The 72,089-nt window shown below is 33.0% G+C and overlaps 3 protein-coding genes across 3 annotated transcripts in view; 1 reads left to right on the top strand and 2 right to left on the bottom strand.

The window, feature by feature from the left end:
* Positions 1-2,698: 2,698 nt before the first annotated feature.
* On the bottom strand, positions 2,699-10,259 carry LOC102804260 (uncharacterized). Its single transcript, XM_006820638.3, has 6 exons — positions 10,178-10,259; positions 9,530-9,599; positions 6,338-6,557; positions 3,806-3,835; positions 3,626-3,658; positions 2,699-3,158 (listed from the first exon to the last, which is right to left on the bottom strand). Exons 2-6 carry the CDS (start codon positions 9,589-9,591, stop codon positions 2,736-2,738), a joined length of 768 nt encoding a protein of 255 aa, XP_006820701.3. The 5' UTR covers positions 9,592-9,599; positions 10,178-10,259; the 3' UTR covers positions 2,699-2,735.
* A 17,902-nt stretch (positions 10,260-28,161) lies between these two features.
* LOC100378131 (putative E3 ubiquitin-protein ligase HECTD2) lies at positions 28,162-70,601 on the top strand. Its single transcript, XM_002738124.4, has 18 exons — positions 28,162-28,702; positions 39,989-40,233; positions 41,176-41,278; positions 41,771-41,925; positions 45,733-45,778; positions 47,862-47,971; positions 51,126-51,274; positions 52,575-52,698; positions 52,973-53,069; positions 57,068-57,175; positions 58,360-58,492; positions 58,766-58,854; positions 59,406-59,567; positions 60,270-60,344; positions 60,938-61,025; positions 62,244-62,466; positions 63,593-63,736; positions 65,445-70,601. Exons 1-18 carry the CDS (start codon positions 28,457-28,459, stop codon positions 65,563-65,565), a joined length of 2,418 nt encoding a protein of 805 aa, XP_002738170.1. The 5' UTR covers positions 28,162-28,456; the 3' UTR covers positions 65,566-70,601.
* Positions 70,602-72,005: 1,404 nt separating this feature from the next.
* Positions 72,006-72,089, bottom strand: part of LOC146737886 (3'-5' exoribonuclease 1-like) — a 2,429-nt gene continuing 2,345 nt past the window's right edge. The window contains exon 5 of the mRNA XM_085504725.1: positions 72,006-72,089. This exon is cut by the window's right edge and continues 742 nt beyond it. The gene's annotated coding sequence lies outside the window, so the exon portion shown is untranslated.

Genomic DNA, 72,089 nt, shown 5'->3' with positions numbered 1-72,089 from the left:
GTGTGTAATATATCATGTTTTATTTGTCATTTTACTTAGCATTCCTTTATACTGAAATAATAGGAAAATGTTCTATGGTTATAAATTGTGTTTATGTGTTAGCTCATTAGAATGTAATAACACATTTACTATAATATGTCAACGATTTAAGGATGTATTTAAGGTATTTGCTACTATCTGACACACAAAACTCGTTTTTGGCTAGCTCGATTCAACTGCCACAATTAAAGCCAAAATTAGTTTGTGTTTTTTTGTTTTTGTTTTCTGCAATAACAATGTTCCCAATATAAGATAAATTAAACTCTCTAATGTCCATCAAGAGAAGATGAACGTGAGTGAACATTTTACAGAACAGTGGAGATAAACATGTGTATACTTCAGAGAAACACGGTTATATATTTCATCTTAGATGTGAAACCTACTTACTTGTCATTTTCTAATCGAACTGTGATGGTCAAAACTGTAACAGATTACAGTTTTACTTGCGGCTTAATATTGGTTCTACATCGATCATAGGTAGTTTTGTTCAACATTTGCATTTCAGTAGTATTATCGCCCAAATACAAAAGCTTGTATAGCTACACACACGCGTTTATAGTTTACAATGTGTCCAGGGCTTTTTATGACAAATGTTATACCTCTTCCGGCAAACGCTTATTCTAAAATGATACAAAAATATTTTGTCAATACAATCGAAAAGCATTAGTCTTGAAATAATAACATTTATATTTTGCATATAGTTTCAACGCTAATGTTTTATATCAGTACATATCCATAACATTGAGTACCGGCTAATTATCACAGTCATGATTATTTCCGAGTCGAGTAAAAGTGTAAATTTGGTAGCAGGGCAGAGTCGACAAAAACAAAGCTGCTGACAAAAACAATGATCGCTACAAAAACGGCTAGTGACCTAAACGTATTACGGAAACCGAAGAGGGCTTCGGATTTTCATTATTGTCACTTTATCCATGTTGTAATTGATGTATTGAAATAATTAAAAGTTTACTTTTTGTTGAAAATAAATGGTGATTTACATTCTTAATATTTATTCAGATTTTAAATCCACTTTTTTTGATCTGATCAAATATGGCAGACTGGTGATCATTTTAATAATACAGCTTTAAATGTAAACATATACATTTGTTCGCAACTGGTTCTTGAAGAAGATGATTGGACCGATTCGACTTCGTGTGATGTCATTATAAGACTGTTTTAGTTTTCCACAGCCACATTTTGCCACAATTTTCCTACTTGCCTGGAAAGATGGGTATTTTTCACTTTTTTAGCAAAAGTCTGTCCTCACTGTTATGCTACGTCAGACGATCTACTTCAAGGTATGTTAGGTGCCAAAAATGCACACGGACCCTCAGCACATCACTCTGGATGGTCGTGTCAAAAACACTGGGCTAAAAGATTATTATACATGTATTTGTATTTAAATGTATGTGGAAAATTATAGACCTAGAATTAATGAGCATTTGAGAACAGATTATGACTTCAGTTACAGGACAGTGTCGCCTATATTTTGATGTTTAATTTCCACATGTTCAAGATATCTTCTTTGTCTTTCGGTATCCATTATAATTTTGAATCAACATAAATGTTAGCAATGTACATTACAATTAAAGAACTGAAGATATCTTTGCAAAATGAACAACTTTTTGTTTAACATTGGTTCGGGCAACAATGATTAACATTGGTGAACAGCTATGCAAACTAATTTTACACTGCTTTCTTTGCATGTTATCCTCTATGTGTGCCAGTTTACATGACAGGAAAATTTCCCTATCCCAGGTATTATAACCTATAACAATATGATTTGAGGAGTCCAAATTTATCGAAATATCCAGTCCATGACTATCAATTTAACAATTTGTCGGACATGTCTTCCAAATGTCTTCCAAATCCAAGAACTGATACAATTGCAAAACTAATGACATATAGCCAATTTTATTTTATAGTAGATGTACATACCATATACTCAGCTGATTTTTTTTTATTTTTGGACAAATATATCAGGGTAACATGACTTCTCCCAAGATGCAATTTAATTATCAACTCGTTTTGATGTAGCAGTTTGATGACAAGGTAAATAGAAAAACCACGATAGACTCATGTTGCATATATCATTTTATAATTTTTTCGAGTAGACAATTTTCAGATTGCACCACGTTTTGCCTAATTTAGTGATTATTGACATCAACGAAAACTTAATGAGATTGACCAATTTGTGCAAATTAGGTAACTAATATGCCTAATGACACATGATTCTGTGCCGTCTGCGTATTTACGTAGCGATTCACCAGGCCATTCTTGAGTACATTCAGAAGGGAGCACCAAAAAACTCATTCAAAGACAGCGCCCGTACGGTGTAAATAGGTTAATGTACGCGTTTTTTACTTGAGCACACATGTTTTTTTTCAGAGACTATCAGACACACAATTTATAAAACACGAACACCATATAATAAAATACACATTATTTTTTAAAACACACACCATTCTTAAACACGTATAATATTTTAAACACACACACCATTTTTGAATACATTCTATTTAAAATGAAATCGTCGTTTCAAACTATTATAAAAAGCATAGTCACGTCGTTTTTAAATACACGCATCATCTTAAAACACATACCATTCGAAACAATACACATGTAGTTTTGAAACATATGTAATAATAACAGAACGCTATGGCGAGAATTTTTTGTTGATTTATTCATTCATTCTTTCATTCATATTTGCTTTTTTGAAATTTTGTTGCAATCTTTTCTCGATTAATATAAGAAGCAACACCTCCTGCTACAGCTACAGTTGCAACAGCTTTTCCAGCCATGATAGCTTTTCCAGTCACAGCAGCTGTTCCAGCAACGGCACTTTTTCCAGCCAGGGCACCTTTTCCAACCAGGGCACTTTTTCCAACCAGAGCACCTTTTCCAGCAACGGCACCTTTTCCAGCCAGAGCACCTTTTCCAGCCAGAGCACCCTTCCCAGCCAGGGCACCTTTCCCAGCCAGAGCACCTTTTCCAGCAGCAGTTCCCACCTTGATCCAGGAAAGTATTTTAGGCGCTGCTAAATAGCAACCAGTAGCAATGCAAGCGACCCCAACAACAGCAACAGCAGAACCAATGACAATGGTTGTGGTGCTCCAACCCTGCAAAACATTAATTGTATTTACATTTTAATAGTTAAATGGTTTAATAGTTCAGATGAACGAGAACAGTGTCTCTTTAAAGTACTTGCATATACTACCACAGTCAATTTACTGGTGCGATTTCACCAACACCAGCCCGACCAGACCCGCGGTATTCCTCAACAGAAAGTTTACACTGTCGTATAAATTCATAAAATCGTACTTCATCATGGAATAGAGGTTTTCAGGAAGGTAAATTAGATGTTTATTGTTCTCATTTTAACCAGAATATGCGTTTCTGCAATCAAATTGTGAAATCTTTTGAATGCGTAAATTTAACAAAAATAACTGACCTCGTATTGTTCATATAGTCTGTCAATAGGACATGTACTATGGTCTCAGGCTGCTCAATGTGAGACATGATGTGTACCGTTTTTAACTTTTGGTTGAATGAACAGTCGGAATTGTTCATTATTTATTATACTTACTTCGCTTACTTCAGGAGCATCTTGTACAATTTCCTGTGAATAAGACATAAATATGTATAAAAACATAAACTACTCCACTCAGGCTGCGCAAAGGCTTATTCAAGGTGAGACATGGTGTGTATCGTTTTTACCTTTTGGTTGAATGAACAGTCGGAATTGATAGATATTTATTATACTTACTTTGCTTTCTTCAGCATCTTGTACAATTTTCTGTGAATAAGACATAAATATGTATCAAAACATAAACTACTGCACTCCATTGTTGATTAAATGAACATGTGTAAGCTTTGTTTGACACATTGTTCTGATTGTTCTCATGTGAGTATTATGTGGAAAAATCTAGAGGACAAAAAGCAAAATTAAAACACTAACAAGGCAGTATTTGGATATACTACACACTACACCATCGCTCATATATACAATACCTAAAATGGAATTGTTCCCCGAACCTCTCTTGTGCAAGGCGAAGACTCTACCCACTGCACCATTGTCCATATATATTATAATCACAATGGAGTTGATCCAAAAACCTTCCTTGTGGGAGGCGAATACGCTACCCACTGTACCATCGCCCATATAAATCACATCTACAATGGAGTTAATCTCCGAACAACCTGGTGCGAAGCGAAGACGCTACCCATTACACCATAGCCCAAATATATGACATCTACAAAGGAACTGATCACAGAACCTCCGTGCTGCGATGCGAACATGCTACTCACTGCACCATCGCCCATATATATCACATTTACAATGGAGTTGATCCCATAACCTCTCTTGTGCAAGGCGAAGACGCTAAGCACCATTATCCATTATATCATATTTACAATGGAGTTGATACCAGAACCTCCCTGATGTGTGGTGAAGATGCTATCCACTCCAATATCGCCCGTATATATCACATCTACAATGAAGTTGATCACAGAACATCCCTGATGTGAGCCGAAGACGCTACCCACTGTACCATCGCCCATATATATCATATCTACTATGGAGCTGATCTCCAAACCTTCCTGATGGGAGGCAAAGACGCTACCCACTACACTGTGGCCCACATATATCACATCTAAAATGGAGTTGATCCCTGAACTTCCCTGGTACGAGGTGAAGACACTAACCACTGCACCATCGGCCAAATATATCACATCTACAATGGAGTTGATCTCCGAACCTCCCTGGTACGAGGTGAAGACACTAACCACTGCACCATCGGCCAAATATATCACATCTACAATGGAGTTGATCTCCGAACCTCTCTACTGCGAGGTGAAGACACTAACCACTGCACCATCGGCCAAATATATCACATCTACAATGGAGTTGATCTCCGAACCTCCCTACTGCGAGGTGAAGACACTAACCACTGCACCATCGGCCAAATATATCACATCTACAATGGAGTTGATCCCCAAACCTCCCTGGTACGAGCGTAGACACTACCTACTGCACTGTCTCCCATATATATCACATCTACAATGGAGTTGATCACAGAACCACGCTGATGTGAGACGAAGACGTTACCCACTGTACCATCGCCCATATATATCACATCTACAATGGAGTTGATTCCAGAATTTCCGTGGTGCGAGGCGAAGACACTATCCACTGCACCATCACCCATATATATCACATCTACAATGGAGTTGATCCCAGAACCTCCGTTGTGCGAGGCGAAGACGCTACCCACTGCACCATCGGCCATATATATCACATCTACAATGAAGTTGGTTCCCTAACCTCCCTGGTGAGAGGCGAATACGTTACCTACTGCACTGTCGCCCATATATATATCACATCTACAATGCAGTTGGTCATGTCTTATATATTATGATAGGTACATTTTGATATAATAATTTGACAATTGCAGCTAAATATATATTTGAAGACGATAAACAGAATTTTTCCAACTCAGGCCATTTTAGAAAACCTATGCCAAGCGAGGACATTATGAATTAAACATGAACTGTGCATGTGCTAAAGAAAAGAAGAAAGCAAGAAACCAAGCTAAATTGAGAGTTTCATAGCTGGTTCTGGAACTAATAATTTTGTTCAATGTAGGCACCAAGTTTGAAAAACAATAATGTCCATGCATGAATGAAATCTGGATATGGAATGGTAAAAATAAAAATATTTTGATGATATTTCAGCTTGATTTATTTGGAAATCTTGAATTGAACCATGAAGCAATTACATATGTGAAATATGATGAATGATGAATATGGTATTAATTTAATAACTCGAGATTGATTGATTCCAGTGTTAAATGTAACTTAAAGTTTCAACTAAACCCAACTATACATAGCTGTGATTCAGTTCCAGAATGGAGGAATGTTGATGTTCTAATAACCAGTCAGACTGGATAAATCAAACAACAAAACAAATGCACGTGTAAATGTATCTTAAAAATGTAAGGCTTATGACTGAATGGAATCCACCGCCATGTCCGAGATATAGCCCTAGTTTAATCAACCGAATGCCGCATTTTAATCAGATCTGCAAAACATCATGCACTTACATCATGTCCGATGGCCAGGCACATGCGCGCACAGATTAATTAGAACAAGCTTTAAATGGAAGTTGTAAAAACACTGCATATGTTCCATTGCTCCGAACATACGAACGGAAATCAAATCTACATTTCGTTCTAATGAGAACTACAGATTTAAGTGATATACATGTGTAAAACAGAATACAAAGGTAATAATAACTTACATCAATACAACGTATTATAGATGTTCTGTCTAAAGGACTGATGCCCAAATTAGTCAAATATGACTTCATTTCTTTACGACCATTTTCCTGTAACATTGTGACGAATTCGTCGACTGTTGTGCCATCCTTGACCAGATTATTTGCATATCTGTCTATGTCGTCTAAATCCAGGTTATGTAGTAGAAGTTTCCAATCATTAATCGCCTTTTGAATTTTGTTACTGTAATATACAATATATAATAACCAAAATTTCAAAACCAGCAGACTGGCCTCATAACTCTGAAATGTTAAACGAGTGCGTTCTCATATGACCACAACTTTAACTGTGTTTGCATGAACATGTCATAACAAGAAACTTCTGTAACTTTCCCTGATTTCAGCCTTTTTTGAATGAGTACATTGGGTTGTATTATGTTCTGGATTGTATTAGGTGGTTGCAATTGCCGGTCCAATTTACTCATTGATATGACGGTTATTCGTCTTATGTTCATGACATAATAAGTGTATTTGACATTTGATCTTTTTGACACCTATCAATTATGACCCCATTCAGTAACACAAGTTTCAAACATTTATAGAAGACACATACATACCGACATTGGAATGTATATATATTATAGGGGTGTCACATTTTGTCTGGGGTTTGTTATTTTTTGTATGTCGAACATTTTTGTAATACTAGGTAAAACTAGGTATATATTGCACATCTTGCAAATTAAGTAGTTAATAATCGGGTTTTTGTTTCAACATATAATTGAAACCTATTGTCACAATATCTCAGAAAACCCATGTTTATGTCAGTTTCATTAAAATGTGTTGAGTGGTACTTGAGATGTCAAGCTGAAAACTCATTAAAGTGTGACTTTTTCCAGCCCACCAAAGAAAGTATAATTTTCATAAATTATTTGTATTTAATTCAAATTAATTGAATAACTTCTCATGTGGGTGATTCTGGCATTATTAAACTATTAGTAAGGTGAATATACTCTTTATGAAGTACTAGTAACTCATGTTTTGGAGGGCCACGACAATATATGCGCATGCGCCGATATTTTTGTCAATTAAATTTGAGTAACTGTCCAGGAAAGTTCTGTTAATTTTCCATCATACTTGGCAAACTTGGTATTTAATTTGTCATCTACGTCCTCCTTTTCTGTTTTATTTGGTAGGTTTTCTTGCCATGTTTAAGGCGTCCTTGGGAACATTAACAATTCGCTACACCAGATAGACCCTGAACAGTAACCAACCGGTTGTTAGGGGTAAAATGTAAGCTCCATTTTTAAGGTTCGTTTATAAATCGAATGTCCCTTTCGGGGTTATCCCTATGAATGCCTGCCCTCCAGTGGCGTAGAATATATTTTCATAATTTGTCCATGCCTGTCGATACTAGAAGAACCAGTTATCTCTACAAAACTGCAGCTTCAAGGTATGATGTTTGTATCGGCAATAGGTTTTCAAAACTATCGGTGCTACACAAGATAAGTCTGTCTTGGACCGACAGACTGGCATTAATTTCTGTCATCGCCTAAAATGTGATGTTGCGATTCGTGCCCCTTTATTGACAGTTAACCTGAAAAACACAATTTAGCGAGTAATTGGTAATTGATGTAAATTCACAGTGCGAAAAGTAATGCTTTGGCTAAAAATATTAATATAATAATACAATATATATATTAACTCCATCGACTGATGCTCCAAGATTGTTTATTTAAATGGCTAGTACACAGCAATGTTAATTTTTAGTAACCTCATCCATCAAACTTAACATAATGTAAATACAAGATAACACCTATACTCACAAACTAATACAGACATCACTAACATCAATCTCGACTATATTTATTCAGCCATTGAAGCTAGTAGTTACTTGAATGGACATACGAATGTCTTAACATATATAATACCATATATGTATATGCATTATTTGAGTTGTTAGTTGTTATAATCTGTTTAGTTACACTGGTATATTATGAAATCATTTTAATGACTTATTGGCTATACACCAGTAGACATATTGGCTACTAACTAGTGTGATATAATATAAACAGCTCAACCTCAGCTTTACTTGAATAATCGCAAAAAAATGGCATACAGTATTTTTTGGATTTTGATTGGTTGAGGGTGTAGCTTTTTTTATGAAATGTACACCTGTAAATGTATTGAGTTTAACTTCCACACCTTTTCACGTGAATTGAGGTCACACTATTTGTGAGTTATATTCGGCTTCCGATTGTTTACACGGAATGCTTGTGACATGCCAGGACCCGCACATAAGAGGCGCATCTGTTCGGACTATTTTCAATTGTTGGTTTTCATTTTTCTCTTAAATTGGTTTTGGCTGTAATTAAAAAAACGTTTGACCGTTTTTGTGGTGATATACAACGATGTAAAACTGGAATTCCTCGTCAGTGCAATGGCTTGGTTTTGGAAATATGCAGAAAATGTTTGTTATATTGATCTATTTGTGGAGAGCCGAGAAGTTTGATTATTTGTGTTTTGGTGGAACAAGGGGAAATGGAAGTAAATTGAAAGAGAAGTGATTCGCTAAATAGTTTTTATTTGACTGGTGTTTTATATGAGTAGGCGAAATCATTCCTTATCTAGTTATTATTATTTGAAGAGCATGTTCTTGTATTATTATTTTTTTGATTGTATTTTGACCAAATTATGCAAATTAAAGATTTATGCAGGTGTTCACCAATTTCTTATTTGTTTTCATGCCAGACAGCCATGAGCAAAACTAAATTGATGGTGACCTCATTTCATGTGAAAAGCAAATATGCGTAGGCGTATTTAAGAAAAAATCGACCTCACATACATCTAGAATAACTGACCAGTCGGCTTTATATTTATATAAAATGTATTACGAATAATTTAATAGCACCCGGACACATTCCACAATTTCATGAACTAATAATCGTATGCATGAAAAATGTTTAATCAAACCTACAAATAATGTTCACTTGAAACTAAAATAACATATCATACATTTGGAATACTAGAATGCTCTGGTGAAACCACCACCACCCTCCACCACCCTCTACCAACATCAAATTTTTCCAAACAGCACTTAGCCCCGTGTATAGTTGTTCTTATATGTTAATTTGTAAGGCCGAATTTCACGTTGATTATGTTTTTGAATCTGACAAATAATAAAACATCAGAAAGTTGCATATATGCCGTAAACCTTACCTTTGGGGTTTATGTTCCAGGCTGTCCAATGCCTCTTCACTCAATTTTGGTACTGGTGGCATGATGTTTGCTGCATCAATCCATAAAAGTCATATGAATAAAAAACAACTGATCAAACGTGTATGTCCTCTTAAGTATATAATGTAATAACTTTTCATCAAATGTGATTAATTACTCCGAAAAACACTTTTCCAAAAATAATAAAACACTACTGATTAAAGAACATTGAAAATTGGACCAGGCATGCCCGAGAAGCTTGTGTGGTTTTATTCGTTTAGAACAATATTTCCGCCATGAGGAGTTTTGTCAAATGTTTACCAAAGGCAAATGCAACCCATAATGTCTTGCTTCTGTGAAAATCTGGAAAAGGGTGTCTCAAAAACGAGTAGAAAACTTGGAAACAGTGATATCAATGGAAAATTTAAATGAAATCGACCCAGGCATACCAGTGAAATGATTGGTGGCAAGCTTAAATCACAAGTCATTGTTTGGGACTGCGTAGGAAGGGGTCTAAACAGTTTGATTTATGCTTTATTTAGCGAATTTATATGCAATATATATTAATTAAGTGTGCAAAAATATTACTTAAATTACTCAAATAAATGAAATGATATTTTTGGGAGTAAATCCCATTGCACTAGAACTCACCTTTTGTAGATGTTGCTTCCACTGCGAGCTGTGTGTATATATAGCAACGCTTCTTGTTACTAATAGGCGGTCGACACTTCCGTTAGTGGAATTTTACAGTCATCACTTCGTAGAAAGCTTGACGTTAAATTTCCATTCTGATTACTCACCAACAAATATTTAATCTACGCACCATCGACCTTGCAGTCTGAGTGGCAGCTGGATAAATCAACCTTTATACCCATATTTACACTTTACATTGGTTTTTCTATTTTTATTTATAGTTGACCTGGGTCCCTGGGTTAGTCTCATTAGACGTCTGGAAATATATTCATAATCAAAGACTTCCATTAGGCTTTATAATAAGCATAATAAATGAGCAATAAGGTGAATCAGATCATTCAATGGTTTTCAGTTCTACCTAGTTCTTCACTTATTTGTCACAGCATTACGTGTTACATAATGGAGACTGGAAGGTTCAGAATGAATGGAATCGTCCGAGGTCAATTGTATATACCATGGCAACCGATGTGTGACTTACCTGGCAACCGATGTGTGACTTGCCTTGTAAGTGTGGCAGCATATTCTCTCAACACTTGCTGCGCTACTTTGATATGAAAATCAGTTTTGCGTCCAAATGTTCATTCTGAATGGTTTCTTCCCTTGCAAAGGGACTAATTATATCTAGCTGCAGTTCTGTAGCTCGCTTGGTTTCGCTGTCGGTTATTTTGTTCGTCGTGGTGTTAACGCGAAACCAGGGAGCTACAGTTCCATCCTATGCGAGTTACCATATTTTACCGACCTGAAATCAGGTCGGGCCGTAACAGCCGTTTTTTTTTCATTATTTTCGCCTCAAGTTTCTACTTTTCTACTGTCGATGGGTCCCGAAACTATTTCATCAATTGTTTTGAGGGCGATTGTCCGAAATTGGTCGTTTTCACGACGAAAACTGCGTGAAATGGGAAAACTGTGACGCCTTGTGACGTCACGATAACTTATTCAAGATGGCGGCAAACGCGGGGATTTTGCTGTAGTTTTCCGCGGTTTTCGTCGTGAAATCGACCAGTTTTTCTTTGAGCCCTCAGCGGTGAAAACTTGGGCAGGGAACTTCGCTGGTTCCCGGCGTCCTTTGCGAATGGCAGGTAGGACGCAGGTACTTAACTAGTAATCGCCATATTGTTCCATTTGGGCCGGTTTTCAGGCCGGAAGGAACGCGACTGGGTGACGTAATTTGAAAACATTCCAAGTTCCGTTCTGCGTAAACATGTCTATAATACTATAATAAAGCCATGCTCAAACATACTGCCTGCTTAGATTTACACATTTGAGATGTTTCTGACATTCTTCGCTGTTTCTGTGAAAATTTATAACAAAAGAAACAGTTTTTTATTCACCCAACCTTCGAAAGTAAAAGGAAACCCCTGAACGGCCACGAGCGTAAGCGCTGCCGTCAGGTATCCAAGGGAAATAGAACAAGCAACGAGAAAGTGATGTACCAATCAGAATGCCGGAACCGTTACTAGTTACCGGCCTCTTGTGGCTTGGTACGCCATGACACTTGAGGCGGGAACCAGCCAAGCAGAGAAGGGTTATGCGCACGCCACATTGGGTCGTATCTGGGAGCTCTCAAATAGGACCTCACGAATACGACCTACTTTACATATTACCCATATTGCATTATACAAAATGGCTGGTAGGTTAGTTGTTAGTTTGTTTCGGTTTCTTCGCAGTGTGTACTCGATGTTTTGCGTTTACCAGTAATCGTACGTTTTCCTGACGCAGTATTTGAACCAATATCGCCTCGCGAGATAGCGATTCAGTTTGCATGTTTATGAACGTAGGATTTATTGACATTTATTGGAATATTTATTGGCATCGGACTCGTTGCGTTGACCCGAATCTTCGACAGCTTGTTAAACGGAAGAATAACAAATAGATTTCCATACTCTTCAGGAGTAAAACAGAGCTGTAACTTAAGCCCAACATTATTTAATCGTTTTTATTTTATAAATGCTCTCCAGACATTTTTGCTATGAACACTTGTGACCCTCCAACCAGTCGGAGCCCAGGAACTTTGATCAACTGTACGCAATCCCTATGAGCGCGGGGGGGTGTTATCGGCTGGTATCTAGTTTAAGAAATAAGGGATGAAGGCTCCAGCCAGCTAATATTTTTTAAACTCGAAAAAACAGTCAAACGGAATGAAAAAATAAAATCTAAAAAAAAATACCAGCTTGAAGAATATTGGTTGCTGTTTAAAATTTCAAATTTGATCATAGTTCCTGTGCTCCAACACGGGGGGGGCGGCTCCTTTTACCAAAACCACCACCCCGTACCACTCCTAGTCCAATTTAATTGCGTATGTCCCTTCTAAGGACGCCTATAGTTATCTAGAGGGGGTATAGGGAAGAAGGCTTATTACTGAAACAAACGTACACTAGTACAAGTTCGTACTAAAACAAACACTCAATTCTGTCTCAAACCTCAAAATAAGCATAGCTCTAAATCTATTTGATAAATTGATAGCACCCATCATTAGCTATGGGTGTGAAGTATGGGGAGAGGAAGTCACTAAAAATAGCGATATTATTGAAACTGTTAACTATTCTTTCTTCTGATTACTCCTGAGGGTTAAAAAGAATGCTACTAAGCTTGCAATCTTAGGGGAATTGGGAAGATACCCTCTTGCCATAAAAATTATCACACAAATAATTAAATTCTGGCTCAGATCAAAACTTCCATAGACGCCCAAGTTAATAAAAAGCACCTTTGATGAGGTCAATACAGTAAAAACTAGGTAGACAAGAAATGTCGACAAAATAATCAGTGACAACTTGATAAGGCAATAAAACAACAAATAAAAAAAAAAGAAACCACACCAAACCAAGACTATCTCTGCTTTACTGAAAGAAAATTATAAAATAAAATGGAAAGAAGCTCTATTTGATGACAACAGAGCAAATGGTGGAACAAACAAATTGGCAAATTATAGAACATTCAAAACACAGTTTAAAATGGAAAAATGTTTAATAACAATGAGTAATATTAAACTGAGACACTCCCTATGCCAGTTCAGAATCTCTGATCACAAACTTCATATTGAAACTGGCAGGCATTGCAGAACTCCAAGGAATAAAAGGGTCTGTAAACACTGCTAAAAAGCAGATTGAAGATGAGATACATTTCCTTATGGACTGCAGTCTGTACAATACACACAGAATTGAATTATTCAAGTACTGTAAGGAAATTATACAAAATTTTAGGAAGTTAAATGAACTAGAAAAATTCAATGCAATCATGAAATATTGTTCAGGAATAAGAACTGCACAATACATACAAAAATGTATGCAAATGAGATGTGAGCAGCTCCATCAAAATTAAAAATATTCTTTCCACCATAATTATGACTCTAATGTGATTTTAATGTGATTTTGTTACCTCTTAATAATATTAGCTAGTGTATTGTATTGTACCGTATAAGTTTATTATGATCTTTTGCATGTTTGTAATATTATTTAGCTTTATTTAGCATTCTGTGTAGTTGATTAACATTACTGTATCTTAGTGTAGTTTATTTTATTTTATCTTATCTATTTTTATTGTTATATGACCATAGAACAACTCACTGTAGTTCGTTTTAGTGTTGAATAAATAAATTATTTGACAAATTAATTTATTTTTTAATTCAGCTAATCCTTGTTTGAGGTAGTGATGTCTGGGGGCATTGAAGCATGTACTGTTCCAATGTACTATTTAACATCTATTTAACATCTATTTAACATCTAGCTTGTAGCATTTAACTGGTACAATTGTATAAAACCAGTTTAATTCCTCTCCAGGAATTTGACATGTTTCAATAAATGTAAGGTTATCCTGATATTGCTTGTTCTAGACCTGAGTGTTTTTGGGTAAATTATTTTTTCTAAGATTGGGGAACACAGCATTAAAGAACTGGGTAATATTCTTTCCACATTAGACGTAAACAAATTTCACTGGCTAACTCAGGTGACTGTGTATTATTGTTGTCGTTAAAACAATACTTCATACCTTTGTAATTTTTAAACATTATTATCTTGGTATAGTAGTGGTTTATACCCCGGTATAAGGAGCAGTATAAATTTGATATCTTAGAACATAACATGTTTCTGTTTTAGCATGTTTGGTCTTATATTGCTTCAGTGATCAAAACATTCAATCCCATTCCTATACACAAGACAGAACCTATATTTCAAAACTGTGATTGGAATAAACATCTTTCATGATGTTGAATAGTTCCTTAAAATAAAAGGAAGACAGTGATTGGTGTGCTTACTACAGGCTAATTACTGCAATGTATTTTACAACAACTTTCTTTTGGTAACCATCAGGTGCTACAATTTTTTTCTCAATAATGATCAATGTATGTTTCTAATTTGTGTTTATTGAAAATCAAATTATTTTACTAATAGATGTCATCTCTATTACTTATAATAAATAAAATGTGGCTAATGATTTTTATCAAATTTACCGCTGCATGTACATAAATCAGATTAAATTATTACCAGTACATGTAGCTGATTTGGATGGCTGATAGACTGTATGAACCTAATAAAATGGTCCATGATTTAACAGTAGAATGTATAGTTTCCTTTCTCAAACAAGTGAATTTTTAACCTAATGAATATTTCTATTTAGTATCCACTGGAATTCAAACCAGTGAATGTTTTTTAAATACACAGTGCCCTCTATGGGTTGCTTGGAGAAAGATACAAAATAATGTGAACTACCCCCAGTAATTGAAATTGAAGATTGCATAGCAATTGTTAGTTTTATAGAAGTTCAAGAAAGATTAATGTCTGATAATTGTAAATGTAGTTCCACCTTGTTCAAATTCTACCATTTAAAATCATGAAGTGAAGAATATCATTTTTCAGGCATGCCTTAATATATTGTGTGCACCATAGTTTTGGAATCAGCTGTCCTGAAAATTCATTTATTTAATATTTTAATCATTCATATTGTGAAAGGTGCAGCATTTGAATATTGCATATATATCACTAATTCAAGTTTATGCATAAATTAACACCCTGGCTAGTTGTCTGTACGATTGTTGTAACACTGTTCAACCAAAAACAATGCCCCTACGGCGTTTTGAAGATAAACACATTGTCAATCATTTGTGAAAATTTCAAAACAAAAGGTCAAAGCGTAAAGTTTATAAGAGACAATTGCTAATTTGTATATTTTATAGTTAAGTAAAAATATATGCTGATTTACATTGCTATTGGATTTAACAGAGTTCCACTAAAAAATGCTCGGCACCATCTAAAAAAAAATTGTTATATACATATATCTGTCAGATTTGTTAAATTCGTGTAAAAATATGGAAATTTAGATTTTAAGTGAATATTTTTGTCATTTTTGGTAAAAAATGTTATTTTCGACAACTAGTTCGAAACCATAAGTCCAAATGCTTTCATATTTCCAGCAATGATACGTTGGATGGTCAGATTTGTTAAACTGGTGTCAAAATAAGCAAATTTGGATTTTTAGTGAACATTTTTTGACAACTGGTTCAAAACCGTAAGCCCTATTTACAGAGAGCTTTCAACTAAATATAAAACATAATACAGCTTTAAAGTATACTTTGAATATGTAATAGCACAAGTGAGTTAAGTAACTGGTATTTTTGATGAAAAATGCGATGATTATTCTGCTTATATCAGGTCCCTTGAATTGCACACATAATAATTTGGACGGTCATTATAAATAGAACATTGATACAGTCATTAGATCTCAGCTTATTTCAGAAGCCACCACATATATGGCACAACAATTGATCTTGCATTCAGCAATGTCTTATGTAAAACTGGAGTACATTTGTAATTGACTCTTTTATACCTGATCATAAGAATATTACTGCACAGATTTATTGAACATTTGTTCTTGGGTGTAACAAAACAATTACATATATGTACAACGTATCAGGAAAGATAACATTTCAAAAACATGACCACAATTTTCAAACAAAAACATATTTTTTTTTCTCGACTATTTCTCAGGTTTTTGCACATCCATGATTTCTTAAGTTTAGCCTCAATGATGTTTGTCCAATGAAATGCACTATCCTTATGAACACTATAAAAGTTCATAATTGCAACTGCAAGAAACTGCAACTGCAATGTTTTCTAAATGACTGACTATGAATATTACAACCACAATGCCACTTCACTGATTCTTGTTCCATGATAATGAAGACAGCGGACCTATTTCGACCGTCAGGTCGCTTGGTTTTCAGTAGATTAATGATTTATTTCACAGCACAAATCATCACTGTGTACATGGTATGCTATCAAATCACATATGCAATCTATAAACGACAACCATTACAAGTTCTGAATATTAGGGTAACATCCATGTGAAATATAGGAATCTGAGTCTTTGATTTGCACAGAAGATCTGAAGTTTGTGGACTCCTAGTGATACGTCACTCAAAATAGGGAATACTATATAATAGCTTGTGTTGCATGCTCGTTGAATTATGTTTCTTTATTATTTTACCTTTTGATCTTAAAAATTATATTATGTTGTTTCTGATAATAAAATCAATGAAGATCCCATAAATTTGCATGCACAAAGTTTCTTAAAAGTGGGAATAAATATAACCACAGTTTGGGAGTGCCATATTTACAATTAAATAATTGTATTTAATGTATTCATGGTCATTAAAGCGTGGTTGCTACGCATTCCCTGTAAACAAATGTGTATTTTACACGTATTGTGTATGTCATGAGTTCCATATTGAACAGGACAAGTAGTAGTTTGACCAATCATTTTCATAAACAGATTAAACAGCAAATACAATGTTTATGTTAGCAACATATTTCTTAAGAACATTTCCCATCATTTCCAATGCTACTACCAGTACTGCAGAATTTACAGTTGATGGAAAATGTTACTGATATTAAAATATACAATCAATACAGTTTTTCTCTATTGGTGCATTAAAATTGTTGTTCTCTATTTCTTTTCTCTAATTTTTTTGGAGTATAAAGAAAACTGGTATTTTTTTTTTTACAAAATTGACCATCACATTAAATGTTTGCAGTTTTCCCCATAGACCACCATGTAAACTGAAAAAGGGTGTATAGTAATGAACCATTTTATTTAGCCATTTCTGAATACAGTCTTGAAAATGTATTGGTCACCCTTAATTTCTGTGCAAATGAATTTATTCACTGATTTCACCTCAAATTTGGTTGTTTTCCAGACTTTTACAAAATTGTTATATAGGCTTGTACATATGACTTACATATGAACATCCATTTGTGATACAGACTTATTTAACATGGACAAACAGTGGCAATTTTAGTGCTAAAAATACATCAAAATTCCCTGTTTTGGCCATTTCAGAAACAGATCTTGGTAATGCATAGACTGATTACATTCAAACTTGGTACAATGAAAACGAATGGGACCTTGATGCACGAGACATTCAGATATAATTAAAAATGGCTTACTGGTGGCCATTTTGTTTTACCAAATACAGTTCCAGGTCTCTATATTGGAAACACTGGAATGGTCAAGTTCAAACTTTATACAAACACCATACAACATGTGCTACTACTTGATTCAAGATTTAGTACTAAAAATGCATTAAACTTATTTAAATTGGCCTTTCTGAACTAATATTGAACCTTGATGCGCGTCCTTTACTTTTGATTTAACAAATATAATTCTGGTTCCATATCTTGAAAGTACTTGGATAGTTAACCTGAAACTTTAAACATGCACACAACTCGGGATGCATATTTTTTATTCATATTTGTTTTTTATTTGTTTTTTATTTTTAGAATAGTGTGTTTTCTTTTTTGTTTTTTTTTAAATTATAGTTTTTAAATTTCTTTTTGTAAGACCCTTTTTATTCTTCCCTGAGGATTTTATGCATCTAATAAATATTATTAAGATGACTGCAGAAGGCCCCATCTTGGATGGATTTTGTTTTTTATGCAATGACTTAAACTTCATAACCAATGAGGAATGTATAACTTGTTAATAGTATTTTTGGGCAGGCAATACAGTAAAACTTGGGTTTTATCTATTTATAGCAGTTTAATTGTACCACAATAAGTCAAAGGTGACATTGTACACTCTTTGCCCAAAAACAATGTTTCTGGCCAAATGATTTTTTTCAAAATTGATGCATTTCTTTACTACAACTACAAAAAAAAACATTTGACATGTAATCTTTGAGTGATGTGCATGGTGATCTGAAACATTATTTTGTTTTGTTGAGCTTAAACTATATATAAATCTTAAAAAACATGGCTAAGAAAACAGAAATTCTGTGGAACCACAGATAAATCATTCTTGTATATATCATGTGTGTTTGACATTCTGAGTGCATGCTTTTCTAGTTTGTATGTTACATTAGTATAGGAAAATGCAGAAAGTATTTGGTGTCCCTTGATGCCCTATTTTCACAGGTTCGTACAGAGTCCTGTCAGGAGCACTAGTGCATATAGAGATAGTCACACAGTGTTATAATGAAGACATTGCACACTAGCCCTGATTAACCTATTTAACAAGTTTATAATTCCATAGTTTGTAATAAAATGTTGAGATGACGATGACATAAGTATCCACCACATTCCAGTATATTACTTACATGCACTGTAGGCAACTTTAATACAATTATGATGGTATTAGTGACAACTGATTTTCATTGATGTCAGTTCAAATTTAAATAGCTAATTATTGCTACTGCCGAACTGACACTTGCCATATTAGTCATCTAGAAGGCAGCACATTTACAGTTTTCAATTTTTTTGGAAAATTATCTTTACCTACTTAAGATACTTGATGAAATTTGTGGTGCAAATTTTCACTGGCCCTTTAAATTAGTTGCTCATAATTGTGGATGTACAGTTATTTATATTTTGTGGACACAAATCTCAATTGTCAGTTTTGCGCCTAAAATGTCACACAAATCATATGGACATTCAGAACCAAGTTTATTTAGTATGGAATAACACTGCAACCATTTACAATTATTATAAAACAAATTGTGTTTTATTAGAGAACCTATATAATATAACTGAGGATGCTGATAAAGAATGCCATATTTTTTCCTTTATATTCTTTAGAACAAGCTGTATGGAAACCAACATTACTGCACTGTATACTGGATATAATATAAATTAATGCTGGCTAACCTGGAATTATCAACATTGTATAGATGTGGGTGCAACGTCAGGACAGACATTTTGCCAGATTATTTCAGTTTATAATGAAAATATTTTTTTGATAATCATCTTATAAGCTATTTTCATTTGTTAACTTGAGTCTCGAGTCCAGGAAATAATTCCCTTTCCTCGATGGGTTAAATAAAGTGACACTGAAACATTACAATGAAAAGAAATTGTTTCAGATGATATTTAAATGTTTTTCATATTAAAAGTGCTGATAATACCATGAACTAACAAACATTCATTGTCAGCTGGCTACACATGAAGCTCCATGCAATACATAACCCCCAAAATAGCTTACTGCGGAAGCACCCAACACTGTTCTGTACACTGTTCTAATACATTTGGAGTTATTGCTATATACCGGTACTGATAGAAAATTGCGTATTTCTAAAGATGCAATACAGTACAATTTATTAACTCATAACAACCTACTGAAGGAGGTTAAAGGTTACAACAACAACAAAAATTACAGAAAAAAAAATAATCAAATTACAATGGCTAATAGTTTAAAGACAACCAAAACAGACTAAAAACAGAATAAAAGTTAGTAACGGAAATATATAATAAAGTAAAATAAAACACCAAAAAAAAACTATAAACTGAATATAAAAACAAAAACCCAATGAATAGGTGTAAAAAAAAAATAAAAGAAAAAGTCAATGACTAAGTACCAGGGGTAGGTGCTGCTGTCTAATAGCAAAGCTGTATTTCAGATATTGTGCCAGAGGAATTGCTAACTTAAGTTATTATTTGACATTATTTTTATGAATTTATTTTCAGGTGTGAGATTAGTAAAGTCAGGAATAATCTTTTCAGCTTCATTGTATAAAACGACCCTCTCTTTACTATATACTGGGTATATTATGAGGAAGTGATGTTCATCTTCAATATCATTTTTATTACACAATTTGCAGATTCTGTCGCTACTTTTGATTCTGTTTTGTCTTTCTTTTTCAATTTCTAAACTGTGATTGCTCAGTCTGAATTTAGTTAGGGTACTTTTCAGTTCTTTATTTTTTAGCTTAATTAAGTAGTTTTCCAAAATGAAGTTTGTTTTAAATTTTTTTTAAGTCCTCAGTTTGTTTTTTGTATTAGTGTTTTGTCTGTTATCATCATTAATTGAGTTAATCCAATGCTTTATAAATACATTTTTTATTTTATCGTATATCCGTGACATTTGTGACGATTTTAGCTCATTATTGTCAATATCTGATAGTGTTGTATTTGTAGATTTAAATACAGTTATTATTATTATGCGTCTTATATCTACTTCAAACAAAAGTAGCCGCTATTCATGATGAGAACTGGAAAACCAACTGTAACTTGGGTAGCTGGTAAACTGACCTAGCTGATGACAAACCACTATCAAAAAAACTTTCGACCCCATGTAGCCACGTACGGCCGTCAGCTATATGAACTGTACTCCGTCTACAAATGTTCATCTGCCGACACGTTATTGGACTTTCCCACCCACGATGACAACCAATAAATCATGTTTGTGACGTCTGGTCTGATTACACCCAGCAGCACAAGCTCTAAATCAGGGTCATATATTGCAGATTTGTATTTGAACAAATAATCGTGCATAGGCATCCTGTCTTCTAAGCTTTGTGAAAGCATAAGGTTTTGAAAGCATTGTGCATATTTACAACTTTCTAGCATTTCACACGTAATGCGCCATATACTGTAAAAGGATCAATTGTTCACCGGGTTTTAATTTGGCTTATTTCGCTGAATGAAAAATGCGCTAAATTAAAACCCAGTGAATATGTAAAATTTAGCATAGAATACATTATCTAAATGACAAAACCGTGAATTTAAAACCCACTTAATATACCTGAAATGGTAAATCAGCGAAATTTAAACCAAGTGAAAATTAGTCATTTTACAGTATGTGTATCGATGTCGCCATGCCAACGTTTCGTTTCGTCCTAGTTGTGATATTTATCTGTAAATGTCAGACCATTGGTCTGAGGTTCATCGCAGACTCTATTTGAAAGGCTGCGGTTGAGGTTTCATGTTGATCCGTCGAAAATGGCAGTTACTTATCACACAACAAAAACTTATTAGTTACGACAATATTGTCTTAACATTTTATGGAAACAATTCGTAGTGTGCATAAACCTTAAAGAAACATAATAGACAAAACAGTAAATTTTAATATTACTTGTTCGTGCTGTTTTGCAGCACTGCGAAGGAAAATGAAAGATTACAACAATTAGCACATATGGCTGGAAGTTACATTTGCTCCGTTGTGTAGACAGGTTTCAACATTTCATCAGATAATACAATTTATATCCAATCATCTAGAACAAACTTTTCTAGAGAACACACGCGCACAAAGATTTTGTGGTCTCGTATTGGGGGAGGGGTCACAGTAATATAAACAAGGATACATTTTGCCGAGATATTCAAATCAGTCGCTATTATGATTTACAGAGGCGGCGGAACGAAATATCCCATGGAGGGGCGAGATCTGCTCATCACCCCTCGCTTACTAGGAGGACCCAGGGGCATACTCTTCCTTGAATTTTGAAATCTAGACCCTCTACAACCTAAGCTATTTCCTTCATTTTGAGGGGCAAATTGTGCTGACACAAAAGGTTTCAGCTTGATTTTCGAGTGGCGGCATATTTTACGTGCCCCTGAAGTGGTTCTCGTTTTTAGAATATTAGAAATAAGTATCGGTCTTATTTCTGATCAAGATAGGTATGAATATCGGTAGTATTTTCCCAATTTGGTGTATTTATGGTTCCGTATATGAGCGAATATCTCCACCTCAGATTTCGGCCTCATATCCCTAGGTAACTGTTTTATTCGAAATAAACAGTGAGGACAGAAATGGTACTTTGGTATAAACATGGATATAGATTTTGCCACTATCCAGTTATAAAATTGGCCACACTTTTGAGCACTCAGGGGCACTTCCCTACCCAGCTATGTATCAACTGCCCCCCCCCCCCGCGTGCATGCCCGTGAATGTGGTTATGCAATAGAAAGTAATGTCTACACGTAGGTAGGGTTATTAAAATCGAGAAAACAAAATACGGGTATATTTTTTCCGACATATAAGATAAACGGAAAAGAGGTTACTAATCAATCTTCAAGTTTTACATTTTTGTAATTTCTTCTGTGAATCTCTCCGGCGAACCTACCAGCGAATCTCCGGTAAGGTATACTTAGTAGTACGTGACGTTCAGAATTCCCCGCCCCTGAATAATCGCGAAGAACAGACTGGCGTGTTAACTGCATAAATATGTATAATTTCCTTCCTGAATACAGAACTTAGTTGATCTAATCGTTAAGGCGTATGATACATTTTGATGTGAGTTAATTTGTAATGAATAGTTCAGCCAAACACTGAATTATATCATGATGGTGGTATGATGAATTATATTTTTTTTCAAAATGATATTTCTGGATTTCATAGAAGTATATTTTCATTTTTTGGCCGGCTAATGTTGGATGTGCAAACCTCATTCGGGGACATGTATATTCGGTGTTTAGAATAAAGATGGGCAAAATGCTAACAGGGCAATCGTTTTTATTGATATGTTGAAATTACGCCAATAGGGTATGCTTTTGATGTTTTTGTTAATTGAATGTTTTTGTTGTTGTTGTTGTTGTTGTTTTTAAAAAATTGTGTACGTATTGGAAATTTATTTAAAAAGCTGAAGAACCCTTGTATCATCAGAGGGACTGTGCATCATCATAAGAATAGCGGATTTTGCAAGGAATAATGTTTACTTGCTCTCTTGACTGAACACTTAAAACCCAGAGTAAAGAATAAACTTTATAAAATAGTCGGATGGTTGAGGTGATATACTAGTATCACATGGATATGTGTAGTTGTAGTCGGATAGTTGGGTGATATACTAGTATCACATGGATATGTGTAGTTGTAGTCGGATGGTTGAGGTGATATACTAGTATCACATGGATATGTGTAGTGTAGTCAGATGGTTGAGGTGATATACTAGTATCACATGGATATGTGTAGTTGTAGTCGGATAGTTGGGTGATATACTAGTATCACATTGATATGTGTAGTTGTAGTTGGATGGTTGGGTGATATACTAGTATCACATGGATATGTGTAGTTGTAGTCGGATGGTTGAGATGATATACTAGTATCACATGGATATGTGTAGTTGTAGTCGGATGGTTGAGATGATATACTAGTATCACATGGATGTATGTAGTTGTAGTCGGATGGTTGGTGATATACTATACTAGTATCACATGGATATGTGTAGTTGTAGTCGGATGGTTGAGATCATATACTAGTATCACATGGATATATATAGTTGTAGTCGGAAGGTTGAGACGATATACTAGTATCACATGGATATGTGTAGTTGTAGTCGGATGGTTGAGATGATATACTAGTATCACATGGATATGTGTAGTTGTAGTCGGATGGTTGAGATGATATACTAGTATCACATGGATGTATGTAGTTGTAGTTGGATGGTTGGTGATATACTATACTAGTATCACATGGATATGTGTAGTTGTAGTCGGATGGTTGAGATCATATACTAGTATCACATGGATATGTGTAGTCGTAGTCGGATGGTTGAGGTGATATACTAGTATCACGTGGATATGTGTAGTTGTAGTCGGATGGTTGAGGTGATATACTTTTATCACATGAATATGTGTAGTTGTAGTCGGATGGTTGAGGTGATATACTAGTATCACATGGATATGTATAGTGTAGTCGGATGGTTGGGTCATATACTAGTATCACATGGATATGTATAGTGTAGTCGAATGGTTGAGGTGATATACTAGTATCACATGGATATGTGTAGTTGTAGTCGGATGGTTGAGGTGATATACTAGTATCACATGGATATGTATAGTGTAGTCGGATGGTTGGGTCATATACTAGTATCACATGGATATGTATAGTGTAGTCGGATGGTTGGGTGATATACTGGTATCACATGGATATGTGTAGTTGTAGTCGGATGGTTGAGGTGATATACTAGTATCACGTGGATATGTGTAGTTGTAGTCAGATGGTTGAGGTGATATACTAGTATCACATGAATATGTATAGTGTAGTCGGATGGTTGAGGTGATATACTAGTATCACGTGGATATGTGTAGTTGTAGTCAGATGGTTGAGGTGATATACTAGTATCACATGAATATGTATAGTGTAGTCGGATGGTTGAGGTGATATACTAGTATCACATGGATATGTGTAGTTGTAGTCGAATGGTTGAGGTGATATACTAGTATCACATGGATATGTGTAGTGTAGTCAGATGGTTGAGGTGATATACTAGTATCACATGGATATGTATAGTGTAGTCGGATGGTTGGGTCATATACTAGTATCACATGGATATGTATAGTGTAGTCGGATGGTTGGGTGATATACTAGTATCACATGGATATGTATAGTGTAGTCGGATGGTTGGGTGATATACTAGTATCACATGGATATGTGTATTATATGTACATGTCGGATATTTTGTCTTTTACGCCTTGATGAGTCTGTCACAGGGTTCACAAAGAATCACGTGTAACTGCCCCTTAAAAGAAAAATAACATTGCATACTCCGAGGTTAGTATTAAAGCCAATCGGCGAATTTTGCAGGGGCTTATTGCCAGTAGCCCATATTCTCAAAACCGTGGCGAAATGAAACATTAAGCTCAGTGGTTAGTTTACGCATCTTTTAAATGTGTTTTGATTCACAGTGCATTCGGCAATCAACTGCAAGTCAGTTATGTGAATATGAATTGCATTCACTGGCAGCCGTACTAATGAACAAGTTGAAATCGCATTTAACGGTAGAAATATGATAATTCTTAAAACATCTACATTTCTATGAAAGGTCTCAGTACTCTATATTGTTTTAATTTGTATGTAGCTGTTGTTGTATTTTCTGATTTAGTAGTAAGTGCAATGTATATTTCATTAAATGAGTGAAACAAAGACGTGGAATTCATCACCTAAACTGAGTATAATAATTTGTCAAAATAGCAATAGAAAATAATATTTCTTTGGCATTACCCAATCTCATTTAATATACTTATTAGACAACAGAAAGACAGACAATATGCAGGGTTACATCCTTAAATGACGATTCACCGTGAATGGAAGGGGTTCACTGCCAAGTTGAAGCTCCTTGTGTTGGAGAGGTATAGGTACATTCTGCGCTACGGCGTTCTCATTTCAAACTGTTCAACCCCTCTTTTCAGTGTAATGTAGAACTATGTCTTATTATGACAACACATCTTCATCAAAATGTCGAAATTTGAATATCCATTTTAGTAAAATTTACCCAAAATGGAGCCTGAGTTTTAAGACCTTTTCTAATATAAATAAGAAGTGGAGTTTAGAACACCTATTAAAACATACCATCTTACATATTTCGACATTGATTTTGCAAATAAAACATTTGCTTGAATGGTATCATCACACTGCTGTCATTTGAAATAAAATTTGCACTCTGAGAGAATTTATAAAGCGTTATTAGTGTACTGGAAAATGCCATTCTCTGTAATAGCACGGACTGTGACAAAACGTGAAACCGTGAGTTCTATATAAGTTTGTTGAACGTAAATAATTCCATTACAGCATTAAAACATGAAACTTAGTGCTGATGGTCAATTCAAATAATGGGTCAAATATTTTTTTAGTCTATGAAGACGAATCATGTATATTTTATGTAATAGATTGAGAGTTTCCTGTCACCCAGATTATTTGGAAATCTGTTTTTCAAAGCTAAATTTAGATAGCACCGCAATTCTATTCAACCCACACATTTATAATTATAAGCAAACGCTGTTTTATTTTAGAATTATCTTGCGAGCATCATTGTTTGTTGTCATCAGAGTACTTCGCTAGGACCTACAGGACTCTATAGTAAACGTGTCGCTCTCCATGACCAACTTCTACAAAGTACCGAAAAATCTAATTGTTGAAAACATCACTACCGGTAAGTTGAAGATTATGAACTGGAACTCGAAGGCCTCAAAACACATTCTGTGCCCAGGAATATAACGGCACACGGCGTTTGAATCAGTCACAGTACCGACCGTTACATCGCGAGTCATCGAATAGTAGCACCGCAAACCAAGGGTCATTCAATAACCAAACACTCCCTTGCTCCCTTGCTCTGTCCGACTGTGTGCGACCCGAGTCCGCGACCCGAGTCCACGTCGCGAGCTCAGTTTCTATTTACGAAATACCAAATATATTGATACTAATGGGCCCGGCAACGTTAAATTATAATGTGCCACAACGCCATTGAACAATCAATACGTCACTTCCTGAGTCCTATTCGTGAGGTCGTATCTGTGAGGTTCTATTCGTGAGGTATATAGCGTGCGCATACATCAATTGGCCAAGCAGGGAACCAGACTATCTATAACTGTCAATGACCGTGTGGTGGCGCCCGTTAACGTAATAAATGAATGGGGCATCTTAAACTAATCATGAACATCGCGCATCCACCCATGTTTGGACTATTGTCTAATATACAGTCGTTATAATCACTGGTGGTTTCAACTGTCATTTTTGGGTTATATATTAACATCCACGGGTAATTTGAAACCATTGTATTGTATAGAATATTTATTACATTCGTTTAGAAACGTATTACATTTTCTGGTGAAAAGCAATAAAATACTTACAAAGGAAAAGAAACTAAACAGAAAGAGGAAAACATAAATTAAATTAGAATAAAAATTGATTAAATTGATAATTAACCCATTTGTAATCGGCTTCGCTCGGTAAAAACTGACTAAATAGAAATGATTAGCGACAACAGTATTTGTTTGACGCTTGTGAACATAATTACGGTCGTCATAAATGTTGTTGTATCCTCGGGGGCGGACATCCGGGCATTTTCACCTCCTTGGCAACCCGCGGCGGTGAAAACAAAGGCCCAAAACTCGCAGAAAACGATACTTTGGGATGATTGTTGAGACTCTTCTGAACAGTGTAACAAGATTAGCCCTACGTGTGTAACATATATAAATTTGGTTGTTCGGGATTACTTCAAAGTTGAGTTTGTGTTGTTTTCTCGAATTTTCACCGACTCGACCGTCGTTCCACAGCAGCGCGTACAGAGCCCATAGAAATGCATGTACAGTGGTGCGCGTCGTAGCAACGTGGAACGTCTTGTGACGTAGCTCCGCCCCCGAGGATTGTCTAGATATCTGAAGTATACCGACCTTTCTCACACGGCGCTTGTCAATCTGCTTAGTGAATTTTGATGAATTGTATTTTGTCTTTGGTTTTTCTGTTTCAGTTGTATGATATATTCTGTGATCAATACTATTTTGGAAATAAGTCTGTCTATTTACATATGACGTTTATCTAAGAGACGCCACGTGACTTAATTTATTTATTTTATTTGGCGTTCATTCTTGTTCAACTGCTGTTACGTTTGAAACGTTGGAGTTTCAAATCAAGTCAAAAATAAAATCAAACCTCGCTTAATATCCGCCACGACCGTGGATTGATTTTTCTTCGTATTTTCTTTTGTAACATTTTATAGGATATCAATAGGAATACATTTATACTAATTTTTAATATTTGTTTAGTTTATTTGCCCAGAATGGATTTTTTGAAACGATATACATGTATATGTAAAACTACTAATTTGTATTTAAAATCTGACCAGACCCCAACTAACTCAGCTAGCTACATGTATACGTCGAAGTACCCCGTTGCCAGGGAAACAGATTACGAGCAAAATCAACCCGGAAGTAACATGCGCCCTCAAGCGACGTGTTGTGTGTGTTGACACGGAGAACGTTTACTGTAACTGAGGTCGTGATCAATGTAGGGCTGCAATTTAATTATCTTGTTATTATTAATGTCAACTTATTATTATACATCGCCCACCATCGAGTGTTATATGCGCGCTACCCATAAGCAGGGATCACTAGCTATGAATTTTTAATGAGCGATCGACAACCAAGCAACTGAGGCAACACCAATTTGAGTAGAAGCAATATGGCGGCGAGAAATTGAAGTTATTTTTAACAGGTGTAACATATATAACGCTACAACTACTGTGATGGGCCTCGGCGGGGGTTAATGGCTGTACCCGTCACTAGCATCACCTGTCCGACATGCGGAACGCACAGTGCACCGATATCAGCACACCGGCGGCATTTGCCGATGTGTCCAAATTGTAGGGGAGAAATGTCAACAACATCGACTACTTCAGTGCCAGTAACGAGAACGAGAAGAAATAGGTTGACTGCATCAGCCGGCGCCACGGCAACGCCAAGCACTAGCAGGGACCACTTGCCACCGTTAGATGGCAATACCAGTAAAAATGTAAGTTGTAAACAAAATATTTTACGTGTAATTGTGATTACAATTAATAGGTCCTTATTAATTAGGCATATCACCACATGTATGTAGGTTATATTTTTGCCTCCATGATATTGCATCAATAATTTTAAACATTTCTATAGTGAGAGACGACTAAACTAACAACTAAATGCATACCTGTAATATTTGTATTACTAGTATGTTCTACAAGTTTGTTGTGTTAATATAAAGGGCAATTAATGTGTTCATCATCACATTCATTTTCAAGAACAATTGGAAAAATAACATTTGTTATGATTGGTTTGTTTTGGTTTTTGTTTGTTTTTGTTTTTTCACTTCACTTCATTCACACAGTACATCGCAGAAAATTATAAAATTAAATTATGAAAAAGAAAATACATGTAACAATTACATATACAATACAATAATACTTTATTATCACCGTAAAGAAATTACAATCTTTTTTGGGCTCTGAATAATAAAGTTAAATTAAGAAACATGAACACAAATTAATTATAGTATCAAAAGACAAAGAAAGTTACTAAATGGAAAAACATAATATAATATATATTATTATTTTATACATTTGGCCTTTTTAAATAAAAAATATCTTTTCGCTGGTGAAAGTGCTCTGTCAGCCCTATGTAGTAGTTTTAACCATGGTGACTAATACTGCATTGTTTTTATTATATTAGCCACTTACTTAGCAAATGGAAAAGGGGGAGATTATGAAAGATCACAATATTTGTCAGTGCCATCTTCAAAATTGATATGCCCTGTGCTGAATCCGGAATTATATTTCACTTGTAAACAAGAACAAATAATTGAAGCAGCAAAATGTCTACAATCTTTAGATTTAATGGGGGAGGAGGGGAGGGGGGGGTTATATGAAACTAATTGAGGAGCCCCTTGTCTCTGTTCCCGCTGTAACATACAATTTATAATAAGCAATATGTATAATGTTTAATTAACCTGTCGGTGTTGACTTGTTGAATGATTCAGTTCAGATTCTCAGAATAATACTTACTTTTTCCGTGCATAGCCATTGTTGGTGAAAACAACATTATTTAGAGTCAAAATATTATATGGTACTTATTATTGTGTGATGATCCAGTTTTAAAAATTGTTAATATATTTTTGACTACATGAGTCTTAATACTATAGGTGAAATTCATAAACTGCTTGACTCAAAAACTGGTAGTAAATCTCATAAATTCAGCCAATAGATGAACATGTAGTCTACTGTAAAATACTTTATTTTAGCTGGAATTAATTTTCGCTGAAAAGACTTTCTTAGTGTTTAGTGTGGAATTTATCTTCACCGATTTTTGACGAAAATGTAAAATATAGGAAAGAAATTACTTTCCATGGATTATATTTTCACTGAATCATTCCTTCAGCGAACATAGCAAAAATTAGTTCCAAGCGAAAATAAAGTATTTTACAGTAAATATTTGGTATTTCACTGCAAGTATTCACAATTCTCATACTGACAGATGACAGCAACATTTTTTTATAGAATTTACTTGAACCCATCTGGGAATTATTTGCATTAATTATGCCATATTTCACCCCAGCATATTGGTATCTATTTCTCTATTATTTCTGTTAATTTTCATCCAGATGTAAATAATTTCTCATTGACTACAGGTAGTATCCAAAAGTTTGAAAGAAAAAAAAACAACTTATGCAGGTATATTTTGTAAAATGTTTTACTTTCATAGTTCATTATATTTAATTTCATTTTGCAGGCTTCCAAATTCATAAGTAAATTATTCTAACATAAAAATGAAAAATGTCATTTAAAAATTACTGTAATTTTTTTTGTCCCTTCAATATATATGCTAGACAGACAGCCTAATTTGGTGCTTTGTCATTTGTTTTTCTAAAGAGGTAATGGAAATGTATGTAACCTTTTGATGTAGGTAAATCTGCTTCCCACTCAAAAACCTTTGTGGAAAACGTTAATGTTTCACTTTCTAATTACACATTATTCCATTATTAGAGTTTTGGATTGCATTCATAGTATGTAGTAACCAAATAAGACAGAGCAGCACCATGACAATATTTATGTTTTTAAGTTTCTGTCCTGTATGTCAGGGTTCTATATTTATGGTGGCCATGACGGGGATTAATTGCTTAGCTGTCCCACCTAAATATCCTGATTTTCATAAAAATATATCAATATATCCTTCACAGTTTCATTAAGTTTCAGGCATCTTTTGAAATGTCAGCCTTGAAATTGGGCATAGTTTATTTAGTATCAGTGATAAAATGGAAATATTTTTCATGTTACAGATTTATTTACCTGTTTTTCAGTGATTTTATTAGATTCTTCAGAAATTTACATTTGTGGGGTTCTGGATGGGATTTGTGATCTAGGGTGATTTTCTATTAAAGCTCTATAGTCAATGTGTATTTGACATCTCACGCAATGTAAGACACATAAATACTTATTTTTTTTTTTAAACATTGCATGTGTGCAAAATGCTCCCACAAGGGAGGGTATGTTATACAAATGCTGGCTTTAATTCTGATAAGATTTTTGTTTGCATATCAATTAGCCAATTTGCACACTGATTTTGACAGTTTTTGCCTAATATATTTGAAAACATAACAATATGGTACATAGGACTTCTTGTTTAAGAATAGTTTATAATGGCCTATGTATATTAAATAGCTAATTTGTATATTAAATATCTAATTTGCATACTAATTAACTTTTTAGTTTCTTTATTCCCGTTAGTTTACATAGTTACTCGTAATACGTGTCCATCATTTCATTTATGAATACATTGTGTACTACAGTATATTCACTCTTATTGAAGTAGCTACATGCATTCATGTGATTACCCCGTCAATATTGTTTATGAAAAAGGTGACAGTTTTTATATCAGTACTCCATGGAAATAGCTGGAATAAGCTCCAGACTTACATAATACATGTTTTCATTAGAAATGTTCTTCTAATAACAGAAACATGATACATAAAAATATGAATTTGTAAAATATTAATAATTAATTTTTGAAAATGGTTTGCTTTGTGTTTTACATCACTAGACAGTTTCTATTACATTTTCTATACATATTTCAATACTTTCATTCTCCACAATAAACACCATTGTAGTATGAGGTTGTCAGGAAGTAATTCATCTGCGACTGTTTCTACCCCAACTGGAACTCCGCTCAGTTAGTTCTAGTCTGACATTTATTACAATAGGGTCAGTTCATTCAGGTGAATTACTCAATAACAATTTTTTTCAACAGTTTTATTTTTGTTCAATTCATTAGTCCAAATTTTATTTCTATACATTCATGTTCTAGAAATTAATTAATCAAATAATTTAAAACATAGTTTTATATTCTGCCTGGTCAATTTATATCATACTTCACATTAATGAGTTTGCGTCTGTTGCTTTAAATAGGCTTTTTCAGGAAGTGAGTGTTTTTTCCAGAAATTTGTTTAGTTTACATAATACAAGATGCTAGGAATTTCCACAGTTTGATGATTTTATGGTATTCGTAACATTTTTGGGACTACTTTATTGCATGCGTCAGAATACATAATTTTGTAATGGTGTTATATGTCACCTGATCACCCGAGTGTATTGATATGTAAAAAGTAAAACTGAAAATGGCGGAATAAACAAGAAGTTAAACTTGAAAGCTCTCTGGGTTTTTTTTTGATGTTTTGTGTGTTCTTGTGTCAACACATCACAGTATTCATGAAAACTAAATTTTGAAAAAGTCATTGATGCTTCACTTCGTAAGACCCCAGAAAAGTTTTACTGCTGCAAAAGTGTTATTGTCTCATGAAATTTCCCAAAAAATGTGTCATGCAAAATCAAAGTGGTTTACAGTAATAGTTTGTTACTGCATGCACAGTGTGTATATTTTTTTGATAATTACCTGCACCAATATCAGTCTAACATTCACCAAATATTTTTATTAACTTCAATTGTCATTGATCATCAGCCCAGTTGTTCTTACCATAGTATGTTTTATTTATTTGCTCATAGCTAGGAAACAAAGGCTTATGAAGTGGAGCCGAGACGCGACTATCTAGCCGATAGTGTTGTGAATGTCCTGTGCAGTTTACAGATCATTTCTTTGACTGAAAATGTTTAAAAACAATGTTTTTTTTCAATAGTCAGAATAGTCAAAAAATCACAAATTGTAAATTATGAAATTATGCACTACTAGCTGTATTCCCTTATATCTAAACTTTCAGATGATGTATAGATTGTTATAAATGTAGTAGTATGCGTTTAGAGAATGTCTGAATTACAGATGTTTTAACATGTTTTACTTCTGTTGCTACCTTAATGATATGCATACCATATTTGTTCTATTGAAAGCTCAGCTCCAATATAAGCACATTTAAGCCAAAAATTGCATTTGTGGTATACTAAATCTTTTAATACTTACTTATTTTGAACATAAAACACCTCAATCTGTAAATTACGTAAGTGAATGCATTACTAATAGAGCAAATACTGAATGGGCGAATTACAGTAAATTTGTGAGGATTCAATTCCAAATTCTTGACTGTAGTATTGCAATGTAATCTTTGTGAATCAACATACATGGACAACTGAGGAATCCTTGCGTATTTTGTGCATAACAAATATTTCTCATTGATACCCAAAACACAATCAAACTTTATGAATAATCTCCGAGAGCAAATTTAATCTCCTCTATTTAAATAGAATCACACAAGGCATTGTCAGCATCTGTTTTTTTTGTGTGTTTTTTTATTTTTGGCAAAATAATTTTGAGGATGAAAGAAAAGTATGATTTTTGTAGCACTTGAAAATGAGGAAAAAAAACAAACTTGTGTCATCATACTGCTGCTCTGAACATTATGCTGTTTGTGATTAAAGTGAATTTGGTTGCTGTTATTATTTTTGATCAATTCTCTGTTATGTTACATGGTGGCCATGGTTACCATTATTGTTGTCACCTTCGTTAAAGCGGAGGGCTTGTCACCTGTGCACAAGCGGGAATTGAGTTCCAAGCAACAATAACAACACATGCTAAAAATGCAAAAACTCATGAGTAGATGCATATTACGACGACATATTATGGCTGTCTGCACAGGTGATGACTTCCCTGCTTTAAAGTCTTGGTAAATACAGCAATATATATAAAGTGGTTGTTGTCATGGGAACTGACATTCTGTTACAACAGGTAGCTTACATGTACATGTTCCATAGCTGGTGTTTTCTCTCGATGGCAGCTGTGTAAATGGCAGTCGGTTTAAAGTACAATAACCTGAATTAATCTTCTGGGTCTGCAAGGCATTTCTATATATTCTGTGAATACTCAGATGTTATGTTGTGTATTTACCTATCCACATATGTATAGAGTGTTAAATGTAAATTAAAATTTTCAAAGTAATGAATGGATTAAGTTACACATCTACATTCTTCATATTGTCAACATGCGACAATGTATAATTCTTTAATTGAACAATAAATTATTGTAACAATGAATAATGAATAATAATATTAATAAAATAATAATAATAATAATAATAATAATTTATTGCATCTTTTCTATCAGTTGACAATTACTATAATGAATAACCCAGTACAATATAGGAGATTGTATACGATGCAAGCATGTACATGTACTATATAGCATAGTACCAAATATATATCTACTTCAAATCCTAAGGCACTATGGAGAGTTCATTATTAAATACAATATGTTAACCAGTTATTGAAAGACTCATAGATTTATATGTGGGATTCAATGCATTGTTATTCTATCACGTTATAATTATAGCAGATATTATATTCTCACAATGCCGTCAATTTAGCCGTACCGTACTTTCTCTATTACTAGTGCATGTGCTTTACCAATAATACAAAAAAGATGAAGTGTGTTTATATGGTAAAAAGTCATATTACAATGATTTACAATACAATATGGTATTTTGATAGTGAATTCACATATGTACATGACAGGGGTGTGTCTGTTGTAAAAATGATGCTGATTTCAATAATTCAGTATACAGTTAAACAACAACTGTTAATTATTTACACGAGCTTTCATATGAGATTCACTTTGAACATTGCAAAATATCATATTCAAGTTCCATTCATGCAATGAACAAAATTTGTTAAAATTGAATGTTTTGATGTGTTTTAGCGTCTTTAGACATGTGACCACCCATTCATTGTGCAACTCTACATTTCTACGAATTCAACTAAACTTAACTTGAACGTTAAGTTACTCGTAACCTCAAGACATCTATAAAAGCTCAAGTTTTTTTCTATATTACTGATAGTGAATTCTAAATGTTAGTATGGTCTCCAACATCTGTCACTTAGACAAGTAGTAAACCAATATATTGTTTAAATTATGAGTAAAATTCAAAAAACGTAAGTACAGTAGTTTTCCTACCTTTTTCAAATCAGACACGTATTTTCTACTTTTGCTTACATGTACTACTCTATTAGTTCAGAACTTTTACACATTTTATATTATTCTATTTTCCTACAATTGTGTTATATTACTTTATTTATATAAGGAACATTGCGATAAATATTACTTGAAGAACATGAATATTAATTAGTTAATTTGTTCCTGTAATTATTATCACGTCATTATTCTTGTTCACATCTAAATTTTAGCCAATATTTTCCATGAAAAATTTGAAATATGTATGTTAAAAAAAATATATTATTCATTGTTTCAGGATTTTATACTCAACTTTGGCATGCAAAGAAAATATCATGCTTCGTTAGTTTGTATTCATTCTTCTGTTTGCTTTAATCTAGATTTTCAATGGACAAGGTTGTAATAGATACGCTATGTTTAATACATGTATACTGAGCTAAAATTACCTTTGTAGCATCACCTGAGTAATCACTTGTTGATTTGTCATATGACAAGGCATTATTAGCTGGTGAAATATAGAGTTTTGTCTGTGCTATATTTTTTTAATTAATCTTATTAACTTGATGGGATAGAGTAATTAGTGGAGCAGACATTAAACTGTTCAATAAAACTGTTTTTTGTGATGGGTTATTTTAATCATCTAATAACATTTTATTATCATGAGATTTTATGTTTGATTAAATTTACATATTGAATGGTGGAGGCTTATGGGAGAACTATGCTGTGTTGACGCTGATGGAACTTACGTTGACGTAAGAGAAAAATAAATGTGAACATGTTTAAAATGGCAGGTTTGAACTCTCTTGAAGGGAGGTATTAGCACAGCATAACTGTTATGGAATAGTTTTTTTGGTGATGAAAACATTTGACACATGAGTAAAAATATGACGCAAGCAATACCGACAACCATGCAAAGGGTGTTGTTACGTGCATTGACGTTCCAAACTGAATTTGAATGCCACACTCAACTGTATTTAATTTAAATATATTTAATTACTATATAAATGCTTGATTAACAATAGAAGGATCTCACAATCTTGTGTTGAAAAAACAAGATAAGGATTTCATAATTTTGTGTTGATTATCTTGTTAATGAACACAATATTATGAGATCTTTATCTTGTTAATGAACACAAGATTATGAGATCTTTATCTTGTTAATCAACACAAGATTATGAGATCTTTATCTTGTTAATGAACACAAGATTATGAGATCTTTATCTTGTTAATCAACACAAGATTATGAGATCCTTATCTTGTTAATGAACACAAGATTATGAGATCTTTATCTTGTTAATCAACACAAGATTATGAGATCTTTATCTTGTTAATCAACACAAGATTATGAGATCTTTATCTTGTTAATGAACACAAGATTATGAGATCTTTATCTTGTTAATCAACACAAGATTATGAGATCTTTATCTTGTTAATGAACACAAGATTATGAGATCTTTATCTTGTTAATCAACACAAGATTATGAGATCCTTATCTTGTTAATGAACACAAGATTATGAGATCTTTATCTTGTTAATGAACACAAGATTATGAGATCCTTATCTTGTTAATGAACACAAGATTATGAGATCTTTATCTTGTTAATCAACACAAGATTATGAGATCTTTATCTTGTTAATGAACACAAGATTATGAGATCTTTATCTTGTTAATGAACACAAGATTATGAGATCCTTATCTTGTTAATGAACACAAGATTATGAGATCTTTATCTTGTTAATGAACACAAGATTATGAGATCTTTATCTTGTTAATGAACACAAGATTATGAGATCTTTATCTTGTTAATCAACACAAGATTATGAGATCTTTATCTTGTTAATGAACACAAGATTATGAGATCCTTATCTTGTTAATGAACACAAGATTATGAGATCTTTATCTTGTTAATGAACACAAGATTATGAGATCTTTATCTTGTTAATCAACACAAGATTATGAGATCTTTATCTTGTTAATGAACACAAGATTATGAGATCTTTATCTTGTTAATCAACACAAGATTATGAGATCTTTATCTTGTTAATCAACACAAGATTATGAGATCCTTATCTTGTTAATCAACACAAGATTATGAGATCTTTATCTTGTTAATCAACACAAGATTATGAGATCCTTATCCTGTTAATCAACACAAGATTATGAGATCTTTATCTTGTTAATCAACACAAGATTATGAGATCCTTATCTTGTTAATCAACACAAGATTATGAGATCTTTATCTTGTTAATCAACACAAGATTATGAGATCTTTATCTTGTTAATCAACACAAGATTATGAGATCTTTATCTTGTTAATCAACACAAGATTATGAGATCTTTATCTTGTTAATCAACACAAGATTATGAGATCCTTATCTTGTTAATCAACACAAGATTATGGATCGTTATCAATGTTATCACTGGGCATTTAACTTACACAGACATTATTTTTCCAGTGAGAACAGGGTATGAACCCCTACAACTAGCTTATTAATTCTTTCAAGGTTTTATTTTATAATCAAAGAACACAAACTCACATTCAGTGTAACAAAGGATTTTATTTTTATTTGTTAAATTTTCAATTGCTTTGGTTAAATACAAACTCATAAGTTTCTAGCTAGGTGTAATATAGCCTTCAATACAAGTATTCTTTCCCAGACACACCTAAATTTTATTTAAGTAAATACAAATTTTCGCAGGATTTCATGATACCTTTGTGAATTATGTACCAGTAGATTTTTTAAACAACTATTTCTAAATTAAAGATTATAACACGATTGAATACCTGCAAAATAGGCTGAACAAAATGGTAGTTTTGATGACCTACTCTGACACAAATATCATGTGACACTGAATCACACAGATGGTTCAAAAACTCAGCTGCATTGTAGCTACAAACTGTGATGAACAAAATGGTTGTTTTGATGACCTACTCTGACACAAATATCATGTGACACTGAATCACACAGATGGTTCAATAACTCAGCTGCATTGTAGCTACAAACTGTGATGAACAAAATGGTTGTTTTGATGACCTACTCTGACACAAATATCATGTGACACTGAATCACACAGATGGTTCAAAAACTCAGCTGCATTGTAGCTACAAACTGTGATGAACAAAATGGTTGTTTTGATGACCTACTCTGACACAAATATCATGTGACACTGAATCACACAGATGGTTCAAAAACTCAGCTGAATTGTAGCTACAAACTGTGATGAACAAAATGGTTGTTTTGATGACCTACTCTGACACAAATATCATGTGACGCTGATAGCCACAAATGATTCAAAACTCAACTTCCTATAAACCTGGATGAACAAAATGGTGGTTTTGATGACTTACTCAGATATAAATGTCACCTAACTTTAACTCACAAATGGTGTATCCTCGGGTAAATTAGAATTAAACTTGTTTGGTTACTATTCTTTCTATATCTTAATTTCTCTGTGTAGAAAGTTAAAGATAAATCCGTTATTTTCAATACATGTAAATGATTTGATCAAATTTTGATACAATATATCATATTTTCTATTTAGGAAAAAATAACTGAAAATTTACAAATATGTGCACTCAAATTTTAATGTGAGGAAAATACGGACTAAATATTATTTTTTTCTATTAAATTAGTCTGTTCTACTGCAATGATTGATAAATCTGTTTGATTTCTCGATAACTTCACAACATAAAGCAGAATTGTTGGTATTGGTGTTTACACTGACAGGGAAAACAACAGTTACTTAAAACATTTCTTAGATAAATGACATTAAATAAATGTATGCTATGTTGATCAGACTCATGAGCAGGTAACTGTACAATGTGATTAGACTGATTTCTAAATCCCTTGTCATTATACCTGTTACTGTCACAATATGTTAAGATCACATTATGTACACTCACACTGAGTACTGCCATTTTAAGGTCAACAAAACACAATACATTTTATAAAAAGAGAGAAAATTGAGAATAATTGACTTGTTTATTCATTTCATTTACCGTGAAGAGTTTGACTCAAAGGAAATTAAATTTACTTGTAGGTTTTTTTTTAACTTTTGAGTATTTATTTTAATGTAAAATGAAAAGTTCATTCTTTTTACCTTGGCCGTACCATCAAAGATGGTAGGGAAAGGTATATTAAAGGGAAAATGTCTGTCGTCGTTGTCGACCTCATTATTAATTATTGTGTGTGCACAATAACTTTCCTAATTCTATTCCAAAATTTATCGAACTTGGTCACCTAATTCATCAGTATAAAATCTTTCCTTAGTATGAATGACAGATGTCCTGCTTTTGTGAATTGATGATTTGAGAGGGTGAGGCTTGATTAAAATTTAAAAATGTTCACTATGTAATTACTGGTGTGTTATAGAATGGAATGTTGTGAATATCCAACAGATATTTTGCATAATTACCATAGTTATATTTGCATAACTTGAAACAGGTTGTTTTTTGTTAGGAATTAGAATGGACAATTTAGGAATTTCATTTACATGTACATGTAGGTAATTTGCATAATTAGTAAACCTCAGTTTATTTTTCAGTTATTGCAGCTCAAAGACTGACACTATAATGTTAACGTCATAATTTGCAGAACTTGTGTTATTACCATTTGAAGCGAGAGAGTTGTCACCTGCGCATGCGTCAGATTGCTACATCGTGTCATTGTTTACAACAAACGACTACCCATGAGCCTTTGCATTTTTAGCGTGTGTTGTTATATCGTCGCTTGGGACTCAATTCCTGCGTATGCGCAGGTGATGACCCTCTCGCTTTAAGTAAAACTCCAATTTATAGATTTAAATATAACTCCAATTTACAATTTTCATGAATATTTGACAAATCTTTCTGACAGTGTTTCTGTATTTTGGGTTTTACAGGAACAAGACCGAACTGGACGAAGTACACGTTTCTCAGGGCTGTCAAATTTCTTTTCCTTTGGTAAAAATAAAAACAGGAATCATGATAAGGATCTTGGAAGGTCTTCAGCTCAAAAGGAATTGCCACCAATAAGTCCTGGACCGAATTCACTTGTAACAACACCAGTAAATACAACCCCAGACTCAAATTCAACAGAAAAAGAAGACATTATTCTGACCAAACCAAAGAGCTATAAAGATTTTCAGTGAGTTTTATGTTCAGAATATATAATTATTATTTATTAACAACTTACTGTAAAATACTTATTTTCACTTGGAATATAACGCCTTTTATGCTGGAGGATTGATTCTGTGAAAATAAAATCCAGTAAATATTTTTTTTTTCCTATACATTCAACTCGTCAAATATCAGTGAAAATAATTGTGTACACAACACCCAAGATGTGTTTTCAGTGAAAATTTATTCCAGATAAAATAAGTATGTAGAATATAGTGTACCCTAAAATCAATGTTTTGTTTCACTCATATACCTTCCTATTGTGTTGTGGATTCTCTCCAAAATAATCTGGAATTATGTTATCTATTATGACGCCTCAGTGGTCAATGGGTGACTGTGATGTCTATTGACGTTTTTCCTAACATTTGACAGTTACCTGTTTTCTGCCTAAGCAATCAACTGGTACTTGCCACAGAGATGAATGTGTGACTGCCCCATTCTTTGTGACATTGGAAAACTGTTAATGCATAGTTAATGAGCAAAAATTAGTCAATATTTCCCGACTATTGTGGAGAAATAAGACCCATAAATGAATCAATAGGTGACCTGGCTACTAATGCCTAGGTATGTTGCTAGTAATATCTCATCATGGTCAGCTACTTTATTGACTGTACGATTTGATTGGTTGACCATATCTGAATGGATAATGAAATATTATAGGCATATATCAAGTAACTTACAGTGAATGAAATGCTACATTATAGTTTCTATCTAAACATGGTGACAAAATAATCTTGGTGTGTTACAGTGATATATCGCCTTGCATTAGGATGGCTATGGATTAATATTCTTGCTCAGACCATGAAACACATACAGGTTTGGGATAACTGCTTCTTATCAGGTGGGGGGACGATAAAAACTGTTGCTTAAATTTAGAAATTAATTGATTCTCATGTCTTTTCTTCTTCAGGGATGAAGTTGAGAAAGCCAAATTGTCTGGTGACTACAAGACTATCTTAGAGTTCCTAGAAATAACTTTCAGTTCATTTCACAATTTGAATTTGACATTCAAGGTAAGTTTTTCACTTGTACAATGTACTTTCAACTGAATCTGCACAATGTAAAATAATTTAATATTGGTATAATATACTGTTGCTGTTATAAAAATGCATCAGTTGCAAATTTTCCTTGAAAGCCTTATTTGCATATTATTAGTTATTTAAAACACAGTGTTTGATGATTTTGCGTGATATGAAAATAAAATAGAAGCATTTGGGTTTAAAGTCATTTTTTAGAGCTAGGGAGGCGTCACCTGAACATGCGTCAAATGGCCATAGCGTGCCAATGTCAACAAGCATCTACCCATGAGCCTTTGTGTTTTTAGCGTGTGTTGTTATCATCGCTTGGGACTTAATTCCTGCCACATGCGCAGGTGACGAGCCTCTCGCTTCACAATTCCCGGATATGTGAAAGAATTCTGTTATTTTTGTTATAATCAAAAACTTGATGTCTTGTTGAGAAGTTTTCATTCTATGTAGTTTAATATTACTTCTCAACCTTTACAGAAAAACCCAAGCAAAGAGTACAACACACTGGATATCTCAGGAGTAGATCAGGATTTCCTTAATAGTGTATATGAATGTATGGATGTTGTCCCGAATGATATCAAAAAAGCTGTCTTGAAAGCCATCATTAATAGTTTACTCAAAGACATGAAAAAGTAAGTATACATATTTAATTGTGGTATATGTTTAATTAATTAAATTGGAATGGATTAATTTTCTAGTATGGCAATTAATGTGCCAACAAATGTTATTCCCTGTGTACTGGGCAGAAAACTGTTTAATCATTGACTTTTGTGAATTCCCCTGTAATAGCGGCCAGCATAACATGCAATAGCACTGCTTTAGTGGTTGTTCACTGTGTGTCATAGATGGTGGTTTTTAGTCTCTGTTTTGAAGCAGCCTGAAAAATAGGGACTGTGACCTCAGTGTTCTCGTACATCTATCCCCACCTGTATCTCAGACGTGCCTAGACACATTTATTTTAGGATCTGATTCAAGATTGCCTAGTGGCAGCCATTTCATGCAAAAAATTCATTATAACCATTGCATTTCTGACATTCCGGAACTGGATCTTGTCATGCATGGAGAGATAGTGTTCGAACTTGGTATATAATTTCCGCCATTCCGTAACTAAATCTTGGTCATGCAATGACAGATTTTCTTTAAACTTGGTTCATACATTGAATACATGTATTAAAGGACCTTAATTCATGCACATCATGGTATTCGTAAGATTGCACGCATCATGCAGTGTTTAATCATAAATAAAATTGCAAGTATTAAATTATTAACCTTGTTCGTTTTCAAAACCATATATACGTATGAATATTAAAATTGTATTTACGTGTTGAATTTTCAATACAGTGCTCTTTAGATGTCGTAAATATTTTAGTATCACATATATATATATATATATATATATATGTCTGTACTAGCTAGTATGTGGTAATGTTACATTGTGTCGCTGTAGAACCTATCATTGGTATTTTTATGGTAACAGAGATTGTTGAAATTTTTACCTCTTGGTCATATTTATGTTGCATATAATCAAGATGAAAAAATATTACATTTTATTTTATTTGAGTAAATTTCAGTGATGGTATTCAGTACTGTATACTGATCAAGAAATATGTCAATGTTACTTACACATTTACTGTGCAGTAAAATAAGCCCCTATAATCATAGATTAGAGAACCTATCGTTGGTATTTTTTATGGTAACGAAGAATGTTGAAATTTTTACCTTTGTAAGCTTGGTCATATTTATGTTGTGTATAATTAAGATGAAAAAATATTACATTTTATTTTTTTTTAGTAAATTTCAGTGATGGTATTCAGTACTGTATACTGATAAAGAAATATGTTCCTGTGCAGTAAAATAAGCCCCTATGATCTTAGATTATAGAAATACGTTTTGCAAGAAATATATTAATATATAGTGTTCCCCAGGTAATTTTGTTCAGTTTTATTTTCCAATTTCATTGATTAAATGTAGAATCCATTAAACAACTGGTTTATTATATTACACCTCATTTGTCTAAGATATATTTAAAATTGATGTATCAGTATAGAAGTGGTTGAGACAATTTTAAAATGAAAAAAAAAAAAGAATTATTAATTTATTCAACATTGAAAATTGTTTTAATGGTGTTATTATTTTATATTAGGTTCTGTCATAATAGAGAGAATATGCAGTAAACTGTTCAATATAGAAAAGTTAGTAATTTGAGTGTGTTAACAAGACGATAGGAGACTTATATTTCATGAGAGTCACTGAATCCCTGTCAAAAAACAAAATAAAATTATTACTGTTACACATATTTTCATATTTCTTGTCTCTGAGTGTTACCGGTAGTACTAAATATTTTTAAGAAATGAGGTATATAATGCTAAGCTGATAGCATGCATATGTAAACTTAAAACTATGTGTGACTGTGAGTTGTTTACTATGTTTTCAACTGCTAACTAATGCTAAACATAGTAAAAAGAAATTATTAAGTGTTTTTCATGAGTTCGGTGAAAACAGTTTTTTTGAATTCCAAAATATCGCATATCACTTTTCAAATAAGAAACTTCAGAAGCATTTAAAACGTTACCGCACTACGTAAGTCATGTTTAATGTGAGTCCCATGTGACGTGTACAACATGTGTAAAATAATTTACTGCCTATGATGACATATGACTGTATTGTTTACTTTGCATGATGGGTAATTATATTTAATTAATGATTGACAATAATTTATCCAGTGATGCAGACAATCTATAGTGTTTGTCACATTTATTAGCTCTTGCTGAAGACAGAATGTTATCAAGCGTGAAACAATTTACAAAATGTGCACATCATACATAGATGATTTTTTTTAATCATTTTTTTTTAGTACTTTTTTTTTCTATCACACAACAATTACAAAAAAAACAATTACAAAGACAAGTAATTAAGAAAGGAAGATGAAAAGCAAGTACACTTAGTCATAAATATAATCTTGCAGGATGTCGTAATTGAAATGAATAGTCATGCACCTAATGTCGCAACTAACAAACCCCATTTGTTTTGAAATTTTTCCATGGCTTTATTTTTACATGCTATATATTGCTCTGCTGAAAAAAATACTTTTAAAGAAAGCTATAAAGTTAGAGAAAAGTAAAGTCTCATACATAGATGATAATGATAATAACTTTATTCAAACACATCTACATAATAAAATAAGAAAAAATACAAAATACAAAAAATACAAAGAATGGCAACTTCAACCTCAACTGCAGTGATTTTGGTGATTACCGGTAGTTGTGAATCCCAAGTTTATAATCTTGGTAGTGAAATTATTTTATTTTCACAGAAGTTATGAATTCATCTGTCACTAAATTACTTTTTGGTTATTTATTTGTTTGTCTGCATCGAACATCATTTTGAATCTCATTACCTAGTGACATCATCTGAAACGACCACCGTGACTATATTCTATAAATCCATAGTTTCACTACGACCAGTATGGTTATTATTTTCATTATTTATGTGGTGTATCCTGCAGCCGTATTTTCATAAGTTAAGTGATCAAGTGAAATACAGCATGGTTACACTGTATCACTCATGAAAAGAACTTCCATACCTCACAATTGGTAGGTCGAGGCCATGACATAGGTTCTGTCATTATGATGATTTTTTTCAGACTTCACGAAAATTGCACAGAACGTCGTAACAAAGTTAAACAAATGTTCTTAGCAAGCTTTAAATTCTGTCTAATGATTGGTTCTCCCAGTATTTCATTGTATTCTTATGCAAATTATGGTAGATGTGTATTCACCGCAATGGTATTTGATAACAAAAATGTCAACTGGCAAGTGCAGCAAACAAAACAAAATTCAAGAATTTTCCAAACTAAACAATCAGTATATCTCACAGACACTTCCCGTGACTCAGGGCTTCTTTATACTTGCTTTTTATATATCAACATAAAAAATAAATATGACTTTTAATGAAACCAGGTTCCAGTCAAGACTCTGCAATCCAGAAAGTGTCATTGAATTTTCAAACATTTTCATTTCATGGTGTTTTGATGTGTTTTTTAATCTTCATTATTTATGTTACTTTCCTAAAAATATTGCATTGTCATGAAAACAATTATGGTGTTTATTGAGAAAACATTTCGGCTCTTGGTAGCTTTTGATGGTGGTTCAAATGTAACAAATTATTTTGAGTGGCTCTTAGTTGATGGTGAAAGATGCTAAAATAGTAAAATGTGTTGATCTCAGAATACCTTGTTCATACAAGGATTTTATATTCCTCTCCACGTCACTTCTCTCAACACCCTCACATCAAATCAACCAAATGTGACTTGCGATCCCTTCTGATGTTGTCTAGATCAGTTGTGATGACAACCAGGTCATGAAAGTTTGCAAGACCACAGGAAACATAATTAATTAAATTTCATTTCCTTTCATTTTTTTTTTTTTATTTCTCGACAGACCACGTAGCAAAGATGATTTACGAGCATATTTGATACTGGTACAGGTAAGTTGACAATTTATATGTATCCAGGCAACACGGCTTTGTTTGTATGTCTTCATGGCAACCAGTGTGATCAGTATGATTATGAACATTCTCTGCCTCAGGCTGACTATAATTGTTGTAATGATGTAGTCTCATTACCTAAGGAAGGTAATATGATTAATTATTCACAAGGGAATATACTTATTATGTCGTTATTGGTGTAATCATTGTACAGCTCTGGTCAATCTCCGGTCAAATGTATTTTAAGCAGATTTTAGGTCAGTGTTACAACTGATATTTTTAACTAAATATGCAAACATCATCAGTCTGTGAATGCTTGAACAGTACAAAGAGAAAACCAAATAATATAGAGATGACATTTTTATCATTTCTGTATAAGAATTTCAGACTGGTTATCAACAATTACTTGCATAGTGCAATGACAATAGCTTATAATAATAGTTTATTTTGAAAACCATCCGTGGTCGTAACTGCAAATGCATGTCTACCGACACACTTAGACATTATGCCAATTTAGCAAAAAACACACTTATGATTCATGTAGTCCTATAAAATCACTCTTTGTTTTGAAACTCGGATTTCACTTACTTCTAGAGCTGGCTGCATGTACCAGTATTATCCATGCACCTGTGGTTCATGGATAATTATAGCCCATGATGTCACTCACGTCAACTGGCTTAATTTACAAACAGATGATGTAATCTCCAATTAATTGTATTCTGAATTCATGTTGACAAAAACTGATATCAATGATTTCTTATGTCGAACCTTGTCTAGAATGCAAAAGTATGAAAAAAAAATGATAAGAGTTTTGAGCAAAATGATTTTGTGATGATATCTTCGATTCTTTATTTATGACGAATATTTTTGTCATTTTTGTTAAAAAAAAAATGTTGTTTTTGACTTTTTCTTGAAAATGGCTAGCTGAGTTAGTCAAAAATATGGAGCTGTTCATTTTGTCAGATTTCCTGTTTAAAAGGCTAGGCCAATGACTTTGATATAGCTTAGGGTGGACCTCAGTCATATTTGTTTCTTTTTGGATTATACCTTATTTTCTCTAATATTTTTGTGATTTTTAGGGGAAAATGCTATTTTCGACCTTTTCTTTAAAATGGCTAGCCCAAATGCTTTGATATTTTATATGCTTTGAGTGGACCTCTGATAATTTTTTTTCATTTTGTAATAATAAGTTTAATTAAATATTTTTGGTAAAAAATGCTATTTTCAAATATATAGTATAGCAAAGCTATATATGCCAACTGGCTGCTTGTTTTTGCTTTTTTTTTGTTTCTCAATAACATCTTAGCCCATTAATTATAACTGAGTGTTACATGAATGCTTATTAAAATTGTCTAAATTTTTTATTTTTTTAACTTTTCATGTCATAATCCGTTCATATTATATTTTTTTATATATTGGAATATTAAATTACAGTGATATTATATAATATGCCTTGTTCTTTTTGGATTGTAATTTTTTCAGCTTATTGTTTTAGTAAGTTGATCACTGTCTTGTTACATATACAAGGAAATGTCAACAAATAATTAATACTGTTAGATGGCCGAATGATTACTCATAGAAAGTGTTTTAAATAAATTATTATAAATACTTTTACTATGCTGGTTTAGTGATGATATTTACACTTTATATTTTCTAGTATGTTTTTTATATTTTGTTGCCAACTTCAAATGTTCTTTTTTCCTTATGTCCACAGTTCTACTACAAACTGTAAATGTATGTGCATATTTTGCCACAGAATTCAATTTTTTACAATACCTAGACAGTATATGAGTTTAATCAACACTATAAAAAAGCACAGTATAGTTAAGTTGCTTTTGAAGTTAAATTCCACAAAAACAAAAGTATATTTTCCCTAAAATTCGCTAAAATGCAATAAGACCTTTGGCTCCAAAAAAGGGTTGTACATTACTCTTTATAAATATTCTAGTATAATGAATACGGTATCGTTGGTTATTTTTTATACATTCCTCGACTTATAGATGAATTTAGATCAAATTCATTCATTTTTTTTACCCGCTTCAAGTGCCTTAAACATAAAATCTTTTGTTTTTTCTTCTCCCAGAATCCACAGTTTACGGGTATATCTACCTATGTCATATTTGCGCATCTATTACGACAGATGGCCGCCCTGCCCGACCAGGACCATCATTTTCTAGTGCATTGGTTCAAACTGTAAGTAAATTAAAGAAAAGACACTGGGTGTGTAATTTTCAATGTGTTATGTAGTAACTAATGAAAACATGTCTGTCAATCAGTTTTATTGTCATCGGTGATGATACTTTTTATGTTTATGATCCTATATATGAACATTTTTTTATGTATTCTTTTTAATAATTTCTTTTTTGATTTTGAATGAATATATGTTTTATTTTAAATCTTTTGGAAAATTATTAAGAAAATGTTGCAGGTTTTTTATTTTTAGGTGACAAAATTAAATTTTGGTTTTCACCGGGTCAATGGTGTTTTGACATATTACGTGTATAGTATGTCATTGCATGTTCTACTCATTCAAATTATATTTTGTGATAACAAAAACAGTATTTTACACTACTACTTTCTCAATCCTACGATTAAGGTAAATTTCAGCAGTACAATTGTCTATACCAGTATTTTTAGCTCCCATTCGAACACTGTTCGAAAGCGAGGACTTATGAGTTGACCTATGTGTGTGCGTGCGTGTGTCCTTGCGTGTGTTCAGATCGACCTATAGATATGCCTAAACTGATTACATTCAAACTTCACACATACATCATACATAATATTTATATACATACGCACATGACTTTATTTCATGATCTGATTCAGGATGGCTGAATGGCGGCCGTTTTTGTGCTGAAAAATCATCAAAATCAAGCATTTCTTGGCTGTTTACAGATGGGTTTTGTTCAAACTTGGTACATTCATTAGACATTATGGTGCCTTGATGCACATCACTTTGTTTTTTGGATCGGATTCAAAATGGCAGACTGTTTTAATTAATGCTGTTCCAGAGCAATATCTCTCAATAGGGACAAGTACTCATTTGACGATCAGATACAAGATGACTGAATGTCAATCATTTTAATGTTAAAAATTCATCATAATCAAGCATTAGCTTCTGGATCCATATCTCTGACATGTTTGTGTTCAAACTGTATAATTATAAACAAAACTATATATCTTAAATTTGATAACTAACAGGGACTATGCCATGCATGGCTTGTTCTTTCAGGTTATCCCATTTGAATTGTACAGGTTCTGACATTTTGTGGATTCACAATTTCTGAGTGCTGTGATAATTTAAGAGCAAATTTCCTGCAATTTGCACATTGTAAACCTTTTACTTTTCACTGCTATAAATTACCATGAAATCAAATTTAACGCAGTTGAAATTAACACGATAGTCACTGTGTCTCACTGTCTTAAAGATTCCCATGAAATGTTACACTGCTACTCAATTACATCACATCCATGTACAGTAATAGCCAAATAACGTCAATAAAAAATCATCTCTAATACCTTTCTCTATAAAATGTACAAGAAAGTAACCGAAAATGTACGACTAATGTTTTTTTTGCATATTACAGTATTATTTGGGCTGTTTTAGTGAAAATTTTACGGTTATAAAATTCACACATTATTTCTGACATTTTAGAAAGCCAAATTGTCTCCAAATGGCTATAAAACCTGATCTATGATGCAATATTTTTTCACGGATAATTGATCGCGTTACCATTATATGCTTAAACTGTCTTGAATTTACGCATACTACTTACTTGAACACAGCTGCATTGTGGATGTAATTGTCTGCATTATCTACGTCTATACATCAGCCTTTGTTTGTGGATTTCATTCACTCTGTGTGTAAGTCCCTGGCGTTATTGATTGCTATTGATTCATATTGATCCTAATATCTTGTCGCCAAAAGAATGCGTTAACGAAACCTAAAATCAAGTAGACCAAAAGGCTCTTATTATCGTTTAGTTCAATATATACCGTTTTGGCTCTATTAGAAGTGCATGTACCCTGGTACTTATTTTAATGATATAAGTGTGTATATGGTCAAAATAAGCATCTCAAAAAACATCACATAAATGTAATGATCCAGTATACAATATACAACTCTATTATAAGTACCATATATGTAAATGATGGAGGTATATCTATTGTCAAAATAAGTTATATTTCATTAATTTTTCAATAAATGCAATATTAGTATATGTGATTTTAAGTGTAAAAATGCTACCAGTATTTATGTTTAAAAAACCCATATCACTAACATTAAAAACTGTTCATTTCATGACAAAGTCTACAATTTTCTATTTAAACACAATCAAAATATAAAATTTATAATTGTATTCAGGAAGTATATAATACAATAACTGAAATGTAAAAAAATCGTGCAAACATCTGTTCATGATAAATATAAATTATTGGTGTTATCAAGGATTTATAGGATGACTGTTTGCAGCTGCTGGGTGCGCTCTAAAAACAGATTTTTACCAATTAATCTCGGGATATTCAGTAACTTTTGGAAAAAAATCTCAATTTACCACATTTACTAATGACAGAGAGAGTATAGCACTGGTGTGACATGCGAGGAAGATCTATAAATTCAAAATCATGCAAATTGCAAGGTCACAGAATTGCAAGACAAACTTACATTTTTTTGAAATGTTAACTTAAGTCTGTGAACAAACTGCTAAGTGTTTTCTTCAAGCCATTTGCTAGTGTCATACTATTATTTAACCTTTAATTGCTATTTACGCAAAGGTCACTGTTTTCTGTGATGCTGTTAATCCTCCGTAACCATAGCTATATACGTATACTCAAGACTTTATATGATGACAATATTAATATTAAAAATTCACCAAAATCAAGCACTTTTACCGTTTCGGAACTGGATCTGGTTGTGAGAAATTTTATTCAAATTTGGTACATTCTTCGATTGTTATAGGACCTTGATGCATGTCATTTTGTCTGTCAGTTCAGATTCAAAATTGCCAGCTGGTCACCATGTTAGTGAATATGCAGTTTTGGACTATATCTCTGACCGTTCACATTTAAACTTCACTCATACATCGGACATTTTTTAAACTTGAGAACACACAAGGACTATGTAATGCAATTACATGTACTTGTTTCAAAACAAACTTTGTGGATAAAATGAGTTTGGGTATTAGCATACTAAGTATTAGTTCTCATTCAATCCTCTCCATGTCTGCCAACACTTGAAGAGATCTCCATCTGGCTCTGTCTGCAACTACTCTGGGAGCTGAGGTTTTCTGTCTTCTGCATGGTAGCATATTGGTACTTTAATAATAGTGAAATTCTTATTTTTTTGCAGACTATCACCAGAGAATTTTAAAGCTCTCGTCCAGAGATTGTTGCAGTTTATCTCAGTGAGGTTGTTCCCACCGCACCCCGCTGAATTACCACCTATGAATAAATGTACGTGGTGGATACCATCTGCAACTAAAGTGTTAGCACTGCCATGTAAGTTCATTCATTGAATTTTGCAGTGCGAATGCATTGTATATTGCGAAATTTGATCTTTATATTATTAGCATCTCATTTGCATCTCATTTGCATCTCATTCGCATCTCATTCGCATCTCATTTTATGTGTACGTCATAAATATTACATTTCATCACCTGTATTAGACGGCTTGTAAATCTGTTTTGATGTAAGCTGCTAAAACGTTACAGTTATTAACATTCGTTACCAAAGTGTTGGCATACTAACAATAGAATCAAATGTCATAAATTAGGATGTTGAACAAAATTTGGAGTAGGTCATAATCAGATGAGGAATGTGTGCCATTAACTTACACTATTAACTTTATTAGTGTATTTGCTCTGCTAGCAATGCATGTACTTTATATAGGTATATGTAAATGACAGACGTAGGTGTATGGTTAAAATAAGTCACATTTTAATAAGCCATTTATATTATTACTAATTTTTAATTTATGTCAAATGCGCTGTTAATCAAGCTAATGGGATATTAATTTTTTTTATTCTTTCTTCAAAAGATACCATAATTAAAACTAAAGCTTATTAATAACATTTTATTCTGTCATTAATGTCCTTAAAACAGCTGTGGATGAAGACAGTTATGGTTATGGTTCAAATTAATTACAGTATTCATTAAAATAACCTATACATTGACTCCCCTGGATTTGGAAAAAAAGGGGAAATTCTCCCATCATACTAAAAAAGTGGGGATTTTGTTTTTCAAAATGTGGGGGGGGGGGCTCCCCTCCCTCATTCTGAATACAAGGGTGAATATTTTAATTATAACTCAGTAACAATTTCTTCTGCCAGTAATTGTTTTACTGTATTCGTTTTTATTGTATGCTAATTTCTGTGATTTTCAAATCACTTATATCAAATATTTATGGCACTAACCAGCTAACCTAATTTTCACCCAACACCCCCACCCCCACACACACACAGTAGTTTGTTTGTTTCATTGTGTATTTAAAAGATGTATGTGCGTTTTCTTTGTCAGCCATATTGAAAAATTAATATTCGCAAGAGTGTCCGGTAATTCACAAAAGAATAAATTGTTAAATACTCATGAGTTCCTTTTTAGTTTACAGCTCAGACCAGTAAGTCTTTTAACAATAATTTAATTCTAGATTGGAAATACTGTGTATTTGTAGTTTTCTTAAAATTAATAACTAGGAAAAACAATTGTAGGAAAATCATGCACACATTCACCAAGAATTAGTGGGGGAATCCTTAAAAAAAGTGATAAGTGTGTAATTATCAGTTATTTCTTTCCATTCTAGATGCTGCCAATACATTGTCTACTCCGCCCATTATCCCATATACAGATTTCTACAATTCTACCCTGGATAATATGGACCTGATGTCAGAGTACTATGCATGGCAAAAACCATCATCCAGTCAAATGTAAGTATAACTTTGCTGCTTGAAACTTGTATGTGGGCATATACCGTAGTTAGTGTGAAAATGAATTCACTCAATTACTTGCATCGTTGGTATATGTGCCGATTTAGCACACAATAAAGTGGACAGTGGAGTACATAATTATGTAATCTCAGTTTAAAGTATTTTAATCAAGGTATTAAACTGACGTAACAGTTGGATATGTGTGATATGTATGTGCACTAATGATAACTGATCTTTAACTTGGAGAGTATTTGATGTTTGTTTCTTATTACAGGTTTACTTTCTGTCAATATCCATACATTCTGAGCTTAGCAGCAAAGAGGACAATAATGCAGAAAGATTCAGAACAGCAAATGATAATAATGGCTAGGGTGAGTTTTTTTAGTATTATAATAATCATCATAATAATAATAATTGTTTATTGCATCTTTAGAAATATGCATTTCTTTCAGTATATAGCAATAGAAATATTAATCAATACAGAAAAATAAAATAAATATTATGTTGTAGTATTAATACCCTTCTTTCTTCTCACCACCCTTCTTCCCTTCTTCCCTTATCACCTCCTTCCTTCCTTCATCACTACCCTTCATCACCACTTACTTTTCTTCATCGCCACCCTCATTTCCTCATCAACACCCTTCCTCCCTCATCACTTCCCTCATCACTTCTCTCATCACTTCTCTCATCACTTCTCTCATCACTTCTCTCATCACTTCTCTCATCACTTCTCTCATCACTTCCCTCATCACTTCCCTCATCACTTCTCTCATCACTTCTCTCATCACTACCCTTCTTTCTTCATCTCTATCCATCTTTCCTCATTACCACCCTCCTTTCCTAATTGCCACCCTCCTTTCCTAATTGCCACCCTCCTTTCTCCATTAACACCCTCCTTTCCCCATCACCACCCTTCTTTCCCCATCACACCCTTCATGGCTTCTTTCTCTCTCACCTTCATTTTCTAAATCCTGATAATAAAAGTACATGTATAAAGGCATGGCAGCATCAATTAAATATTCTGGTTTTTTTTTCATTAAAGCATTATGAAATAAATAATAATAATAATTGTGTGCAGATGCTTTTAAATGATTTATTTCAAATCAACAATCAGGCCTTATGTCTTCTTTGTGACACAAATATTTTAGCTTAATTCATAGTGAATGTTTTATGAATACAACCCAATCCACTTATAAGTAGCAATTTATATAAGCTTTCTATCTCGTTATTGATTAATTCATTTTATAAAAGAGTTTAGTTATAACAAGTATCTTGCAAATATAGGTGAAAGAAGGGATCAAGGGAGATGGTGGGCTTAAATCATTTTGGTGCAATGTTTTGCAAATTTCGACATACTTTTCCATAATTTAATAAACTTTATTTTTAATTGGCTATAGGTCTTGATAATTTTCACAATATATGGAAAAAAATTATACAGATTTATTTTTTAAAAGTTGACAAAAAGTTTACTTTGGCAATCAAAGGGTTAAGATACTATGGAGCATTAAGTAATTGTTTTGACATTCTTTGAGAGCACTTTCTTTTATTAGCTCCGCTGTTGACTTTGTCGAGTGGAGCTTATCATATGAGTGATTGTTCGTCGGCGTCCGTATCAATGTTTTACTTTTTCGACTTCTTCTTGAAAACTGCAAGCCTGAATGCTTTGATACTTGGTGTGTATGTACCTGGGGTAGACCTCTCTCAGATTTGTTCATTTCGTGATGATATCTTTAATTCTCTAATTTTGGTGAATATTTTTGTAATTTTTGGTAAAAAGTGATATTTCCAACTTCTTGTTAAAAACCGCAAGTCCAATTGCTTTGATATTACATATATAGATACTACATGTGGACCTCTCTCAGATTTGTTCATTTTGTAATGATATCTTCAATTCTCTAATTTTGGTGAATATTTTTGTAATTTTTGGTAAAAAGTGATATTTTTGACTTCTTGTTAAAAACCGCATGTCCAATTGCTTTGATATTACATATATAGGTACTACATGTGGACCTCTCTCAGATTTGTTCATTTCGTGATGATATCTTCAATTATCTTCTAATTTTGATGAATATTTGTCATTTTTGGTAAAAAGTGATATTTTTGAATTCTTGTTAAAAACAGCAAGTCCGATTGCTATACATACTATACATATTGTTCGTTTTCTAATGATATCTTCAGTTCTTTAATTGAAATGTGCCTTGCTAACAGCGGAGCTATCTCAGCCGAGAGGCTGCTTGTTTATGAACATGTGTTTGACCCTCTGTGCGTGGGTTTGGCATCAGACTCCTTTATGAAGCTTCATTGGAAAACAATTATAGGAGAATTAATCGGCAATAAGTAGCCATGGCAACCAATTCTGTCAATGTACAGAGTTTTTTTGTCTCTACTAGTATTTACCATACATGTTCCATAGCACAATAGCGCTAACAATTTATGGCGTAACTTCCAATGGGAAATAATTTCATGAACAGTTGCATTGCTTGATATGTTTCCTGAATTTTATTTTTTATTAAAAGTTCAGTCTCCCGTATCTTTGTGCTTAAATGTGAAGGTCGCTGTGAATCACAAAAGTTGGCAGTCTGCATTTTTTTATTTCCATTAGTGCGTGACATATTTTCTCTATTAGTAGCAATTACGTTTACATAAATGACAAAGGTGGTAAGCATACAATAAGAGAAATTTTATATTTTGGTTCTATTAAAATAGAAGAGCAAATAGGTCATTTATTTTGCCACTAAAATATCCAGCTTGTTGAGAGGTCAGTTATCAACCTGATTAAACTGCTGGCGACTTAGATGAGCGGAGCTTATCATATGAGTGATTGTTCGTTGTTCGTGTCAAATTTTTACTTTTTCGACTTCTTCTTGAAAACTACAAGCCTGAATGCTTTGATACTTGGTGTATATGTACCTTGAGTAGACCTCTCTTAGGTTTGTTCATTTCATGTTGATATCTTCAATTCACTAATTTTGGTGAATATTTTTGTCATTTTTTGTAAAAAGTGATATTTTCGACTTCTTGTTAAAAACTGCAAGTCTGATTGCTTTGATATTTTATATATAGGTACTACATGTGGACCTCTCTCAGATTTGTTCATTTCATGATGATATCTTCAATTTTCTAATTTTGGTGAATATTTTTGTCATTTTTTGTAAAAAGTGATATTTTCGTCTTCTTGTTAAAAACAGCAAGTCTGATTGCTTTGATATTATATATATACATGTAGGTACTACATGTGGACCTCTCTCAGATTTGTTCATTTCATGATGATATCTTCAATTCTCTAATTTTGGTGAATATTTTTGTCATTTTTTGTAAAAAGTGATATTTTCGTCTTCTTGTTAAAAACAGCAAGTCTGATTGCTTTGATATTATATATATAGGTACTACATGTGGACCTCTTTCAGATTTGTTCATTTCATGATGATATCTTCAATTCTCTAATTTTGGTGAATATTTTTGTCATTTTTTGTAAAAAGTGATATTTTCGTCTTCTTATTAAAAACAGCAAGTCTGATTGCTTTGATATTATATATATAGGTACTACATGTGGACCTCTCTCAGATTTGTTCATTTCATGATGATATCTTCAATTCTCTAATTTTGGTGAATATTTTTGTCATTTTTTGTAAAAAGTGATATTTTCGTCTTCTTGTTAAAAACAGCAAGTCTGATTGCTTTGATATTATATATATAGGTACTACATGTGGACCTCTCTCAGATTTGTTCATTTCATGATGATATCTTCAATTCTCTAATTTTGGTGAATATTTTTGTCATTTTTTGTAAAAAGTGATATTTTCGTCTTCTTGTTAAAAACAGCAAGTCTGATTGCTTTGATATTATATATATAGGTACTACATGTGAACCTCTATATATTTGACTTTTTAATTTTGGTGAATATTTTTGTAATTTTTGGTAAAAAGTGATATTTTCGACTTCTTGTTAAAAACATAAGTCCCATTGTTTTGATACTATACATATTGTTCATTTTCTAATGATGTCTTCAGTTCTTTAATTGAAATGTCCATCGCTCACAGTGGAGCTATCCTAGCCAACAGGCTGCTTGTTTTTATTATTTTTTTTATCTCATATATTTGGTGTTATCTTAGCTATTGCTCCATTCATTCATGATTATAAAAACTTAAAAAAATCTCTTGCAAAAAAATAATTAAATACACATTTAAAAAAAAATATATAAAATACAATAAGCCCAAAATCTTGTTTATATTCAGATAGGCATTACTAAGAAAATGGACTCTTTTTATGTTGCTATACTTGCTTGGGTAATTTCAAAGAAAGCAAGTAGGCATATTGTATGAACAGTAATGTGCTGAATAATAATAATGTTCACATTATTGATTTGCAGCGGAGCCTTGTTGCTAAGGTGCAGCAACGACAGATTCCTGATATGGGCATGTTGTTTTTGAACCTTAAGGTCAGAAGGTCACATTTAGTGCATGACTCTCTTCATGAAGTAAGTTGAAGTATAATATACTATTATCATTATTCAATTTTATTTGCCCACAAATTTACTGTAACTGTACATGACTGGCAATACTAGTATTAGTTTTCCAATACACACTCCTAATTTCAATACTGCCCTCAAGAGTTCAATTTTACTTTACCTTTTGTTTTATGCTACTCCACACTGCTATGATTCACAGTTGTCATGTTTAGTGTGAAGTATCCCTAGCTGATATGGTATGGGAATTGTTGTAATATTCAGGTACATGTTGTTGTGTTATGCTTATTTTTAACAGGACATTGAGAACGACAAATTTTAAATGAAAGTCCACAGACACTTTAGATATTGTGCTTTATTAACATAAGTAAATTGTAAGCCTGGTTTTATAAAATTATTATTTCTCTGTTTTTTAGTCTGTTCACATGAAGTCCGAAAACGGGGGCTATTAATTTGGGTTGTTCTGTCCGTCCGTCCGTCCGTACGCCCGGAGCTATATCTCGAACACCCATTGACAGATTCCATTCAAACTTCACATGAAGACAATACATAATGTCCTACATACTTTATGATCAGAGAAAAAAATGGCCGACTGGCGGCCATTTTGGATGTAAAATTTGCTATTTCTGATACCTAAACGTGTCCGCAGCAGTTTCTCGGAGATGACTGGGCCGATTTGGATCAAAGTTGATATGGTGATTATACATATAGGGTTATAGGTGCACGTCATATTTTTTTCATGATTGGAACAAATATGGCCGACTAGTGGCCATTTTGTTTTTCATGGTACCCATGCTACTTTCTCTTGAATGCAATGAACGTTTTTCTATAAATTTTGTACAAAGACAGTATACCAATAGATACATCAACATGAACATTATTTTTGTAATTTGATTCAGTATGACTGCCCAATGTCCAATTCTTGTGTAAAAGCACTAAATCATAATTTTGTACAAATCCATCTCCTATTAATGGTTTCAATCTAATCTTAATGACTTCATCAGCATCAAATTGATATGTCAGATCACAAAATTTTGGATGGGGATTTTGTTATTAACAATGACTTGTTAGCTCTCAGAGTTGGTAACGTGATTAAAAGATCATGACTTGTTCGTAAAGCTGGTTGATATGATTGATGTCATGGGCTAGTATTATCCATGAATCAACAAATTTGTTGATCTATTTATTTTTCACAGATTGCTGCTCAGAAAGTTGATTTAAAAAAGAAATTGCGAGTGACCTTCGCAGGTGAACCTGGTCTGGATATGGGCGGGCTCACCAAAGAGTGGTTCCTTCTGCTTTTACGAAAGATTTTCAGACAAGAATATGGTGAGATAAAAAAAATCTTAAATGATGACTGACCCCCCCCCCTCCTTCCACATTTGATTTAACTAAACAGTAATATCTTTCACATGCTTGGTTTCATATTTTCATATTTCAAAATATAATATACTAAAACAAAAAATATGTTTGATGGATGTTGGCTGCATTCTAAACACTGATGACTACTTTTCAAGTCACATGACATATCTGACCAATCAAAAATTGATTGACTGTATTATTAACCAATCAGAAGTTGACATTTATGTTTTTACTTTTCAGGTATGTTCTCCTATGATCATAAATCACATTGTTTTTGGTTTAACCATGCATGTACTGATTCTATGCAAGAATTCAATCTTGTGGGAGTGGTATCCTTTTATTTATTGTATTTATTACTGGAATTCAATGTAATTTGTTTAGAAAACTGAGAAATTAAAATAATTACTCGTGTTGAAGGTTTATAATGTTTTAATGTTAAATTTAATGTTTCAATCTATCTTTTGATTTGCTATGTCCAGATTAATTCTGATGATTCTTGCATTAGGAGGTTTGGTTTGGGTTTATCTAGGTTTTTCATTGAGGCAGAACAAAAAAATGATTTGCAGTTATGGGTGATACCTGAATATGTGTTTTCTTTTACTGAATCTACCAATACCGGTAGTTCTGCCCAGACATGAATGACCTCTGAACCCTGGATGTGATTGTTCATTTGTTAGAAATAGAATAAAACTTCCGGTAGAAGTTAGGAAATGCAGTTTTAGGTGCTGGGTTTTGCCAGGAAATGTTCAGCTTAACGAATTACCACAACATATGCATATAGAATAGAATAGAAAATTCAGGCTATGTGTTAAAGACTTAAATCAGTGAAAGTAGAAATTCCACATCAATTGTGTTTTGCTTCTTAACTGTAAATTTATAGTTAATGGGACTAGCGGTGTATAACAGCATTATATTAGATATACACTTCCCGCTAGCTACTTATAAAAAGTTATTAAGTCCAGCAGTTGTACCGTACAACAATCCTAGGTCATCTGTTGGAAGGGCTACATTCACTCTAGATGACTTAGCTGCATTACATCCGGTAAGTCAATTAACAAAGATTTCTTTTTTCAAGGTTTCAACTTAACCAAAATAAAACCCAAAAGATCTGTAGCCAAAATTAACAAGAATTTTAGACATATATATAAACAAAGTTGCACCAAAATTTAACATGAAAAATTATGGCAGTCAAAGAATTAATATATGATGTAGATTACTATTTAAGATATTTTCATTGGAAGATAGAATCAGTAGAATTTATGATCTTGACACTGATTGGTTAGGAAACAAAAGTTGCTGATAGATTGAAATAAATGACTTGTGATTGGCTGGAGCAAATACCATTATAGTGATCTGAAAATGGTAGCTTGCTCAGCGCAATTAGAAAACTAGGTTTTTGATAATTACAGAAACCCCCACCTCATGTCGATCTAACCTTGAATTGCAAATAAAATGTAACACCAAACTGTGCGAAATTAATGAAAATGCTACATACTGCAAAACATGTTAAAATACATACATGTAGCTACATGCTATTTTTGTGAATTTGACTTTATAATCTATGAATTAACAGAATCTTAATAAAGGCTAACAATCTTATTATGTAAATAAATTTTATTTAGAATTAGCAACATCTTGAAAAATATTATTAGCAAAATTATGGATTAATTAGTGTTAGTAGACATAACATGCTAGCTAGAAAAACTTGTTTTACAATATTTTATTTGTACATTTGTGTTTACAGGATTTAGCACATGGTTTGAAGGAATTATTGGAGTATGAAGGCGATGTGGAGGAAGATTTATGTCTCACATTTCAGGTGAACAGTAGTTTTCTAATAACAATAAACATTCCAGAAATTGATATTAATTTATTAGCATGAATCATTGCTATGATGAAGAAATAGTGAATCTACAATGATGCAGTTAATTCTAATTACTGGAAAGTGATAATGATAGAGCTAAAACAATTGCCTCATTATGATGTGAGAAAGACAACAACTGTATTATAACCAAATAAGCATTTATTGTCCTTGTCAGGAGCCTGTTGTCAGATGCCAAGAATAACTTAAAAATAATTTTTCAATATTTTGTTATTTTAATAAACATCTCACAATTTATATATGTATAATCTCAAATCAGCTAATAAAGATGAATTCCCATTTAATACATACTGAGGTATTTTTAAAATGGTGTAGTGTTTTTGTAAATGAGCACCTTCTGTTAAACCTAATCTTGTTGAAAATGTACTAACTTGATTAAAATTACAATGGAAAACAAATAGTATAAACATTATAAATAATGTTGTCCCATGATTCCCTTGTGCAAGCCCAGGGATTGACAGCTTCCCCTTTTAAATAACATATACCACTTGGGGAATAATACTTCTGTATGTGCATGTATTTGTCAACAGATTAATATGCAAGCCTATGGTACTGTTGTAACACGTCCTCTGAAGGCAAACGGAGAAAACATCCCTGTTACTAATGAAAACAGACAAGGTAATGTCTACTAGTATATGTGTCTGTTTCAACTTTGTGTGGTACAGTAGTTAGCGTGTTCACTTTGCAATTAAGGATGTTTGTATTTGATTCTCTCAGCCAGCTGCTAACTAAAATCTAGCATTTCTGCTATTCTTGACCTGAATCTCTGTCATACATAGATAGCTTGAACATAATAGTTTTTCAGATTTGATTCAAAATGGCAGACTGAGATCCATTTGGTTTTATATATACATCATGTATCACATACAAGGATAGCCATCATTCAAACTTGGTACATACATTGAACATAATGGGATCTAGATTCATTCTTTTTTAATTCCCTTTCGGACACAGTTTACAAAAAGATTTTGTTCAAACTTGGTACTTACATTGAACATAATGGGATCTAGATGCACATTCTTTTTTAATCCCCTTTCGGACACAGTTTACAAAAAGATTTTGTTCAAACTTGGTACATACATTGAACATAATGGGATCCAGATGCACATTCTTTTTTGGTCTCCTTTCGGACACAGTTTACAAAAAGATTTTGTTCAAACTTGGTACTTACATTGAACATAATGGGATCTAGATGCACATTCTTTTTTAATCCCCTTTTGGACACAGTTTACAAAAAGATTTTGTTCAAACTTGGTACATACATTGAACATAATGGGATCCAGATGCACATTCTTTTTTGGTCTCCTTTCGGACACAGTTTACAAAAAGATTTTGTTCAAACTTGGTACATACCTTGATGCGCATCATTTTGTTTTTCAGATCGGATTTAAAATCGACAACCAGTGGCCATTTTGTTTTAATTAATGCTGTTTCAGAGTAATACATGTATCTCCCAATATGGACAAGTATTTGTTCAATGATAAGATACAAGATGACTGAATGTCAACCATTTTAATGTTAAAAAATCACAATAATCAAGCATTTGCTTTTGGAAACATGCTGCTAACATGTTTATGTTTCAACTATATTACCATAAACAAAACTATACATCTTAAATTTGATAACTAACAGATTGGATTCAGAATGGTTGTCTGATGGACATTTTGTATTGCAGAGCCATATCTCTGACATGTCTTGACTGCTTGCAGTCAAACTTTACACCTACATTATACATTGTGTCATTCAAATTCTGATTCAAAATTCCTGACTCATCTTGATTTTGTTTACTGTTAAACAACAAGGATAGTGACAATTTGTATTTCATTTTATTTTCAGAATATGTTAATTTGTATGTAAATTACATTTTGACTGACTCAGTGTACCACCAGTTTGCTGCATTCTATTATGGGTTTCACAGTGTCTGTGCGTCTAATGCACTTCTCATGTTGAAACCTGAAGAAGTAGAAATATTGGTTTGTGGCAATCCAAATCTCAATCTAGAGGAACTTGAAAAAGTTGCCACCTATGAAGGTTACAAACGACATGATGCCATGATCAGGTTTGTTTTTATTGGTACTATGTACCATAAAATCTGTATTAGAAGCCGCATCCCTAATAGAAGTCGCATCCAATCTTTTTGTACAATTGAGAACCAAAAATTCATCATTTTTCATATGTGTAGATGCTCTAATATAAGCCGCATTCCCTCTGTTGCTTTGTACCATTTTAATAGAAGCCGCGGCTTCTAATACAGATTTTACAGTAGTTACAATATGGTTTATACAATGCGTAAATACATACAAATAAAATACATAAGTCATTTACAGGAATTCATACACCTGCTACATGATAAATACAGAGCTCTAATACCGCTTCAAAACACGATTTCCGACCTTGCCAAGATCATGCGGTATGCATGAAATCAAACGAGAAAACAACACAAACAAAGGTCATAGAGTCGTGGTACGTCAAAAAATGCATGGGATTTGGAAGTAGTTTTTGGGGTATTTGGCGCTTAATAGTGTGCTGTACACATTTGATGGTGGAAAATTTTGATGAAGTAAGAGTATCTCAAATGTGTGTGTGTTTCACTCAGTATTGTGACAGTGAACCATTAAAAAAAGAAATTAAAAATCAAAACATTTGATTTTGTTGGCAGAGGTTTGATCTGCACATTGCACAAGATTGCACAGTAAATAGAAAATCAACTACTTATTGTGAGAAGCAGTATTTGGAGGAGATGCCACTGAAAGTATTACAAAATGTATCCTCGGGGGCGGAGCTACGTCACAAGACGTTCCACGTTGCTACGACGCGCACCACTGTACATGCATTTCTATGGGCTCTTTGCGCGCTGCTGTGGAACGCCGGTAGAGTCGGTGAAAATTCGAGAAAACAACACAAACTCAACTTTGAAGTAATCCCGAACGGCCAAATTTATATATGTTACACACGTAGGGCTAATCTTGTTGCACTGTTCAGAGGAGTCTCAACAATCATCCCAAAGTACCGTTTTCTGCGAGTTTTGGGCCTTTGTTTTCACCGCCGCGGGTTGCCAGGCGGTGAAAATGCCCGGATGTCCGCCCCCGAGGATACCCTGAAACCATACATATAAAAACAAGAGATACTGTTGTCATGTCACTAGAGGGCGATATTCATAATATAGAACTGGTTTTCGTTCATAGATATTTCTGGGAGACTGTAAAGTCGTTTCCGCTGCATATGCAAAAGAAATTGCTGTTATTTACCACTGGCAGTGATAGGATACCGATCGGAGGAATGTCTGAGATGTCTTTTAAGATAATGAGAGTAGATACATCACCAGATATGTGAGTATTTTATATGAATTCTTGTTCATGAATACATTGTCTCAGATTATCGCAACACGCTTCATGTCTTTCATAAGAGACAATTAGTGATTTTACGCCATGTTAATAATTAAGTATCATGAGGATGTTTGACTTGACAAATAAAAATTAGAAATATTTTTAAAACTTATTCTGGAAACTTTGTTCAAATTAATATATTGTGTTACGTAAATCATTCCCAATAGTACCGATAGTTATTTTACCATAAATCGTAACAAATGTTATCAGTCGAATGCTGGACCAAATATCAGGCACTCTGGATTGGTGACCAATTTGTAGCTTTGAATCAATACATGTACTCATCTGGCATAGTCTTTTCACCATCAGTCCCCTCTTTTCATCACCAGTTCCCTCTTTTCACCACAGGTCCCCTTTTTTCACCACCAGTCCCCTCTTTTCATCACAAATTCACAATATAGTCTGCACTTTCTTTCATAAGATTGGGACAAAATAGCCAATTTTATTAGTCCCTGTCAGACGTAGTCCGAAATGAGGACTTATGTTTTGGGTTCCGTCCTTCCGTCCTTCCGTTTCTGCGTCTGTAGTCTTTTCTCAGAGACGCCTAGACAGATTTTCTTGAAAGCTGGTACAAAGACAAGTCATAATGGCAGACATGTGCACATCAATTTATTTTTTATATTCATATTTGGTTGACCTTTGACTGACCAGTGGCCATTTTTGACCCCAAAACACCAAAAATCAACATTTGAACATGCCATCAACTGTTTCTCGAACATGCCTTGATCGATTTCATTCAAACTTGGCATTGACATCAGTCATAGTGGATTACTGATGCATGTCATTTTTTTCGTGATTCGGCCATTTAATTTTTTACGAGCGTTCGGCTCATTTTACAGAGATGGTTATACAGATTTGGGTTAAATTTTGTACAAAGGCAAGATATGATGGGTTAAATGTTGTTTTCAATTATTTTTCGTTTTCATCGAAATTTAGCCGAATGGCGGCCATTTACGTCAAAAACGAATAAAATTCAAACATGTCATCAACCGTTTCTTGGACATGCCTTCATCAATTTCATTCAAACTTTATACCTGTTTCATGCACATTTGTGGCTAATATGCTAAATACTAATATTTAAACATAATTTGACTATGCTTTTCATTATTTGACAAAGTCACTAAACACATGACGAAGACAATGACATTGACAATGACTTGTTTAGTAAAAACTGAAAATTGACCTAAATTTCATCTGTTGGCTCCAAGATTAAGATTCATTCAGAAATATTGAAGAATATAAGAAAAAAGTGAAGATAAATTTGGGTGAGAATTTCTGGTGGTGAAAAAGTTAAAGCATATTACAATTGTCATACAAATCAGTTGTCATGTAAAGTTTGACGTGACATGTACATTATGTGTAAAATATATTTGAATGGGTGCTGCATGATGCATTTGAATCTCACATACTGTAAAATACTTTATTTTTGCTTGGAATAAATTTTTGCTGAAGGAATGCTTCAGTGAAAATAAAATCCAGCTAATATACCTTAACACCCAAAAAGTCTTCTTCAGCGAAAAATAATTCCAGCTAAAATAAGTATTTTACAGTAATCAATTCCATCCCATAATTTACACTCCTCCAATACAAAAATACAATCATCTGTTTCTAGATTATGCTAAAGTCGTTATGAACATCTTTCTTTCAACAGGTTACCGATGGCGCACACATGTTTCAACCAGTTATGCCTACCACCTTATAGGACGAGAAAACAACTCAAGCAGAAATTGATAATAGCGATCTCCAACGCTGAAGGATTTGGATTGGAATAATGTAGTGAGGATGATAATAATCATTTAATTTTTTAATTATGTTTTGTAAATTAATTGTGCATAAGTTAGGAATGTTGATTTTATATTGCTTAAATCAAGAGTATATAAGCCTGCCTGTTTGAAACAAGTTTCTGTGGTTCTAATTCATACATATTTGTATTCACTATTTCTCGGATGAACTGCTTAGTCCAAAGATGGAATAGATGCATGTCAGTTTGTTCCCCAATATGATCAAAGATGGCTGATTGGCAACTATTTTTTTTAATGTTCGGTTCAATATATGTATTGCCAGTTTGTGAATAGATACCTCATTGATAGTAAATATTGATAGTCTGTTTTGCATGAATGGGGGGACTACTGGTATGTTTACTCAATTATGCAGAGAACACACTATTAATAGAATATTGATTATTCTTACTCAATAATGGGAAAAAAAATTTTTTTTAATAGAATATTGATTTTTTTGCAATAATGCGAAAAACTCTCTGTTAATATAATTGATTGGCGTATAATGATTGGACATTTTAATCCACTGCTTACTTTGCATTTTAATTATAATACTGTTCCTCCTTTACATTCCATATAATTTTTTACTGGTATATTTCCTTTATTTAGAAGTGTAATATAAATTGTACACCAAAATGAACTGAAAACTGCCATGTAGATACTGTAAAACCTTCTGATATCAGTATGAGTAGAATTAAATAAGTAAAATATTCTATTGAATGTTTACTTTCAATTTAGGAAAAGCAGTACTTTATTATTACTCCGTCCATTATCACTTTGTGCGTTTTCTCATGTTGGCCCCATTAACCTTTTCACCACCAGTTCACAAAATAAAAGATTTGAACAAAAATAGCCAAATTTATTGAGCAAAATCTTAAAATTGATGCAAATTTTGACTTGTGGTTTCTAACAAGTCAAAAATATTGCTTTTTACCAAAAATGACAAAAATATTCATCAAAATTAAAGAATTAAAGATATCATCACGAAACGAATAAATCTGAGAGAGGTCCACATGTAGTACCTATATATGTAATATCAAAGCAATTGGATTTGTGGTTTTTAACAAGAAGTCTAAAATATCAGTTTTTACCAAAAATGACAAAAATATTCACCATAAATAGCGAATCTGAGATTTTGACATAAAATGAACAAATCTGAGAAAGAACTATCCAAGATACTTGCATATCAAATTTGAAAACATTTTGAATTGCGGTTGAGTTGAAATTGTAAAGTTGACGATGATAGATGACGACGACAGACAATCAGTAATATGAACAGCTCCGCTGTGTCGACAGCGGAGCTAAAAATATGAAAAAAATGTGCAAGAAAATTTGATGAAGACTGGTGTTGAAAAGATTAACAGCTATGTAAGACCTGGGGCCAAAGAATGCACAAACCACTAATATGCAATTATACATATAATGCTTTATAAAGTATACTTGAAATGTATGGTCTCTAATGTATATCTATATTATCAACATGATAATTATTTGCATGTGTTTTGTGAGGTCTTTGCAGTAAAGTATTTTTTTTAATTTTTATATGACTTGGCATGTACTGTATTTTCCAATAGAACATGTATAACTTATTTTAGTCATAGACAATTATATACTTATAATAGAGCAAAGGTATGTGTTACATCCATATACTGTAAAATACATTATTTAAGCTGGAATTGAACGACATTTTCGGTGTTTTGTTCGGAATTTATTTTCACTGATTTTTGACAAGTTGAATTTAAAATATATTCGCTGGATTTTATTTTCACTGAATCATTACTTCAGTGAAAATTAATTTCAAGCGAAAAATAAAGTATTCTACAGTAGTGGATCTGTTATTACAAGAGAATTTTTTGTCTTGATGCTTATACACTTCATTCTGTAATTGTTTTCTGGCTTCACTAATGAGTTTGTATTGTCTTGATTGTTTTTTCAATATTGTAGATAATTGATAGTCTTGGTATCATCGAAGTAGGCAGCATGATTACTTTGTAGGTGATAACAATTTTAGTAAACTCCTGACATTTACACTGTCAGTGTGATAACATCAAATTCAGAAACAAGAATCCTCTCGGAATCAAGTTTTGTATGATGCATGGTCACAATACTTAGAACCGTGCACAATGCAGACATTTTCATCGATCTGCTTAGTTTGAATTACTTACAAATAATGTGTGTAAAATTCAATGTATGATATGATGATCAACTTGAAACACTGTGAAATTGTCAGTAACACTATCAAAACTGCCAGTCAAAGTCAAATTGCATATGCTGTGGACTTTGAAACACCAGCTGCATTTCAAATCTCAGTGACAGCAATTGAAATTGTGCATTTTGCCAACACACCAAGTCTACAATGTTGCAAAACTATAATAAAAAGTCAACCAATGTTTATAAATTCACTAGTAGAGTAAAAAAAATAGTTACAGAAGTGTATGAACATTTGAGACAACATTTTCGTTCGATGTAACAACTGTACAATATAATATACAAAGTATTCTTGTATATCGTTTTGCAGCCTATGATACTGGTAAAGATACAAATTTAACCATCTTACTATTGCATGATAATTTCATGCTGTCTTGTACATAGAATTCACAGAAGGGCATTTCCAATACATTAGGTACCTATCGATGCAAGATTTTGCTGATTAATATGTTGCATAATATGTAAAATTTGCATTGAGAATTTAATAGTTTAATAAGAAATATTGATCTCAAAACAAGTAAAGCTCCATACCTCACTGTGAATTCCTTAATTGCAATACTAGACAAATGAAGACCATATTTAAGTTTAGTGGTCTTGTACCTTGAGCTAATTACTTAAAATAGGTTTGCAATGAAATCATTGTTGGTGTGCCTTATGACTTATTCCATCCACACATTTCACGTCTTTTGAAAGAGCTAGTTGTTTAGCCTATTTAATCAGTTTCATTCAATTCAGAATTAAGTAATTATTCAGTTAGTGTTTTTTCAGAAGATTTATGATGTTTTAGTTGCTACATAGCCTAGAATCTAGTTGTTTTTTGATGTCTACATTGCAGACCCTCTGCAATACATTTAGCATTTATACACAGTAATTGTAATCATGGTCAGATATTAATCAAACTTTAATTGTAAATGCCGTCATCGTAAGCATTGTTAATCTTTTGAAGAGTGGGTATGATTATGGGGTAATCCCTAGCTGCATGCTTCATTTAAACTTGTCAACTGGATTTTTACTTCCAATAGTTCATATTTCACCTGCCTGTAATCATAGACCTTAAAAATACAATATATTTTTTAAGGTCTATGTCGTAATATACAATGTTTGAATATGTTTTCATTGGCTCGTAAGCTAAACTGGACAATGAATAGAATGTTTTACCACAGGACCATGGTTTTACTTAATATACTAGTTTGACCTTTCATATGTGATGCTTGAATAGACTACTGATGATGCTCAGAGGTCTGTCTTGCAAACCTCAAGACTATGCATAGATTCTAGACGATGGTAGTATTATTAGACCATATTTTACACCAGTATACTGTACACCGATTAATTTCTGCTGCTCGGAAATCATGATTTAACGATTTTAAGGTATTGGTGAAAAAATTTTGTGAAAGTCACTGACATTCCGTTAGTATCGGATAAATTACTCCATTTATGTTCATTGAGCATTTTGTTGCTTTTTAATGATCTTATTACGTGTGATTTGACACAAGATAAAACGTCCTCAACAAAATTTGTTAAACTGCATGACACAGTCCTTTTTAATAAAATTTTAATCACTGTTTATCTGTATATAGCCGACTGTATTGTCAAATTACCGGTATACTTTGAAGTTGTCTAATACTTGAGCTTTTTGCTCAAACAAGACTAGTATTTTTATTGTACCATTAATATTTCCATAATGGAAAACATGTGGTCAAACTAGTACTATGAACCCTATTATGTAAATAGAACTTAACGTAACGTGTATTATCAAATACTTCTTTCCATAAATTTTCTGTGCAATAATGATTTGAAAGTAGTTGAATTATAAGATTTAATAAATCAAATTTTAATTACCCAACGGTATATGCAAGCAATCACTTGACAATTTTGAATGTAGTTTCTAAGTGTTTAATAATTTATTGTGTGCATGACAGTATTATTGTTCATGACCTTATTTTATAGGAATAAAAAAAAAATGTGAAATTTTGCATTAAATCAGCGAAGGGCAAGTAGAATGTAAACTCTGCGAACCTTAGAAAAGTTGGCACTAGTTTGTAATCAAATCTTGCACAAATAAAATGTACGATTGGAGCAAGAGTTATGATTGACATGTGTAACGACATAAATTTTCAATTAGCTTTTCAAGCCAGTTGAGACTAGCGATTAGCTGCCATCTTAAAATCAGTGTTCATGGGAAATCAACATATCATTATCAACATTTACACATAGCACAGACTAATAAATAAAAAAAATTGAGAACGATTACACATTTTTACCAAAATTGAAATAAAACATTAATGAAAGTGTAAACTTCTGACAGATTGTCGGTACTGCAATTTTTCTGTTCATTGATCCCATGACCAAATAATTATTTTGGGAGGTGGCTAAATTGTAAGACTCAAAGGTGTTAATTTGTTTTATTTCTTGCCATTAAAAAGAAACATTAAAATGGATTGATCACATTTGATCATGTTGTAGTTTTCTGGCTGGTGGTTGAATTGCTAATGAAAAATTACTGTTTTAGCAAAAAGCAGGTAGTCCAACCATAGACCTCATTTTAAGGTCTATTGTCCAACTAAGGGAGGGAGGGATTACAGGTAAATAGCAATTTATCAACTAGGTTGCTGTAGCATTGGTAATTATTGAACCATCAATTGCAATGAGAATGTAATATATATCAAGGACTGGGACACGATAAGGATACAATGTGTGTGTGTATATATATATATCTCTTTAACATTTTCATTTGGTTGTACATGTACATAAATGTTATTTATTTACAAGAGTGTTGATAAATGTGTGTGAACAGATGTGTAAATAAATTTACAAATACATCACAGTGTCTGTCTGGTTTTTAATTCTTTTGTAATAGCTTCCAATGGCAGGTAATTGCGTTACAAATATTTCTACTTTAATACACATAGATAATGGAATTAATTTGACCAAATTGGATAAATAAAACAAAATCAAAGAAAGCTTAGAAAGAACTGTGAGCTGAGAGATTTGAATAGCTTGTGTGAGAAAAATATTCATCAAAATTAGAGAATTGAAGATATCATGAAATGAAGCATTCAGGCTTGTAGTTTCCAAGAAGAAGTCGAAAAAGTAAAACATTGACATGGACGACGGACAATCACTCATATGATAAACTCCGCTCGACAAAGTCGACAGCGGAGCTAAAAAGTCATGCACAGAGGAAAGTACATAACAAATCATATACAGTCAAACTTGTGTGATCAATCAAGGCAATTTATAAAAAAAAAAACCTTATAGACAGGGTGCTAATATGTTTTGCTTTGGAAATGTAAAAGTGTTCATTATAGGAGTGATTATATAGAGGTGATCACTAACACAGATTTGACTGTACTGAAAACTGACATAATGAGAAACAATTCATTTTTGTAAAATGGAGACATGACTTTTACTACATCACTGTACACAGCCGGTAAAATTAGTCCTCTATGTCCTAAGTTTGTTGACAATTCAAATAATGTATCAAAAATTGACAGCATACATTGGAAACAGTAGTTATGTACCAGTAGTTGTAGCATTTTTTTTGTGTTATTTCATCACAAATACGCTAAAATTCAAAACCAGGAATTGCGTAATTTACAAGGCAAAAAAAGTGTCATTAAGTACATTGTATTAAAGAATTTACTCGTGTCGCAACAAAGGCATTTCTTTATCTTTACAAGTGTTTATAAATTTCAATGGCAGTTGAATCAAACCAGCCAATCAACAAGCAGTGTGCAACGGCAACATTTTGAAAAAGTTCAAACGTTATTCAATCGTTGCAGTTTGAATTGTGAAATGTATAAATATTCATAACGATAAAAGGAACACCTTTGTTGTGCCAGGAGTACTGCTGAACTAGGTTTCATTCAGTATTTAATAATTCAATCACAAAATTAGTAAAATTATGAATGTAAAAAACACATAAAAAATATCTTCCTATTTATTAAAAAATGTATTTAAGTGGCAGTAATTATGTACAAGCTATTACATTGCAGCATTCTTGAAATATCGTATTCTATTATATCTGACATTTTGTACAATTTATGAAATGCCATATTTGCTTTATTAAACGCACATTTTCAATGGAAGTGCATATAAATAAAAAATAGCATGTTTTGGATATGGAGAAATTATAACTTATTTTTCCAATCAAAACATCTGTACTGGTAATGCAGCATATAAAGCACATACGCTTTCAATATAGCAAATACAGTAGTCAGTAGTAACATTGTGAACCAAAAATATAATAAAACTATTATTCAGGGCTTGACATTCGGGTAATCCTATATCCTGGGACAAGTAAAATT

This window comes from Saccoglossus kowalevskii, chromosome 10 (genome assembly GCF_978046115.1).
Source record: "Saccoglossus kowalevskii chromosome 10, keSacKowa6.1, whole genome shotgun sequence".
NCBI classification, from domain to species: Eukaryota; Metazoa; Hemichordata; class Enteropneusta; family Harrimaniidae; genus Saccoglossus; species Saccoglossus kowalevskii.
This window is presented reverse-complemented; position numbering and strand designations above follow the sequence as displayed.

Bases quoted from the DNA above. Each gene is read 5' to 3' on its own strand.
- LOC100378131 (XM_002738124.4), top strand. From the start codon at position 28,457: ATGGCTGTACCCGTCACTAGCATCACCTGTCCGACATGCGGAACGCAC. The intron at 47,972-51,125 runs GTAAGTAAATTA...ATTTTTTTGCAG, and splicing joins CTAGTGCATTGGTTCAAACT to ACTATCACCAGAGAATTTTA. The intron at 51,275-52,574 runs GTAAGTTCATTC...TTTCCATTCTAG, and splicing joins TAAAGTGTTAGCACTGCCAT to ATGCTGCCAATACATTGTCT.
- LOC102804260 (XM_006820638.3), bottom strand. From the start codon at position 9,591: ATGCCACCAGTACCAAAATTGAGTGAAGAGGCATTGGACAGCCTGGAA. The intron at 6,558-9,529 runs GTAAGGTTTACG...TGTATATTACAG, and splicing joins CTGGAACATAAACCCCAAAG to TAACAAAATTCAAAAGGCGA. The intron at 3,659-3,805 runs GTAAGTATAATA...TCTTATTCACAG, and splicing joins AAGATGCTGAAGAAAGCAAA to GAAATTGTACAAGATGCTCC.